Source organism: Macaca thibetana, chromosome 5, assembly GCF_024542745.1.
Source record: "Macaca thibetana thibetana isolate TM-01 chromosome 5, ASM2454274v1, whole genome shotgun sequence".
Lineage (NCBI taxonomy): Eukaryota > Metazoa > Chordata > Mammalia > Primates > Cercopithecidae > Macaca > Macaca thibetana.
The window spans coordinates 44,959,339-45,031,427 of NC_065582.1; the positions used below are offsets into that span (position 1 = coordinate 44,959,339).

General features: G+C 37.7%; 2 long non-coding RNA genes and 1 pseudogene across 4 annotated transcripts; 1 reads left to right on the forward strand and 2 right to left on the reverse strand.

Moving 5' to 3' along the window:
- Positions 1-390: 390 nt before the first annotated feature.
- LOC126955336 (uncharacterized) lies at positions 391-1,447 on the reverse strand. Of its 2 annotated transcripts, none has more exons than XR_007725894.1 (3): positions 1,328-1,447; positions 774-874; positions 391-618 (listed from the first exon to the last, which is right to left on the reverse strand). It is a non-coding gene; the product is annotated as an uncharacterized LOC126955336 (long non-coding RNA). The 2 variants fall into 2 exon arrangements; XR_007725895.1 differs by having other exon boundaries at positions 1,258-1,447.
- Positions 1,448-5,564: 4,117 nt separating this feature from the next.
- LOC126955320 (60 kDa heat shock protein, mitochondrial-like) lies at positions 5,565-7,429 on the reverse strand (annotated as a pseudogene). Its single transcript, XR_007725885.1, has one exon. The product of XR_007725885.1 is annotated as a 60 kDa heat shock protein, mitochondrial-like (transcript).
- A 21,336-nt stretch (positions 7,430-28,765) lies between these two features.
- On the forward strand, positions 28,766-53,653 carry LOC126955337 (uncharacterized). The gene is made up of 3 exons (XR_007725896.1): positions 28,766-28,940; positions 30,230-30,358; positions 53,274-53,653. It is a non-coding gene; the product is annotated as an uncharacterized LOC126955337 (long non-coding RNA).
- The last annotated feature ends 18,436 nt before the right edge of the window (positions 53,654-72,089 follow it).

A 72,089-nucleotide genomic window follows, 5' to 3' on the forward strand; every position in this document is an offset into this window, starting at 1 on the left:
ATTATATCCATGTCAGCTTTTAGTGAAGGATATTCTGGTCTCATAAAATGAGTTGGAAATTGTTCTCTCTTTTTATATTCTTTGGAAAGTTTAATGTAAGGTTGGTGTTATTTCTAATTTCTTCTCTAGGAGTCAGTGAACATAGCACACGAACAGATGAACCCTGGAATCAGAGTGCTCGGACTGAATCCTCACTTGGCTACTTTCTTATCATGTCAACCTTGGAAAAGATACACAATATATTTCTGCCTCAGCTTTCTCATCTATAAAACGGGGATAATAAAAATATTTACTTTCTGAAATCTTTGTCAGGATCTTTGAGTCACATGTAGAATTCTCACTACCATTTCTGGCACACAATAGGAGTTCAATAATTATTATTTATCCATTTATTCAATATTTTTGCATACAGTGCAGTCTTATTGAAGCTGAAGCCATGTCCTTCTTACGGTGTTGGTTCAACAATAAGCATTCCATGGGTTGACGAAGTAAGTGGAATCTTTCAAAGCAATGCCAAATCAAATTCTTCTTTATACTTGGCCTTTCCTCAGGGATATTTTTTTTCTTTTCCTTTTTCTCTATTTTGTGAAATGTCAGGGAAGAGACATAAGAAGCTTTCTGTGGAAATAGTACCCAGAGAAAGACATGGATCTTAGTCATGGTACTTTTTTGGGGTTTTGGCAATGTCCTAGGTGGGTGTGGGTCCACATGGCAAATATTCCAGTGGTTAGAGGGGAGCTTGGACTTTTGATTTTTACTGCCTGGTAACTAACCTCAGAGATCTTTGGTTTTTCTTTTTAACAAAAGGAAGTCCAGTCTTCCCAGGGTGCGGTTTGAATTCCTGATTTGGTGGTTGTTCCGGGCTCTGAAAATTCTATGCAGTTTTAAAACAATAATAGTTATTGCTATGCAAATGTCCCCCCCCCCTTTTAGCCTTTGTGTCATTAAAATGCCACTCAAGTGGAATGTTTGTTTTCAACTGGCTTATATCTCAGATTTAAGATACGTGAATCTCTGATGAACTCTGAAACAATTAATACTACATCTTCATCAGAAAAGCCACAGAAATTAGGGTTAAACAGGTCTTGTTGTGGTTTTCTCTTATCTTTTTCCAGCTTTACTGGTTTCTCTGTCTGTTCTCCCTATGTCTTCTCTCAGTCTGCTATTTTGAGTTTGAAATGAATTATCCCTTCCAGACCTCCCCTATCTATCCCCACCACAACATATGCACATTCCTCCTCTTGCACAGTTCCTGACCTATAGTCCTTCATATAAGCGAGGAAAAAATAAAAAGATAACAACACTTCTGTGGATTCGCGTAGCTCACATGTGTCTGGTCTCCTGAGGAGAAATCGCTCCACTCAATAAATCCCATGATCCAGCCACAGAAATCTTTGCCATTTCAAAGAGTAATTTTCATGATTCTGTGCTTTTACTTAACCTCAGTTCAAAATTCTAATCATCTTTCGTAGGACATTCATCAAATGTCACCTTATTTGTGATGTCATTCTGATGTCAGAATGAGATTTTTCCTTTGGGTTTTTTTTGCATTTTGTTTATGCTCCTATTGTAATATTCCTGTCAAATCCCAATTCAAAATCCTGGGTGTGCAAGCAATGTGATTTTATTTTTCTGTCACTAATTTGTATCTTTTGTGGTTAAATCATAGATATTTCCTTCCTCCACTTCCAGGGATTTCATCTAAGTATGGATGTGGTAGACACAGAATCAATAGCCCCAATTCTTCACCCTTCTCTTTACTGAATAACTTTGGACAAGGCTATTCTGAGCTCTTGACTCCAGATTCAGCCACGGGACTTAGCGGGATATTAGCAAGCATATATCAATGGGATATTATCAGGTGTAATGTGATTAGAGGTTTGAAACATATGCAGATTTGGATATGCTGACCTTTGTACCTTCACTGGCACCATAAGAGAAACAAGCCTCAACTAGTCCACCAGTCCTAGAAAAAGGGTGAGAGACATGTCCAGCAGAATTTACCCCCCATCACATCAGCCTAGATCAGCTAACTCCCAGCAAACCTGCAGACACATTTGCTAAATAGCTGTTATTTTAAGACACTGAGTTTGGGATAGTTTGTTAATGCAGCATTTTTCTAGCAAGAGCTAGCATCTAACATGTGTAGATTTGGGGCAAGGTAATAGTATTTTAAGAAGACTTTTATATTGTTTGATACATCTTTGTTCCATCTTCTTTTTGCTCATCAATCCATTGAAATGGCTGTTACGTTTTTCTCATATTGACCAATAGGTCTTTAGCGCTCACTTCTCTCTCTCAGCAACTTCTGTTATTTTCACATGCCTCACTGGAGCATGGAACACTCAGGCTGTCTGGGACCGGTCTGCTATAGCTTAGTTACCCTGCCCTCTGAAGACCCTATCAACTCCCTGGGATTCACATGAGAACTGAGACATAGCTTCCTCCATATTTAAGCTGATTGCATATCTGAGGTGTCCATTGTTTTCTCTCCCTTTCCTAAGAGTCAGCCCAGGGCAGTTATGGGTAGAGGGGTAATAAATAGGGCCCCTTATCAGAGAAACCACCTGTAGATTTTTGTCACTTCTTCAACTCTTTTCTGTCCCAGCCCTCAAACCCTTTATCTTTTCTGGGGCAGGAAAACTAATTCTAACTGATTATGTATTATTTTGAATCTGTTGTTTATGATGCAAAATTTGGGCCTCAAGTCCTTCAGAGCTTTGACTTAGAAGTCTAGAATTTGGCCCTTTTTTTGGATACAATTAATATGGTAAAGTTTTGTTGCCTGAATGGGGGTAGTTTATAGGGTAAAATAATTTTTGGACAAAAACAAAGCATATGTTAATATTGAAAAATAATTCTGTCACACATTCTATTGCCAACAAGAAGTAGAATCACTAATGACTTATGCCTTCAATTCAGGCCTCTGTCCTGAATTTGCGACTTATGTGTCAAATGCTTACTTAAGACCTCCTCTTGGATGTCCTGCAGAAGATCTCAAGGTCAATATGTCTAAAATGGAACACATCCTTTTGCTTTGATCTAACCATTCTCCAGGATTCCTTATCTCAATAGCTGGTATTATCATCCACCCAATTGTCTGGAAAGACCTCTGGGAAACCTCCCTGACTTGTACCTTTTCTTTATAGCTTATATCCCATCATCAATTTACATCCTACATTTCTTTCTCTCTATTCCCTCTGTCCAGGCTAATGGAATCCATCTTCATCTCCTACCTGGGGTACTGTGACAGTCTCTTAAACAGTCTCTCCAATTCCAGTCTTTCTTCCATCTAATCAATTCTCCATGCTGTAGCCATCTTCTAACAATAAAACCAGGTCATGTCAGGCCTGTACTAAAAGTCTATCTATAACTTTCCATTGCATTTAAGATAGAACTCGAAACCCTTGATATGGCAGGTAAGGCCCTGTCTGGCCTAGACCTTGCCTATGTCTTCAGCCTCATTTCGTGCCACTCCTACCCTAGATCTTTTTACTTGCATCAGGCTTCCTTCCATATCTTGAATGAGCTATGCCCTTTTCATGTGTCCAGGTTTCTGCTCAAATCCTTTCTTTCCCCAAAGAGTCTCTCCATCTCTACTCTACCTGTTCCCTGCCACTGACACCACACCTACTTTTTCCTGGATAATTCCTATAGTTCAATTTAAATAGTATGTCCTTTAGGATGCCTGTCCTGACTTTATCTGTCTTCTGTGATATACTTGCATATCATCCTGTTAATTTCCAAACCTCTCATCAAACTTCTAATTTTCTTTTCATTTAAATAAACTTTTAATTGAAGTACAGCATCACACAAAAATGTGAACAAATCATGAGTGTATATATATATATATACAGAGAGAGAGAGAGAGAGAGAGATGAATTTTCATAAAATGTGCACATACATGTTATCACCTATTCAGATAAAAAAATATATTACCAGCACTCCAAAAACCACTTTGTTCCCTCTTCCAGTAATAAGCTCCTTCAAGGTAACCAATATCTTGACTTCTAGTGCCACAGATTAGTTTGTATTTTCTTGAACTTCACTTAAATGAAACCATACAGTCTGTATTTCTTGGGGTCTTCTTTGACTCAATATTACGTTTGTAAAATTCATGGTGTGAATGGCAGTGGTCTTTCGTTCCTGTTTCTTTGAATGAATATACCGCGATGTGGTTAATCCATTCTAATGTTCATTGTCATTTGTGTCATTTTTAATTTCTGGCTATCATGGCTGCTGCTGTTGTAATGAACATTCTTTTATGCTTGTATCTGCTTTTTATTTCTGAAAGATTTATGTATTTCTATTAGGTGTATTTCTGGGAGTAAATTTGCAGGGTCATGGGTAGGCATATGTTCAGTGTTAGTAGACACTGTCAAGCAGTTTCCTAAATGGGTTCTAGTAATTTAAACTCCCACCAGCCCCATGAATATATATACCTACTATGTGTTCACAGAAATTAAAAATTAAAAATTAAATAAATAAAAAATAAACTCCCACCATGAGTGTATGAAAATTTTAGTGAATTTGCATTCTTGTCAACATTTGGTATTTCCAATATTTTATTTATTCATTCTGATGTGTATATAGTAGTATCTTCATTGTGTTTTTATAAATTGCATCTCCATAATGGTGACTAATGAGGATGAATGTCTTTTTATTGGCTATTTATATATCAGCCATTTATATATCTTCTTTTGTAAAATTCCTGTTCAAGTCTTTGCTCACTTTGTTATTGGGCTGCCTCCCCTACCACACTCCATTGATATGTTAGAGGTTTGTTTTATATTCTTTTTGTAATCTATTTTGTATATTTGTCTGTTGTTGAATATGTGTGCATTGCAAATATCATCTCCTAGTCTTTGGCTTACCTTTCACAGAACCTTCTGAAGAACAGAAGTTCTCAATTTTAATAAGGTATAATTTGTCAAGATTTTTCTTTGTGGATTTTCTGTCTTATTTAAGAAATTGTTATCTACTCCCAAATCATGACTTCATTGACTTTATTCTCTTGTTTTTTTTTTTTTCCTAGAAGCTTATTGTTTTATACTATTCATGTAAAAGTGATTTTTGTTTATGTTGTAAAATGAGTACATCAAGATATGTATCTTTAATATCCAGTTTATTGAAAAGACCATCCTTACCATGTGTTAATTTTATCATAAATCAGGTATATATTTGTTTCTTTTTTTTAACTTTAAACAAATTTTTGTTACACAAAGATAGTCACATAATTGGATATTTCTCTACTTTGTACACAATTATTCTCACTCTCCACAGAATGGCTGCTTAAATTCTCATCTGGTGGTGGCAAGCACTGAAATCCTCATTTTAACAGAACAGTAGTAAAAATGCCTCAGTGATTTAAGTTGAAAGCAGTACATTGGTACATGGCTCTTTTACCCAGCATCAGGAATGTATAAATGTCTTTTTATTCAAAAATACAAACTAAATTTTCTGTGGGCATGGACAATGACAGCAGTAAACCATTATATATTTTGTCAACTGAATCCAGTAACTGATGGTTTTTGTGATTTCCTTAACATCAGCCAGCCTTTTCTTCATTTTCTCCAACTGTCTTCTCTGAAGTTATTGGTGAGGAACACTGCCTTGGGCTTCCTGTCACAGTTTATTAATAAAGATAAAGCACTGCTCTAGGAGTTAGAACATGCCACCTCCCATACCACCTCCCATTCCATCCATTGCACCCATTCCAGGATCCTTCTCTTCTTTAGGAATTTCTGTGACTACAACTTCTGCTGTAATTAACAGAGAGGCCACACCAGAAGCATCCAATAAAGCAGTTCTCACAAGCTTTGTTGGGTCAGTAATTCTTTTTTGCAGCATATTCACAAAATCTCCGACCATAACATCATAACCAACTTCTGAGGAACTTTGCATAATTTTCTCAACTATCAAAGATACTTCAACACCTGCTTTCTTAGCAATGGTCATTGCTAGAATTTTGAGTGTTCTTTTGATAATTTCTATACCAATGTTTTGATCTTCATTAGCTGGAGTCAATGAGTCCAAGGCTGAATTGCACCAAAGCAGGGCACAACCCCCTCCCAAAACAATGCCTTCTTCAACAGCAGCTCTTGTAGCATGAAGGGCATCTGTAACTCCGTCTTTCTTTTCATTCACTTCAGCATCACTTGTCTCACCAACCTTCAGCACAGCTACTCCATCTGAAAGTTTTGCCAGCAGTTCATTCAGGTTTTCTTTTTCATATTCACTAGTTGTGACATCTAACTGCGCAATGATTTTTTGAACACATTTTTCAATTTGAGCCTTGTCACCTTTTCCTTTTAAGAGCATGGCATCATCTTTGGTCACAATGACCTCTCCAACTTTTCCTAAGTCATGAGGCTGAACGTCTTCAAGATTTAGGGTCAACCCCTCTTCTCCAAACACTGCACCACCAGTAGCAATAGCCATATCTTTAAGCTGGTTGTTTCTATTGTCACCAAACCCTGGAGCCTTGACTGCCACAACCTGAAGACTAACCGTTAGCCTATTCAAGACGAGTGTACTTAGAGCTTCTCCATTAACTCTTCAGTGATTATGACCAAAGGCTTACAGTGAGCATTGGCAATTTCAAGAGCAGGTACAATGGACTGGACACTAGAAATTTTCTTTTCACTCAGCAGAAGATAGGCATCCTGGAATTCACATTTCTGATCTTTTGATATATTAGTTAAGTATGGAGAAATATATCCTTGATCAACCTTCATGCCTGCAATAATTTCTAATTCATCATTCAGTGGTTTTCCATTCTTTACTGTGATGATACCCTTTCTTCCAACCTTTTTCACTGCATCAGAGATGATATTGCCAATTTCTCTGTCTCCATTTGCAGAAACTGTAGCAATCCGTGCAGTTTCTTCAGGGGTGGTCACAGGTTTATACTGGTTTTTAAGTTCAGCTATTATAGCATCAACAGCTAACATCATACCTCTCCTGATTTCCACTGGATTAGCCCCTTTGCTAATCTTCTCTAAGCCTTCCTTGGCAATAGAGTGTGCCAGTGCAGTAACAGTGGTAGTGCCATCCACAGCTTCTTTATTTGTGCTATTGGCAACATCTTGAACAAATTTAGCTCCAGTATATTTTATATTTATCCTTTAAGTCAATTGGCTTTGCAACAGTCACACCATCTTTTGTTACTTTAGGACTTCCCCAGCTCTGCTCAATAATCACTGTTCTTCCCTTTGGCCCCATTGTAACGGCTACAGCATCGGCTAAAAGTTCTATACCTTGAAGCATTAAGGCTCAGGCATCTGCACCAAAATTATCTTTGGCGTAAGCCCAAGTGAGATGAGGAGCCAGTACCCTGGACACCGGTCTCATCTGGCAAAAGACTGTGGGTAAACGAAGCATTTCTGAGGGGCGGCAACAGGTTGTGCGCTTGGTGAGGCAGGTGGTCGGCGGTCAGTGAGGGAAGTATATATTTGTTTCTGAGCTATGTCTTTTGTTTCATTGTCCTATTTGCCTAATAACTAATTAAAAGTCCTTTCTTCTACTTTGAACTACATGTTTTATAAAGGCTAGAGCAACGTGTATTTCTTATTATTACTGTATTCTTATTTATTATAATAGTGCCTTACACCTTGGTTGGGACTTACTACAGTTTTGCTGAACATTGAATTAATAGCCATCTTTCATAAACAGTTTAAATGATCAAATATTGAATAGAAGTGCTGAAAGTGGGCAACTTTGTCTTTTTCTGATCTTACTGGAAAAGCTTTCAGCTTTTCACCATTGAGGGTGATGTTAGCTGTGGGCTTGTCCTATATGTCTTTTATTATATTGAGGTACTTTCCTTCTACACATAGTTTACTGACAGTTTTTAACATAAAAGGATTATGAATTTTGTCAAATGCTTTCTCTGCATGTACTGAGATAATCATATAATTTTTGTATTTTATTCTGTTAATGTGGTGTATCACATTTATTGACTTGAGTATGTTCAATCATCCTTGCTAGGATGGGAATAAATCCTACTTGATTGTGAAATATTATTTTTTAAATGTGCTATTGAACTTGGTTTTCTAGTATTCTTTTGAGGATTTTTGCATCTGTGTTTATCAGAGATATTTGGTCTGTAATTTTCTTTTCTTGCAATGCCCTTTTCTGGCTTTGGCATCAGGGTGAAGCTGGTCTCATAAAATGTGTTTGGAAGTGTTCCCTCCTTTTCAAGTTTTAAAGGGAGTTTAAGAATAAATTGTATTAGTTTTTCTTTAAATGTTTGGAAGAATTTGCCATGAGGCTATCTGGTTCTGGGCTTTTTTGTTAGTGATTCAAGCTTTCTACTTGTTGTTGGTCTATTCAGATTTTCTGTTTCTTTATGGTTCAGTCTTGGTAGGTTATATATTTCTAGGAATTTATCCATTTCTTCTAGGTTAGTTAATGTGTTGACACAGAATTATTCATAATAGTTTCTTATGATCCTTTGTATTTCTATGATATGAGTTGTAGTGTTGCCTCTTTCATTTCTGATTTTCTTTGAGTCTTTCTTTCTTTCTTTCTTTTAGTGTAACAAAGTTTTTAAAAAAATCTTGTAGTTTTATTGATTCTTTTTTAGTTTTTATGTCATTTATTTCTGTTCTGACTTTTATTATTTCCTTTCTTCTGCTGACTTTGCACTTCGTGTTTTTTCCCCTAGTTCCATGATGTATAATGTGAGGTTGTTTATTTGAGATCTTTCTTCTTTTTTGATGTAGGTGTTTTTTTGCTGTAAACTTACCTTTTAAAACTGCTTTGGCTGCATCCCAGAAGTTTTGGGATGTTGTGTTTTTATTTTTGTTTGTGTGAGGATATTTTAAAATTTACCTTTTAATTTCTCCTTTGACCTATTGGTTATTCATGATCATGTTTTTAAATTTCTACATATTTATACATTTTTGAGATTGTTTATGCTATTTATTGATCTCTAGTTTTATACCATTGTGGTGAAAAAAGATACTTCCTATAATTTAAATCTTATTACATTTGTTAAGATTTGTTTTATGACCTAACAAATTATCCTGAAGAATGTTTTATGCGCATGTGAGAAGAATGTGTATTATGTTGCTTTCAGATGGAATGTTCTACATATGTCTGTTAGGTTTATTTGGTTTAAAGTGTAGTTCAAGTCCAAAGTTTTCTTATTGATTATCTGTCTGAATGATCTGTCCATAGTGAAAGTAAAGTATTGATGTACCTTACTGTTATTGTATTGTAGTCTCTCTCTCCCCTCAGATCATTTAATATTTGCTTTATATATGTAGGTGTGCTGATACTGGGTGTATATATTTATAATTCTTATGTCCTTTTGAAGAACTGACCCCTTTATCATTACATAATAACCTTCTTTGCTTCTTATTATAGTTTTTGACTTAAATGATATTTTGTCTAAGTATAGCTACTCCTGATCTCTTTTGGTTTCCATTTAGTAGAATATCCTTTTCCATCGCTTCACTTTCAGTCCATTTGTGTCCATGAAGGTGGAGTGAGTTTCTTGTAGGCAGCATATAGTTGTGCCTTGGTCTCTAAAAAATCTATTCAGCCACTCTACAGCTTCTGATTGAAGAATATAATCCATTTACATTTAAAGTAATTATTTATAGATAACGATATACTATTACCATTTTGTTACTCTTTTTTTGGTTGTTTTATAGATCTTTTGTTCATTTTTTTCCTTTCTTGTTGTTTTTCTTCATGGTTTGATGGTGATGAGTTTCTATGGTGGTGTGTTTTGAATATTTATTTTTATATTTTGTGTATCTACTGTAGGTTTTTGCTTTGTGGTTACCACTAGACTTGCATGAAACATCTTATAGTTATAACAGATGATTTTAAGCTGATAACCAGTTAACTTTGCCTACAAAAGCTACATTTTTACTTCCCCCACTTATACTTAATGTATCTCATGTCATAATTTACATTCTTTTGTAAACTGTATCTCTTAACAAATGATTGTAGCTATAGTTACTTATTTATTTTTTAATTTTACTTTAAGTTCTAGGGTACATGTGCACAACGTGCAGGTTTATTACATAGGTATACATGTGCCTTGTTGGTTTGCTGCACCCATTAACTCATCATTTACATTAGGTATTTTTCCTAATGTACCCATCCCCCTGCTCTCCACCCTATGACAGGCCCCCATGTGTGATGTTCCCTACCCTGTGTCCAAGTGTTCTCATTGTTCAATTTCCACCTATGAGTGAGAACATGTGGTGTTTGGTTTTTTGTCCTTGTGATAGTTTGCTCAGAATGATGGTTCCCAGCTTCATCCATGTCCCTGCAAAGGACATGAACTCATCGTTTTTTATGGCTGCATAGTATTCCATGGTGTATATGTGCCACATTTTCTTAATGCAGTCTATCATTGATGGACATTTGGGTTGGTTCCAAGTCTTTGCTATTGTGAATAGTGCCGGAATAAACATATATGTGCATGTGTCTTTACAGTAGCATGATTTGTAATCCTTTGGGTGTATACCCAGTAGTGGGATGGCTGGGTCATATGGTACATCTAGTTCTAGATCTTTGCGGAATCGCCATACTGTTTTCCATAATGGTTGAACTAGATTCCAGATCCTGGAGGAATCACCATACAGTCTTCCAAAATGGTTGAACTAGTGTACACTCCCACTAACAGAGTAAAAGTGTTCCTATTTCTCCACATCCTCTCCAGCACATATTGTTTCCTGACTTTTTAATGATCGCCATTCTAACTGGTATGAAATGGTATTTCATTGTGATTTTGATTTGCATTTCTCTGATGACCAGTGATGAAGAGCATTTTTTCATGTGTCTGTTGGCTGCATTAATGTCTTCTTTTGAGAAGTGTCTGTTCATATCATTTGCCCACTTTTTGATGGGGTTGTTTGTTTATTTTCTTGTAAATTTGTTTAAGTTCTTTGTAGATTCTGGATATTAGCCCTTTGTCAGATGGGTAGATTGCAAAAATTTTCTCCCATTCTGTAGGTTGCCTATTCACTCTGATGGTAGTTTCTTTTGCTGTGCAGAAGCTCCTCAGTTTAATTAGATCCCATGTGTCAATTCTGGCTTTTGTTGCCATTGCTTTTGGTGTTTTAGTCATGAAGTCTTTGCCCATGCCTATGTCCTGAAAGGTATTGCCTAGGTTTTCTCCTAGGAATTTTATGTCTAATATTACATAAAATGTTAGACCTAGGTTTTAGGTCTAACATTTAAGTCTTTATTCCATTTTGAATTAATTTTTGCATAAGGTGTAAGGAAGGGATCCAGTTTCAGCTTTCTACATATGGTTAGCCAGTTTTCCCAGCACCATTTATTAAATAGGGAATCCTTTCCCCATTTCTTGTTTTTGTCATTTTTGTCATAGGTCAAATGATTGTAGATGTGTGGTGTTATTTCCAAGGCCTCTTTTCTGTTACATTGGTCTATATCTCTGTTTTAGTACCAGTACCATGCTTTTTGGCTACTGTCACTTTGTAGTATAGTTTGAATTCAGGTAGCGTGATGCCTCCAGCTTTGTTCTTTTTGCTTAGGATTGTCTTGGTAATGCAGGCTCTTTTTTGATTCCATATGAACTTTAAAGTAGTTTTTTCCAATACTGTGAAGAAAGTCATTGGTAGCTTGATGGGAATGGCATTGAATCTATAAATTACCTTGGGCCATATGGCCATTTTCACGGTATTGATTCTTCCTATCCATGAGCATGGAATGTTCTTCCATTTGTTTGTGTCCTCTTATTTGGTTGAGCACTGGTTTGTAGTTCTCATTGAAGAGGTCCTTCACATCCCTTGTAAGTTCAATTCCTAGGTATTTTATCTCTTTGTTGAAATTGTGAATGGGAATTCACTCATGATTTGGCTCTCTGTTTGTCCGTTATTGGTGTATAGGAATGCTTGTGATTTTTGCACATTGATTTTATATCCTGAGGCTTTGTTGTAGTTGCTTATCAGCTTAAGGAGAGTTTGGGCTGAGATGATGCGGTCTTCTAAATATATAATCATGTCATCTGCAAACAGGGACAGTTGGACTTCCTCTTTTCCTAATTGAACACCCTTTATTTATTTCTCTTGCCTGATTGCCCTGGTCAGAACTTTCAACAATATGTTGAATAGGAGTGGTGAGAGAGGGCATCCTGTCTTGTACCAGTTTTCAAAGGGAATGTTTCCAGTTTTTGCCTGTTCAGTGTGATATTGGCTGTTGGTTTGTCATAAATAGCTCTTATTATTTTGAGATATGTTCCATCAATATGTAGTTTATTGAGAGTTTTTAGCATGAAGGGCTGTTGAATTTTGTCAGCCTTTTCTGCATCTATTGAGATAATCATGTGGTTTTTGTCGTTGGTTCTGTTTACCAGATAGATTCTGTTTATCGATTTGCATATGTTGACCCAGTCTTGCCTCCCAGGGCTGAAGCTGACTCGATTGTGGTGGATAAGCTTTTTGATGTGCTGCTGGATTTGGTTTGCCGGTATTTCATTGAGGATTTTTGCATCGATGTTCATTAGGGATATTGGTCTAAAGTTTTCTTTTTTTGTTGTGTCTCTGCCAGGCTTTGGTATCAGGATGATGCTGGCCTCATAAAATGAGTTAGGGAGGATTCCGTCTTTTTCTATTGATGGGAATAGTTTCAGAAGGAATGCTACCAGCTCCACTTTGTACCTCTGGTAGAATTCGGCTGTGAATCTGTCTGGTCCTGGACTTTTTTTGGTTGGTAGGCTATTAATTATTGCCTCAATTTCAGAGCCTGTTGTTGGTCTATTCAGATACTCACCTTCTTCCTGGTTTTGTCTTGGGAGGGTGCATGTGTCCAGGAATTTATCCCTTTCTTCTAGATTTTCTAGTTTATTTGCATAGAGGTGTTTATAGTATTGTCTTTTTGTAGTTTGTATTTCTGTGGTATCAGTGGTGATATCATCCCCTTTATCATTTTTTGCTGCATCTATCTGATTCTTGTCTCTTTTCTTCTTTATTAGTCTTGCTAGTGGTCTATCAATTTGGTTGATCTTTTCAAAACACCAGCTCCTGGATTCATTGATTTTTTGAAGGATTTTTTTCGGTCTCTATCTCTTTCAGTTCTGCTCTGATCTTGATTATTTCTTGTCTTTTGCTAGCTTTTGAATTTGTTTGCTCTTGCTTCTCTGGTTCTTTTAATTGTGATATTAGGGTGTCCATTTTAGATCTTTCCTGCTTTCTCTTGTGGGCATTTAGTGCTCTAAATTTCTCTCTACACATTACTTTAAATGTGTCCCGGAGATTCTGGTATGTTGTGTCTTTGTTCTCATTGGTTTCAAAGAACATCTTTATTTCCACCTTCATTTCTTTGTTTACCCAGTAGTCATTCAGAAGCAGGTTGTTCAGTTTCCATGTAGTTGTGCGGTTTTGAGTGAGTGTCTTAATCCTGAGTTCTAACTTGATTGCATTGTGGTCTGAGAGACAGTTTGTTGTGATATCTGTTATTTTACATTTGCTGAGGAGTGCTTTACTTCCAACTATGTGGTCAGTTTTGGAATAAGTGTGTGTGGTGCTGAGAAGAATGTATATTCTGTTGATTTGGGGTGGAGAGTTCTGTAGATATCTATTAGGTCAGCTTGGTGCAGAGCTGAGTTCAAGTCCTGGATATGCTTGTTAACCTTCTGTCTCATTGATCTGTTTAATATTGACATTGGGGTGTTAAAGTCTCCCTTTATTATTGTGTGGGAGTCTAAGTCTCTTTGTAGGTCTCTAAGGACTTGCTTTAGAAATCTGGGTGCTCCTGTATTGGGTGCATATATATTTAGGATAGTTAGCTCTTCTTGTTGAATTGATCCCTTTAACATTATATAATAGCCTTCTTTGTCTCTCTTGATCTTTGTTGGGTGAAAGTCTATTTTATCAGAGACTAGGATTGCAACCCCTGCTTTTTTTTTTTTTTTTTTTTTTTTTTTTTTTTTTTTTTTTTTTCTTTCCATTTGCTTGGTAGATCTTCCTCCATCCCTTTATTTTGAGCCTATGTATGTCTCTGCATGTGAGCTGGGTCTCCTGAATACAGACCCTGATGAGTCTTGACTCTTGATCCAATTTGCCAGTCTGTGTCTTTTAATTGGGGCATTCAGCCCATTTACATTTAAAGTTAATATTGTTATGTGTGAATTTGATCCTGTTATTATGATGTTAGCTGGTTATTTTGCCCGTTCTTTGATGGAATTTCTTCTTAGCATCAATGGTCTTTACTATTTGGCATGTTTTTGCAGTGGCTGGTACCAGTTGTTCCTTTCTATGTTTAGTGCTTCCTTCAGGAGCTCTTGTAAGTCAGGCCTGGTGGTGACAAAATCTCTCAGCATTTGCTTGTCTGTAAAGGATTTTATTTCTCCTTCACTTATGAAGTTTAGTTTGGCTGGATATGAAATTCTGGGTTGAAAATTCTTTTCTTTAAGAATGTTGAATATTGGCTCTCACTCTCTTTTGGCTTGTAGAGTTTCTGCCGAGAGATCTGCTGTTAGTCTAATGGGCTTCCCTTTGTGGGTAACCCAGCCTTTCTCTCTGACTGTCCTTAACATTTTTTCCTCATTTCAGCCTTGGAGAATCTGACAATTTTGTGTCTTGGGGTTGCTCTTCTTGAGGAGTATCTTTGTGGTGTCCTCCGTATCTCCTGAATATGAATATTGGCCTGTCTTGCTAGGTGGGGAAGTTCTCCTGGTTAATATCCTGAAGAGTGTTTTCCAACTTGGTTCCATTCTCCTTATCAATTTCAAGTACACCAATCAAACATAGATTTGGTCTTTACACATAGTCCCATATTTCTTGGAGGCTTTGTTTATTTCTTTTTACTTTTTTGTCTCTAATCTTGTTTTCTTACTTTATTTCATTAATTTGATCTTCAATCACTGATACTCTTTTTTCCACATGATCTAATCGGCTATTGAAGCTTGTGCATGCATCATGAAGTTCTTGTACCATGGTTTTCAGCTCCATCAGGTCATGTAAAGTCTTCTCTACACTGTTTATTCTAGTTAGTCATTCATCTAATCTTTTTTCAAGGTTTTTAGCTTCCTTGCGATGGATTCAAACATTCTTCTTTAGCTTGGAGACCTTCTAAAGCCTACTTCTGTCAGCTTGTCAAAGTCATTCTCTGTTCATCTTTGTTCCATTGCTGACAAGGAGCTGTGATCCTTTGGAGGAGAAAAGGCACTCTGGTTTCTAGAATTTTCAGTTTTTCTTCTCTGGTTTCTCCCCATCTTTGTGGTTTTATCTGCCTTTGGTCTTTGATGTTGGTGACCTACTGATGGTGTTTTGTTGTGGATGTCCTTTTTGTTGATGTTGATGCTATTCCTTTCTGTTTGTTAGTTTTCCTTCTGAGAGCCAGGTCTCTTAGCTGCAGGTCTGTTGGAGCTTGCTGGAGGTCCACTCCAGACCCTGTTTGCCTGGGTATCATGGTAGAGGCTGCAGAACAGCAAATATTTCAGAACAGCAAATATTGCTGCCTGATCCTTCCTCTGGAAGCTTCGTCCCATAGGGGTACCCACCTGTATGAGGTCTCAGTCAGTCCCTACTGAGTGGTGTATCCCAGTTAGGTTACATGGGAGCCAGGGACCCACTTGAGGAGGCAGTCTTTTCATTCTCAGAGCTCAAACACCATGCTGGGAGAACCACTGCTCTATTCAGAGCTGTCAGACAGGGATGTTTAAGTCTGCAGAAGTTTCTGCTGCCTTTTGTTCTGCTATGCCCTGCCTCCAGAGGTGGGGTTTACAGAGGTAGCAGGTCTTGCAGAGCTGCAGTGGGTTCTGCCTAGTTCGAACTTCCCGGCTGCTTTGTTTACCTACTTAAGCCTCAGCAATGGTGGATGCCCCTCCCTCTGCCAGGCTGCTGTCTCACAGGTTGATCTCAGACTGCTGCACTAGCAGTTATGAAGGCTCCATGGGCATGTGACCCACTGAGCCAGGCGTGGGATATAATCTCCTGGTGTGCCATTTGCTAAGACCATTGGAAAAGCACAGTATTTGGGTGGGAGTGTCCCGATTTTCCAGGTACAGTCTGTGACGGCTTCCCTTGGCTAGGAAAGGAAAATCCCCTGACCCCTTGCACATTCTGGGTGAGGCTATGCCCTGCCCTTCTTCAGCTCACCCTCCATGGGCTGCACCCACTGTCCAACCAGTTGCAATGAGATGAACGGGGATACCTCAGTTGGAAATGCAGAAATCACTGTCTTCTGCATCAATCATTCTGGGAGCTGCAAACTGGAGCTGTTCCTATTCGACCATCTTGGAAAGAACTTCTCTAGCTATAGGTATTTTTTAACAGTTTTGTGGAAAAAGCTTTGTGAAACTGATCTGAGCAATAGCTTTCTGAATATGACCCCCAAAGCACAGGACACAAAACAAAAATAAAAGAATGGAATTCTGTCATACTAAAAAAGTTTTGCACAGCAAAACAAAGGGACAAATAGACACACACGTGTGCACACACACATACACATCAAACAAGAGTGAAGCTACAATCTACAAAATGAAAGAAAATATTTCAAAATCATACATCTGAAAAGGGGTAAATATTAAAAATATATAATGGTCTTAAAGAATGCAATAGCAAGAAAGCAAATAACCCAATTTAAAATGGTCATACAACCTGAATAGACATTTCTCAAAAGAAGGCATACAAATGGACAACAGATATATTTAAAAAAGCTCATCAGCAGGGAAATGCAAATTGAAACCACAATGAGATATCACCTCATACATGTTAGGGTGCTACTATCAAAAAGACAAGAGACAACAAGTGTTTGTGGTAATGTAGAGAAAAGGGAATCTGTGTGCACTGAGGGTAGGAATATAAATTATTAGAGCCATGATGGAAAACAGTATGGAGATTCCTCAAAAAATTTAAAACAGGGCTATCATAAAATCCAGCAATCTTGCTTCTGAGTATGTATCCAAAGGAAATAAAATCAGTATGTTGAAGAGATGACCACACTATCGTGTTCATTGCAGCATTATTCACAATAGCCATGATATAGAATCAACAGATTAATTGATAAAGAAAAGGTGGTATATATAAAAAATGAAATGCTATTCAGTCTCAAAAAAGAAGGAAATTCTGTCATTTTCAGCAACACAAATGAACCTGGAGGACATTAGGTTAAGTGAAGTAAGCCAGTCATGAAGGAACAAATGACACATTATCTCATTTATATGTGGAATCTAAAAAGGTCAAACTCATAGAAGCAGAGAGTAGAATGGTGGTTATCAGGGGCTGGGTGGGAGGGCAGATAGGGAGATATGGTTTAAAGATTAAAAGTTTTAGTTTTATAGGATAAACTCTGGAGATCTATTATATAGCATGGTAAGTATAGTTAATAATAATGTATTGTATACTTGAGAATTGCTAAGAGAGTAGATCTTAAATGTTCATCACACACACATGATAACTGTGAGTTGATGAATATATTAGCTTGACTGTGCTAATCATTTCACAGTGCATACATATATCAAAACATCAATTTACATTATAATAGATACAATTTTTATTTGTCAGTTATATCAATAAATCTGGAAAAATGATAGAATATATTCACAAATTGATAATTATCTCTGAAGTGATTATATAAATGCTAGTTACAATAACCTCCTCTGTGTTTTAGGTTTATTCATAAAAATAGTGGTCTCTTTTAAAATGCTCCTCCAAGAAACATGCATAAAACTCTCATTATTTGCATATGACTTTGTGTACTTAAAATAGACTAAATCATCCACTTTTGGGGCTATCAAGCTAAGAGTTTGTTATTGATACTGCTGATACTGTCATTGATACTGCTGATATTGTCATTGATACTACTGACACTGATTATTATTAATCATATTGATATTACTGGTCCAGTAGAATCAATAACAAACTTTTAGCTTGGTAACTGTATTATATGAATATATTCTACTTTTCAAAAATTAAGACATTACAGATAAAACTAAAGTTTTCTTTGATCAACACTCTCAAATTCAGGTCCTTTTCCTTCTCCTAACTAATGACTATTATTGTATTTAGCATGAATATTTTCATATTTTTAAAAATATTTTTCATAGATATATATGCCCTTGTGAAATTCACAATGTTGTTTTTATGTTTGCCTTTGTTTTTATCATAAATGGTTTCATATTATATGTATCTTCCTGTAATTTGCTAATTTTGCCTAACAGTATTTTGAGACCCATCTATTTTAATACATAAAGTTCATGCTTATTTTATTTAATTGGGTCTATAATATTTTATTTTATAAATATTTGATGTTTTGCCAGGCATGGTGGCTCACACCTATAAGCCCAACACTTTGGGAGGCTGAGGTGGGAAGATCACTCAGAGTTCAAGACCAGCCTGGGAAACACAACAAGACCCTGTCTCTATAAAAACTAAAAAAAAAAATTAGCCAGGTATGGTGGTGTGCACCTGTAGTCCCTGCTACTCGGGAGACTGATGCAGGAGGATTGCTTGAGCCCAAGAGTTCAAGGTTGCAGTGAGCTATGATCATACTACTGTACTCCAGCCTAGGTGACAGGGAGACCCTGTCTATAGAGAAAAAATAATTTTTTTTATTGTATAATGTTATAATGTAGGGGCCAAATGTTCAAACCATCTAGGTTCAAATAGAAGCTCTATCACTTTGTGTGGCCTTGGGAAAGTTACTTAACCAAGGTGTGCTTCAGTTTCTCATCTATAAGGTGGAGATAGTAGTGTCTAGCTCATGTTATTATTTTGCTGTAAGAAGTCAATTTTTTTTTTTTTTTTTTTTTTTTGAGATGAAGTTTCACTCTTGTTGCCCAGGCTGGAGTGCAATGGTGTGATCTTAGTTCACTGCAACCTCTGCCTCCTGGGTTCAAGTGATTCTCCTGCCTCAGCTTCCCAAGTAAGTGGGATTATAGGAATGCAGCTCCACTCCTGGCAAATTTTGTATTTTTAGTGGAGACCGGGTTTTACCATGTTGTTCAGGCTGGTCTTGAACTCCTGACCTCAAGCAATCCACCCGCCTCGGTCTCCCCCAGTGAGCCACTGTGCCTGGTTGGAGTCAATGATCTTTTAATTAAAACTCAGTAAAAATTTCTTTCATATTTACGTGCATATTTACCATTTCTGATGCTGATTACTTCATTGGGTAGTTCCAAATTTCTATCAGGTACCACTTTCTTTCTGTTTGAAGAACGTCTTTTCTTCCAGTGCAGTTCTGCTGGTGATATATTTCCTAAGCCATTGTTTGCCTGAAAAGTTTTTATTTTGCCTTCATTTTGTAACATATTTTACTGGGTGTAGAATTTTAGATTGATTTTTTTTTCAGTTTTCTAGTTTGTATAGTTTCTGACAAAAAGTGCCTTATCAGAAATGATACAACCTCTATCATTGTACTTTTGTGTGTAATGTGTCTCTTTCTATGACCTTAAGATTTTCTTTATCACTGTTTTTCGAACATTGTTATAATATGCTTTGGTAGGAATAATCTTTGTGTTATTTTGCTTGAGGTTTGTTAAACTTCTTGGACTTTTGTGTTTATAATTTTGATCAAATTTGGGAAGTTTTCATCCAGTAGTTATTCAAATATTTTTTCTGTATTTCCATCCCCTTACATTCCCTCCTACTGAGAGTATGATTATGTGTATGTTAGTGTGCTTGATAATGTCCCACAGGTCATTAGGGCCTTATTCAATGTTTTAAAAATTATCTCTTTTGTGTATTATTTTGGATAGTTTCTCTTGCTATAGCTTTTTGTTCACTAATCTTTTCTTCTGTTAATCCTATTCTGTGTATTTTTTTCATCTCTGAAAGTTCCACTTGTATCATTTTTGTCTTTCATTCTCATTATGCTGATATTTTTCTTTAAATTTTTCAGTATAATATTAATACACTTTGATTTAAAGTCTTAAATAATTTCATCGTCTGTATCATTTGTTTTTCTATCTATTGATTTTTCTTTTGCTTATCTGTAACATTTTTATGTTTGTTTTGTAGTCTGCTCAGGTTGCTATAACAAAATACCTCATAGACTGGGTGGCCTAAATAACAAACATTTATTTCTCACAGTTCTGGGGGCTGTAAAGTTCAAGATTAAGGTGCATGGTGTCTTTTTGGTTTGCAGATGGTTGCCTTCTTGCTGCATCTTCACATTGTGGAGAGAGTGAGTGAGCACTGGTCTGTTTCTCTTCTTGCAAGGACACTAATCTCATCATGAAGACTCTACTCTCACGACCTCTTCTAAACCTAATTACCTCCCAAAGGCCTCACCTCCTAATACTATCACATAAGTGGGTTTCAACATGTGAATTTGGGGGAGGAATAAACTTTCAGTTCATAATAGCTTCTTTGCACGCTTGGTCATTTTTAAATTAGATTCCACACAGTAAATTTTATATTGTTGAGTACCTGATTTCATTTTATTCCTTTAAAGAGTGTTGTAGTTTGTTTTGTCAAGCCCTTTTGGTTCTTTTAAATTTTGCTCAAGTGGGTTTAGAGCAGTCTTTAGTCCTAGGTTAGTCCCACTACTGGTGTCTAACCTTTCTGAGGTTTCTTCCAAATGTTCTGCATATTATGGAGTTTCTGTACTCTGATTTGTCAACTATTCCTAGACTCATTCTGGGAATAGTTCAGCCTACTGATTTCCTGCTGTCAGTCTCAAGGAGTTTTATTTCATGGATGTGTAGGTTAGTATACTCTTCCAAACACTCCAGAAGATTCCTTTGCAGAATGTAGAGCTGTTGTTTTACAGTTTCCCCATCTTTGGAATTCTGTTCCATAAACTCTAGTCATTTTGACCTCCCTGAATTCCAATCTCTTCTCACCTCAGGAGAAAAGAAAGAGAATGTATAATCCCCTTCTTGAGCTGTGTAAAACTACCACCTGTCAGAAAGCCAGGAAAATCATAGGTTTCGTCTTGTGCGCTTCCTGCTTCTCAAGTGTCACGAGCCTATTGTTGAATATCTTAGAAGCGTTTCATATTTTGTTCAGTTTTGTGGTTATTTACAGTGGGAGGGTAATTCTCATAGCCTTTTTATGATATTTTTGTTTTCTATTACCATACTTTTTATTCATACATGTTTTATTCTTCCCGTCTTTTTCAGCTATAAAATTTTCTTGGTTCCATACTTTTGTTATATTTGTTTGAAATATATCCTATTATTCTAGTGATTGTCCTTGAATTTAATTCTTTCAAGAAGGATCTATGAATTTGGTTTACTGCACATACACTACACTAGGCTGTGTGCTGCACAACTCTAGGGAAAACCATGTACATGTACTTGGAGTTGTGCAACATTAGAGCTGGTATACATTAGGATTTTTATATATCTGATTATATTTTTATATTTTTCTTACTGTTGAATGATAGTTTGTCTGGATAGATAACTTTATGTTTCAAGTTAGATTTGAAACATAAATTTCCACTTAGACCTTTAAAGATATCACTCCATTTGTTGTATAGTTACCAATATTACTTTTGGGATATCTGACATAAATTTGATTCTGATTCTCCTTCCATTCCAGGTCATCTGTCTTTCTGGTAGCTTTTAAGATTTACTATTTATTTTTGGTGTTCTAAAATTTTGGTGCCAGGACTTGAAGTATAGCTTTTAAAAGCATCTTTTCTTGCTTGGCAATATGATGGCTTTTTCTATTTGAAGACTCATGCTAACCTTAAGTTCTGGGAATTTTTTTTTTTTCTGTTGTTACTTAAGTTCTTGCTTCTCCGACAGTTTCTATAGACTTTTGAATGTACTACTAATGTTAGTACTTCTGCATCTATTCTCCATGTCATTCAAATTTTTTTATTAAAAAAATATTTATTTTTCCATGTGCTAGAATTCCTCAGTTATACTTTCTAATTTGATTGTTCTTTAACTTTGTCCTATTGGGAGTTATCCCTTCTATAGATTTTTTAGAAAATATATTTTATTTTGAAATAATTAAAAGTGTATAGTGTTTTGAAAATGGTTCCCACACACTTTCACTAACTTTTCTTAATGTTAACATCTTACATAATACAGTACAATTATAAACCAAGAAATTAGCACTGGTACAAAATATGATACAATTATAAACTAGGAAATTAGCACTGGTACAACCCAATTAAACTAAAATACAGACTTTATTTGGTCCAAGATCTCACATTCCATTTAGTTATCATGTCTCCTTATTGTCCTCCAATCTATGACCATTCTTCAATCTTTCCTTGTCTCTTATGGCCTTGATATTTTAAAAATAGCATTGCTGGAGTATAATTAACATACAATAATTTAATGTTGTACATATTTAAAATGGATAATTTGATACATTTTGGCAAATGAATATGCATCTGTGAAACTATCACCACAGTCAAGATAATGAACGTATCTATTTCTCTTCAAAGGTTTCTTGTGCTTTTTGGAATTTCTTCCTATTGTTCTCTCCACCTCATATCCCCTGGCAACCCTGATCTGCTTTTTGTCAATTTAAAAAATGATTATGATTTTATTTTTTATTTCTTTTAGAGCTGACTTCTCACTATGTTGCCCAGACTTGTCTTGACCTCCTGGCCTCAAGTGACCCATCTGCCTCAGCCCCCTGAGTAGCTGGGATTACAGACATGAGCCACCATGCTGGTTGTCATTTTATATTTGCTTTAATTTTCTAGAAATTTATGTAAGTGGAATTATACAGCAAGTGCTTCTTTTTGTCTAGCTTATTTCTCTCAGCATAATTATATTGAGGTTCATTCATGTTGCAGTTTGTATCAATAGTTCATTCCTTTTTATTGCTGAATTTTTTTTGTACAGATACATCATTAGTTTGTGAATATATATCCATCTGTTAATGGACATTGGGGTTGGTCCTAGTGTTTGGTCATTAAAATTAAAGTTGAGGCTGAGCCTCAACTCAGTTCAAACCTGTAGTCCCAGCACTTTGGGGGGCAGAAGGAGGCAGATTGCTTGAGCCTGAGAGTTCGAGACCAGCCTGGGCAACATGGCAAAACCCCATCTCTACAAAAAGTACAAAAATTAGTCAGGCATGGTGGCTTGCACCTGTAGTCACAGCTACTCGGGCGGCTGAAGCAGGGTGATCACCTGAGCCCAGGAGGCAGAGATTGCAGTGAGCCAAGATCACACCATTACACTCCAGCCTGGGCAACAGAGGTAGACTCTGTCTCAATAAATAAATAAGTTGCCATGGACATTCCTGCACAAGTCTTTCTATGGACATATACTTTTCTTTCTCTTAAATGAATACATAGAAGTGGAATGTCTAGATCATTTGATAGATGTGTATTTAACTATTTAAGAAAACTGCTAAACTGTTTTCTAAAGTGGTTGTACTATTTTATATTTTCTCCAGTAGTTTATGAGATTTCCTGTTTCTCCACATCCTTGCCAACACTTGGTGGGGTCAATCTTTTACATTTTAACCCTTTAAATAAGTGTATAGGGGGATGCTATTGTAGTTTAAATTTACATTTCCCTGATGACTAGAGATATTGAGCATTTTTAAAATATACTTATTTGTCACCTGTATTTCTTGGGTTGTTTGTTCAAATATTTTACCCCTTTTTTGTTGTTGTGTCATTTGTTTTCCTATAATTGAGTTTTGGGAGTTCTTTATATATCCTGGATTCAAGTACATTCTTAGTCGTATGTTTTGTAAATATTTTCTTCCAGCCTCTGGCTTGTTTTTTTCATACTCTTCACAGTGTTGTTCAGAGAGTAGAAATTTTAAATTGTGATGAAACCCAATTTATCAATTTATTTATTTATGAATTGTGCTTGAGGTGTCATATATACAAAATATTTACTTGAGCCAAAGTCATGTAGACTGTCTTTCTTTTAGGTTTTTCCTTTAGATCTGTGATCCATTGTGACTGACTTAATTTTTGCATATGGTGAAAGGTATAGATCAAAAATTCATTTTTTGTAAATATGAACATTGACTTGGCCCACCATGATTTGTCAGAAAAACTGTCTTTTGTCCACTCAATCCCCTTTATACCTTTGTTGAAAACCAATTGTCTATGCGTGGACATTTATAGAGTTTTTTAAAATATCAATAATTATATATTTAATTTCCAAGATCTCTAATTTTTAAATATCTGCTTCTTTTTTATTTTATTTTATTATTATTCTTTTTGAGATGGAGTCTTGCTCTGTCACCCAGGCTGGAGTGCAACGGTGCAATCTCAGCTTACTGCAACCTCTGCCTCTCAGGTTCAAGCAATTCTCCTGCCTCAGCCTCCAGAGTAACTGGGATTACAGGCACCTGCCATCATGCCTGACTAATTTTTGTCTTTTTGTGGAGATGGGGTTTGACCATGTTGGCCAGACTGGTCTTGAATTCCTGACCTCAGGTGATTCGCCTGCCTCGGCGTCCCAAAATACTGGGATTACAGGCATGAGCCACTGCACCCTGCCAATATCTACCTCTTATAGTCTTCATCTGAACATTACTTTTTCAAACTTTTCTACTTTTTAAAAACCATGTATATCAAAATTATACGTTTGTGTAGTATAAAGAATCAAATGATTCTCCAAAGCTTGTTATAGGAAAATAATAGCTGGATCCTGCCTCCCGTCTCACGTTCCTACTATTCACAAAAAAATTATTTTTTTTAGCTACTTCTTTCATTCAGTTTTTATATATCTGAATAGCATGCTGTATTGCTACTTCTCAATTCTCAGTTTAGGCATTATCTATTCAACTTCCTTCATGGAGGATGAGGGTTTGATTATCTTTTCTCTTCCTATGCCAAATACATAGGCATGCACTTTCTATTCTCAATATAATTTCTCAGCATAGTTTTATAGTTATTTATTGCTTTGGTTATTGTAATTTTTAAGAATACTATGAAGCAACCTATGACAAATATTCATGTTCCCTGAAGTAATACCTTTCTTTTGGGTGGGGAAGGGGCAGAGGGTGTCATTTGCTTGACTTTCTAGGAATAACATGACCGGCTTCAAACACTGCTAACTGAACATCTTCAGATGTTCAGACATATTAGGTACTCTATCAGTTTCATCCTTGTGAAGAAATTTCTCTAAGCCTTTTACAGTTTCCCACATGGGCAGGTTCCTCCCTATTACTATTAAGAGAGATCATTCTAGGATCACTGCTACCATCGGTTTAGGCCTCCCTTTGACTCTGGATTTCCTGTTGCCAGAATCCTCCATCTGAGTTTACTCTTTCAGTTTGGTAGAATATAATTTCTAATAACTTCCAGAGAAAGGATTTGTGAGAGAAAAATTTACGAGTTCTTGCATGTCTAAAATACTCTTTAGTCTATTTTCACACTTGATTGATAACTTCTTTGGATATATATGTCCAGGTTGTAAATCTTCTTAATAATTTTGAAAAAATATTTCTCTACTGTCTTCTAGAGTCCATTGTTGCTTATGAAAACTCGGAGGGCATTCTAATTACTGAATTTTAATATTTGACTTGTTTTTTTCGCATCTGGAAGCTGTCAACCAAACTTCCTTGTTTTAGAACCATTCCCCTGCTTTTGTTTTTAGTGATAACTTCCGCATTGATTTGTGAATTTCTTGGAGAATCTGTGGTGTAAACTATGTTGGTATTGGCCTTCTCCAATGGTAGCTTAGGATTTAGTTTTCTCAGACTAGTAATTTTCTCTTGTCCAGTGTTTTTCTAGCTTCAAATATTTTGTGGTCTCCTCTCCTATTTGCCCCATTCTGATGGGTCTTTGCCTTAAAAAAGTTCTGTTCCTTTAATCAGATTTCAAAATGAACCAAAAATATCTGTGCTTAATTAGCTACATTTACTCAACATTATCCTACTTGAAAATTAAAAAAATCACATATTACATATATACAGTAAAGCATATACAGCACACTAATTTTGTCTTTACAGCTTGATGAATTTTTATATAACTCTGTCGAGATATGAGATATATATTGCTGTGTAATCACTGAGTAAAGTTAGATATAAAATATTTCAAATGTCCTAGACACGTTTTTTTGTCCTGCTTTCCTATCAAGACCAATTTTCCATAGTAACCTCTTTTCTGACTTCTATCATCATCAAATATTTTTTCTTATCCTTCTAATTAATATAAAAGCAATAACTGGGCACTCTTTACTTTCTGACTTATTTTGCTCAGCATAGGGTGTGAGAGATTCCTCAATATTGTTGCATGTATTAGTAATGCAGCAGTGGGCTGAAGCTGGCTCACACAGCTTGCAGTTGTGCACATTTCTTTTCAGTGCTGCATTCTGTGACTTCATGTTCGTAACTTGAAAATGGCCATGGTGGGAGTATTTATACCACAAAAATCAGGAAATGCTACCAATCAGGACTTTTTCCCTTGCTGGAGAGGTAGTTGTTAAATGTTTACCACTGCAGTAGTTTATTCTTTTTTATTGCTGTGTGAGTATTCCCCACACAGCAATACACTAAATTTTTACACTGTTATTTATTCACGATCTTTTTGATGTAGTTATTTGGAGTCTTTTGTTATCATGAATGGAACTGGTGTGATCATTCTTGTTCATGTTCTTATGTCTTTTTAAAGTAGATATGTATTTATTTCTCTTAAATAATGTACTTAGAAGTGTAATTGCTAGGCAATGACGTGCGTAGATATTTAGCTTTATGAGGTACTGCCAAATAGTTTTCCAAACAGGTTGTACCAATTTGCACTTTCACCAGCAATCCTGTTGTTCCACATTCTTGTTAACACTTGATATTGCCAACTATTTCAATTTTAGCCATTCTTTTGGGTGTGTGATGATATCTGTGGTTTAAATTTGCTATCCCTGAGGAGTAATGATTTTGCATTCCTTCTCATTTATTTATTGGCCATTCGTATATCTTCTTTTATAATAATTCTGGGCTTGTCTTTTATCCAACTTAAAAATTGTTTTTTAAAAATATATTCTGTATATATTCCTTTGCTGAATATTATGTTGCCAGCATCTTCTCCCACTTTGTGGCTTCTTTTTTGACTCTCTTAATATATCTTATGGTGATGAAGAGAAATTCTTAAGATTAATTAAATCCAATTTAACATTTTAAAATTTACATTTAGTACTTTTCACATTAGTCCTGAAGATATTCTATACTTTCTCAAAATATTTTTTATGGTTTTACCATTTATATTTGTGTGTATGATAAACTGAAATTAAATTTTTATGTATGGGATGATGTAGGCATCAAGATTCATTTTTTTCCATATAGAAATCCAATTGTTACAGCATCATTTACTAAAATGATCTTTTCTCCCCACAGAATTTTAGTAGCAATTTTTCTTTCAATCATTTGACAATGTAAGAATGCATCTAAATATGATACTCATCTGACAAAGGTTTAATATCCAGAATCTATAAAGAATTTTATAAAGAACAAATTAACCAACAGAAAACAAACAACCCCGTTAAAAGGTGGACAAAGGACATAAACAAACACTTTTCAAAAGAAGACATCCATGCAGCCAACAAGCATATGAAGAAATGTTCAACATCACTAATCATTAGAGAAATAGAAATCAGAACCACAATGAGATACCATCTTACAGCAATCAGAATGACTATCATTAAAAAGTCAAAAAATAACAAATAGTGGTGAGATTGTGAGAAAAAGGGAATGCTTACACACTGCAGGTGGGGGTGTAAATTATTTCAGTCATGGTGGAAAGCAGTCTGGTGATTTCTCAAAGAACTTAAAAAAGAACAATTCAATTCAGTAATTTCATTATTGGATATATACTAAAAGGAATATAAATTGTTCTGCCATAAAGACACATGTATGTGTATGTTCATTGTAGCACTATTCACAATAGCAAAGACATGAAATCAACCTAAATGCCCATCAATGGTAGACTGGATAAAGAAAATGTGGTACATATATGCCATGGAATACTATGCAACCATAAAAAGAATGAGATTATGTCTTTTGCAGCAGCATGGATAGAGCTGGAAGCTCTATCATAAGCAAACTAACACATGAACAGAAAACCAAATACCACATATTCTTACTTATAAGTAGGAGCTAAACATTGAGTACACATGGACACAAAGAAGGAAACAATAGGCATCAAAGCCTACTTGAGGGTGGAGAGTGAGAGGAGGGTGAGGATCACAAAACTACCTGTCAGGTACCATGCTTATCACCTGGGTGATGAAATCATCTGTACACCAAACCCCTGTGACATGCAATTTACCCATGTAACAAACCGGCACATATACCACTGAATCTAAAAGTTAAAAAAAATACTATTTTTCTATTCCATTTGTCCAACATCACACTGTCTTAATTACTGTAGCTTTATAATAGGTCTTGCAAACTCACAGTATTATTCCTACAAATTTATTGTACTTCAGGATTTTTTTTTTTTCTTTTGAGACCGAGCCTCACTCTGTTACCCAGGTTGGAGTGCAGTGGTGCAATCTTGGCTCACTGCAACCTCCACCTCCTGGGTTTAGGTGATTCTTCTGTCTCAGTGTCCCAAGTAGCTGGAATTACAGATGTGCGCCACCATGCCCAGCTAATTTTTGCATTTTTAATAGAGACGGGGTTTCACTATGTTGGCCAGGCTGGTCTCAAACTCCTGACCTCAGGTGATCTGCCCACCTCGGACTCCCAGAGTGCTGGGATTATAGGCGTGAGCCACCATGCTTGGCCAAGATTGTCTTTTGAAGTCCTTTTAATTTTCATATACATTTTAGATTTATGTTTTAATTTAAAAAATCTTTGCTGGGATTTGGTTTTGGATTTCATTGAATCTACAGATAAATTTTGAGATAATTGAGATCTTTTTTTTTTTTCCTTTTTTATCCTTCTGCCTTAGCCTCTCAACTAGCTGGGACTGCAGACATGCACCACCACACTCAGTAGAGATGGTGTCTCACCGTGTTACCCAGGCTGGTCTCAAACTTCTGGCCTCAAGTAATTCTTCCACCTTGGCCTCCCAAAGGGCTGGGATTATAAGTGTGAACCACCACTGCTGGCAAGAAACCTTAGTAATCTTGAGTATGTGTTATGTCTCTTGATTTATTTAGGTAATTTCTCTTTGATATTTTGTAGTTTTTGCTCATATGATTAGATTCATTTCTAATTATTTGATTTTCTTGATGAGATTGTAGTTTTAAAAAAAATTTTATTTTCCAGTATTTTTAAAGTCATAGAAACACAATTTATTATTTTTTTAAAGACATAGGGTCTCACTCTGTTGCCTAGGCTGGAGTGCAGTGGTGCAATCTTGGCTCACTGCAACCTCCACCTCCCATTTCAATCAATCCTCTGCCATCATAGGCTCCATAGTAGCTGGGACTACAGGTGTGCACCACCATGCCTGGCTAATTTTTTGTATTTTTAGTAGTGATGGGGTTTCACCCTGTTGGGCAGGGTGGTCTCAAACTCCTGACCTCAGGTGATCTCCCTGCCTCATCCTCCCAAACAGAATTTGTTTTTGTATGTCAATTTTGTTACTGATTATCCTCTAAATTCACTTTTATTAATTCCAACAGTTTGGAGATTATTTTGAATTTTCCATGTATATAGTCATTTTATTTGCAAATAAAGATAATTTTTTCCCCTTTTTTCCAATTCTTATACATTTTTCCCCCCTTTTTCTTTCTTATTGCACTGACTAGGGCCTCCAGTACAATGTTCAGAACATGTGATGGTATACATTCTCACCCTTAAAATGTTATTGGTTGTCACAGCTGAAGGGACAGTGCTACTGGCACCTAGTAGGTACAGACCAGGGATGCTGCTAAACATCCTACATTGCATAGGCTATACTCCCACGACAAAGGATTATCTGACCCAAAATATCAATAATGCCAAGGTTGGGAAACCTGGATATGAGGAAAAGCAGACAAATATAGATCCTATGGCATGGCTGCTCGTATTCTTAATGTTGGTTCTGAATCATTCAGAAAACATTAGCTTATGCTCAACACACTCTAAAGTGTAATGCATGCTAGAAAGATTTATGTAAAAATGTTTACAGATTTTCAATTGTTAAAGATGTTTCAATTGTCTTAAAGATGTTTCAATTGTCTTAAAAATCAACCCTTTGTGGAAGAGCTCATTTCCAAATAGTGCCAAAAGCGTGAAGTACTACAGAAAGCCAAGACCTCTTTGCAATTTTTATATTGTTCGATAACAATTTAAACAACATTTCTGGCTTTCTGGTTTTATATTTGCACAAAGACATTTAAAAAAAAAGATTCTAAAACAAACTGTGGTTTGTACTTCAGGACCCCAGTGAACTTTTTTTTTTTTTTTTTTTTTTTTTTTTTTTTTCTCTGCAGAGAATTTACACAATAGGCAGCCCAGACCTCAACAGCATCTGGCCATCAGCTGGAAGTTCATTCTGAAAAGGCTCTTCCTGAAGTCCAATCATCTCTTTCGTTTTAAGAGTCAGGACACAGTCAGCTGGGGTATGGAAGAGCCAATTAAATTTGGTGTAATTGCAGCAGAGTTTAGGAATTTTGCCTCGTTGAGGGAGTGGTATGGGAAGAAAGGGTGGCATGGAAGAAGATTATGTGGGAGTTCAGGAAAGGATAAAATGTGCTGAAAATAAAATGAATAAGCAACAACATCTGGAAATGTATTGGAGAAAGGCCACAATTGAAAGTGCATGTGGGGAATAGGAAACAGGCCCCAGATTGCCATGGTTCTGAAAGATCAGGAGCCTAGAGAAAGTTGTATTAAAAAAATTTCTTTAAAAGACCCTGTGGCCTGGTGACAAGCATCAAGAAGCAAATGAACTGAACCAAGTTCAGTTCCTGAACCAAGAAATCTCTATCTGTATTTTAGCATGCTCTCTGAGTCATGAAATATGTGTAGGAAGGAGGCCCAAAAGAGCCAAAAATTCCAGTGGTAAGGAAAGATGGAACTGTTGTGTCAAAATACAAAAAGGTGCAGAGTTGAGTGGAGATGGTTTCTGTAGCTGACAAGTCATTCGTTAGGCAGAAATAAGCAATTTTCATTGCCTCTTTAATCACTGCATTCATGTCTTCACATTCCACCCATCTCCTCAATGAAATACTTTCTTGATTCTTGGGTCATGACATCACCAAGCTGTTCAGATGACACTGGCTTGTGATGTGGCATAAGAGAACATCTTTCTCAGTTTATTCATAACACTGAATAATAACCACATTGGGACTGCTGGTCATAAATCATACTATCATCACACTCTCTAATCATTTGGAGCCAATCATCATTTTCCCTATCCATCTGCAGAATAAAGAGAGCCTAGCATTGTTCACTGGCCCCCAAGTGTCCTTATTTAATTCATGGAGAAATAAATGCATAATGCAATCTTGAGATACAAAGTGAGTCTGTCATATCAAATCTACAGTGGTGATGAGGTGAAGACTACCAGAGCTGAAGACTGGTGTTTCTTTTGGAGATTCAAAATCAGATCAGAATGCCTTTCATTGTTCGTACTGTGGGAGGACTGTTTGTCAAGAACCTGGTTATGTTACTCAGGAGGCTCACAGATTTCTTTCTGTTATAGTTCTTCCTTGTTTTCAAAATTTCTTCCCCTTATTTATTTTGGGAGAGGCATCTAGGCCCACTCAGCAATGCTGAACCTTGAGTTTTAAAAAAGCACACTATTCTGTAGTCCCTATTGTTCTCATCTGTAGAGAGGCGGATGGCAAATAAATCATCTGTTCACAGAGCATTTTGCCTCTAAAGACAAAAATGACAGAAAACACAGACATCCACTGTTATGGGTTGAATTGTATCTCACCCAAATTTATATGTTGAAATCTTAACCCTCAGTCCCTCAGAAGGTGACTGTATTTGGTTTCAGGGCCTTCAAAGACGTAATTAAGTCAAAATAAGGTCATTAGACTGGTCTCTAATGCAAGCAGACTAGCATCCATGTCAGAAGAGATACAGAGGGAAGGCCATGTGAAGACACACGAAGAAGATGGCCATCTACATGCCAGGGAGAAAGGTCTCAGAAGAAATCAACGCTGCTTACACCTTGAACTCTGACTTCCAGCCTTCACCATGAGATAACACATTTCTGTTGCTTCAGTCACCTAGTCTGTAGTACTTTGTTATGGCAGCCCTAGCATACTAGCAAGTCTACATATGCCTTGCTATATTTTTCTGGATAAATAAATATTTTCTCTAGATTTAAATGAACTATTAGAATACTTTTTTTAGTACCAAATATGTGTCCAGACAAATATACTTGGTCTTATGAAGAAAACAAAGAGACAATACCCAAAGCATTCCCTACAAATTTTCTTCACATGAAATGAACAGAAAACAGTATGAATTCACCAACCATTATGTTTATGTTATCTTAATTTGAGTTTCCACACAATCAGACCCTCAGACAGGTATTGCAATGTCCATAGGTTATTTGGGAGGTGATTCCAGGTAACTGAGGTAGGAGGGTGGAGGAGTGAAGCAGAAAACTTGAGCTAAAAAGTAGGCTGCCATTGTGGAGACCTGGGGCTCAATTGCACTGGTCCCCTCACTGGGATTACCTTCCCTGGGAGTGGGTCTAGAACATGCTTCAGGGTTGTCGCTCTTGAGGAGTTGAAGCAGTTGTAGTATTCAACAACTTCCCGTCACCAGTTGAAAGCTGTACCTGTGGACTCCACCTCCCTGGTAAGCTGTCTATCTTGCTCCACAGCCAGAGAGAGTTCTCAAGTAGAAAATATAAACTCCTTGCATTAAATACTCATGCTTGCATCGAACAAGGAGGGTTGAGGGAAGGTACACAGGGCAATGAAGTACATTATACATATTCCACTGTATGCTAGTATCTCTCAGGAGGAAGGTTCCTCATTCTTAGTCCACGCGATTCAGGTGGTACAGATTCACCCTGTGGCTCTAGCAGTAGGTCCATGACTCAGCCCACTAGTTGACCTGAGTTGGTCAATCAGGTTATTTCATTCCTACAGCCTGAGTATTTGGTTCACAAATCCCAAACCTGACCAATAGAGCACACCCTCCAGGACTTTTTGTGGGCCCTGTCTTTATGCTGGGATTTCTACCTGCAAAGCTAATGAAGGTGGAAGCTGGCAGTAGCTTCTCTTAGCCCCAGGAAAAGAGAGCTGACCTGAGTGTGAAGTACCACACAGGAAAGCTGAGCAAGAGATGGCACACTGGACAAGGATAATGCTCTAAAAATTTTTTTTGATAAATAATATTTGTATGCATTTATGGGGTACATGTAATATTTTTACATGTGCAGAATGAATGTATTATGATCAAGTCAGCACATTTAGGGTGTCCATCACCTTGAGAATTTATTATTTCTATGTGTTGGGAAAATTTCAAGTCGTCTCTTCTAGCTCTTTTGTTGTTAGCTATAGTCACCCCACTCTGCCTTCGAACATTAGAACTTATTCCTTCTTATCTAACTGTATGTTTGTATCCATTAACTAAACTTTCTTTACTCCCCTGCGCCAACCTTCCCAGCCTCTGGTATCTATCTTTCCACTGCCTACCTCCATAAGATCAACATTTTTAGCTTCCATATATGAGTGAGAATATACAATATTTATATTTCTGTGCCTGGCTTATTTCACTTAACATAGTGACCTCCAGTTCCATCCATGTTGCTGCAAATGACAGGATCTCGTTCCTTTATATGACCACATAGTATACCATTGTGTATATGTACCACATTTCCTTTATGTTTATTCATTGTTGGACACCTAGGTTGATTCCATATATTTGCCACTGTGAATAGTACTGCAATAAACAAGAGAGTGCAGGTATCCCTTTGATATACGGATTTCCATTCCTTGGATAAATATGCAGTAATGGGATTGCTGAATCATATGGTAGTTCTATTTTTAGTTTTTTGAGAAATTTCTATGCTCTCTTCCATAATAGCTATACAAATTTACATTCCCTCCAACAGTGCATAAGGATTCCCTTTACTCAGCACCCTTGCCAGCATTTGTCATTTTTTGTCTTTTTGATAATCGCCATTCCCGCTGGGATGAGATGATATCTCATTGTGTGTGTGTTTTTTTGTTTTGTTTTTTTGTTTGTTTGTTTTTTTAATTGCTATAGCTTTAGGGGTATGAGTGGTTTTTGGTTACATGGATGAGTTTTATAGAGGTGAAGTCTGAAATTTTAGTGTACCTGTCACTGGAGTTATGTGCATTGTACTTAATATGTAGTTTTTGTCCCTCACTCACTGTGGTTTTAACTTGAATTTCCTTGATGACTAGTGATGTTGAGAATTTTTTCATAGACCTTTTGGCCATTTGTATGTCTCCTTTTGGGAAATGTCTATTCATGTCCTTTGCCCACTTTTTAGTAGCATTTTATTTCTTTTGAGTTGTTTGAGTTCTTTGTATATTCTGGATATTAGTCCCTTGTCAGATGGATAGTTTGCAAACATTTTTTCCCATTCAACATGTTGTGTCTTCCATCTGTTGAGTGTTTCCAATGCTGTGCAGAAGCTTTTGAGTTTATTATAGTCCCATTTGTCTATTTTTTTAAATAATTGCCTGTGCTTTTACGGTCTTATTCATGATGTTGTTACCTACGCTGATGTCTTGAAGTGTTTTCCCTATGTTATTTTTTTAAGTAGTTTTATAATTTTGGGCCTAATGTTTGTCTTTAACCCATCTTGAATTGATTTTTGTATATGGGGAATTTTAGGGGTCCAGTTTAATTCTTCTGCATATGGATAGCCAGGTTTACCAGCACTATTTACTGAAGAAGGTGTCCTTTCCCCAATATATGTTCTTGGTATCATTGTCAAATATCAGTTGGCTGTGAATATCTGGATTTATTTCTGATTTCTCTATATTGTTCCATTGTATCTATTTTTTGTATCTATGTTCTTTGTATCTATTTTTATGCCAGTACTATGCTGCTTTGGTTACTATAGCCTTGTACTATATTTTGAAATCAGGTAGTGTGATCCTCCTAGATTTGCTCTTTCAGGATTGCTTGGGCTACTTGGGCTCTCTTTTGGTTTCCCACAAATTTTAGAATTTTTTTTCTATTTTTGTGAAAAATGTCACTAGTATTTTGATATGGATTGCATTGAATCTGTAGATTCCTTTGTGTATCATGGTCAGTTTAACAATATTAATTTCTTCTGATTCATGAATATAGGGTATCTTTCCATTTGTGTTCTCTTCAATTTCTTTCATCTGTGTTTGGTAGTTTTCCTTGTGGTGGCCTTCTTTCACCTCCTTGGTTATATTTACTTCTAGATATTTTAATTTTTTTGTGTTATTGTAAATGAGATTGCCTTTTTTATTTCTTTTTCAGCTAGTTCATTATTAGTGGAAAGAAATACTACTGAATTTTTATATGTTGATTTTGTATTCTTTGACGTTACTGAATTTATTTATCAGTTCTAAGCATTTTCTGGTGGAGGTTTTCAATCTTTTTAAACATGAAATATGTCATCTGCAAAAAGGGACAATTTGATTTTTCTTTTCCAATTTAGATGTCTTTTGTTTCTTTCTCTTACCTGATTGCTCTGATTAAGAATTCTGGTACTATTTTCAATAGGAATAGTGAAAGTGGACATCCTTGTCTTGTTCTAGTTCTTAGAGGAAAGGTTTTCAGCTTTTCTCCATTCAGTATGGTGTTAGCTGTGGGTTTGTCATACATGGCTTTTATTGTATTGGGGTATGTTCTTTTCATGCCTAGTTTCTTGAGATTTTTATCATGAAGAAATGTTAAATTTTTATCAAATGTCTTTTCTGCATCTATTGAGATGATTATATAAATTTTGTCCTTTATTCTGTTGATGTGATGTCTCTCATTTACTGATTTACATATATTAAGCCATCCTTGCATCCGTGGGATAAATCTTACTTGATTCAGTTTGCTAATATTTTGATGAGGATTTTTGTGTCTATGTTAATCAAGAAGCTTTTGTGTGTGTGTGTGTTTTCTCTGGTTTTGTTATCAGAGTAATGCTGGCCTTGTAGAACGTACTAGGAAGAATTCTCTCCTCTTCAATTTTTTGGAATAGCTTGAGGAGAATTGGTATTAGTTCTTCTTTAAAAGTTCTGCAGAATTCAGCAATAAAGCCATTCAGTTCTGGGCTTTTCTTGTCGGGAGACTTTTTATTATTGATTCATACTCATTACTCCTTAATAGTCTGTTCAGGTTTTTATTTTTTTTCCTGTTTTAATGTTGGTAGATTTTATGTGCCCACAAATACATTGATTTCCTCTAGGTTTTCAGTTTGTTAGTGTGTAGTTGTTTATAATAATCTGTATTGCTATGGTATCAGTTGTATGTCTCCTGTTTTATTTCTGATTTTGTTCATTTGGGTCTTTTCTCTCTTGGCTAGTTTAGCTAGTAGTTGATCAATTTTGCTTATTTTTTCAAAAAACAAACTTAATTTCATTGATCCTTTGTATTGAGTTTTTAGTTTCTGTTTTGCTTAGTTTTTCTCTGACCTTTATTATTTCTTTCCTTTTATTAATTTTGGGTTTGGTTTGTGCTTGCTTTTCTAATTCTTTGAGGTGACTCATTAGATTGTTTATTTGAAAACTTTTTACTTTTTTGATGTAGGCAAGTATTGCTATACACCTCTCTCTCTCTTTTTTTTTTTATTCTCGCTCTGTCGCCAGGCTGGAGTTCAGTGGTGCGATCTCAGGTCGCTGCAACCTCCACCTCCTGGGTTCAAGCGATTCTCCTGCCTCAGCCTCCCGAGTAGCTGGGACTACTGGTATGCACCACCATGCCCAGCTATTTTTTGTATTTTTAGTAGAGATGAGGTTTCACCATGTGGGCCAGGATGGTCTCAATCTCTTGACATCGTGAGCCACCCGCCTCAGCCTCCCAAACTGCTGGAATTACAGGTGTGAGCCACCGTGCCAGCCACATCTGTCTCTTAGCACTGCTTTTGCTATTGCTCACAGATTTTCGTATGTTGTGTTTTTATTTTCAATTGTTTCAAGACATTTTTTACTTCTTTTCTAATTTCTTCATTCAAGAGTATTCAAGAGTATGTTGTTTAATTTCTATGTATTTGTATAGTTTCCAAAGTTCCTCTTGTTATTGACTCTTAGTTTTATTGCACTGTGGTCTGAAAACATGCTTGATATGATTTCAGTTTTAAAAATTTGTTGAGATGTGTTTTGTGGTCTGACATATATGTTCCACATCTGATGAATATAATATATATGTTGTAGCTGCTGGATAGAATGTTCTGTAAATGTCTGTTAGGTCCATTTGATCTAATGTGCAGTTTAAATGAAATATTTCTTTGTGACATGGAATCAACCTAAAAGCCCATGAATGATAGACTGGATAAACTGTGGTACATATACACCATGGAATACTATGCAGCCATAAAAAATAGTGAGATCATGTCCTTTGCAAAAACATGGATGGAGCTGGAGGCCATTATCCTAAGCAAACTGATACAGAAACAGAAAACCATACATACTACATGATCTCACTTTTAATTGGGAGCTAAATGATGACAACACATGAACACATAGAAGGGAATGACACACACTGGGTTCTATTAGAGGGTGGAAAGTAGGACGAGAGAGAGGACCAGGAAAAATAACTAATGGGTACTAGGCTTAATACCTGGATGATAAAATTATCTGTACCACAAGCCCCCATGATACAAGTTTACCTATATAAAAAACCTGCACATGTACTCCTGGACTTGAAAGTTAAATAAATTACAAAAAGTAAATAAATGTTTTTTGTTAATTCTCTGTCTAGATAATCTGTATAAAGCTGAGAGTGGGGTGCTGAAGTTTCCAACTATTATAGTTTTGGAGCCTATCTCTCCATTTAGATCTAATAATATTTCCTTTATATATCTGGGTGCTTGGGCGTTGGGTGCATATATATTTTAAATTGTTATATCCTTTTGCTTAATGGATTCCTTTATCATTATATAATGACTTTGTCTGTTTTTACTGTTTTTGACTTAAAGTCTGCTTTATCTGATATAGGCATAACTACTCCTGCTCACTTTGGGTTTTTGTTTTGTGGAATATCTTTTTCCATCCCTTTATGTTCAATTTATATGTCTTTACATGTGAGATGAGATTCTTAGAGGCAGCATCTAGTTGGGTCATTAAAAAAAATCTATTCAGCCAGTGTCTATCTTTTTTGTTGCTGTTGTTCATTCCAACTTTTAAAAACATTATTATACTTTAAGTTCTGGAATACATGTGCACAACGTGCAGGTTTGTTACATAGGTATGCACGTGCCATGGTGGTTTGCTGCACCCATCAACCCATCACCTACATTAGGCATTTCTCCTAATGCTATCCCTCCCCTTTCACCCCACCCACCGGCAGGCCCTGGTGTGTGATTATCCCCTCTCTGTGTCCATATGTTCTCATTGTTCAAATCCCACTTATAAGTGAGAACATGTGGTGTTTGGTTTTCTGTTCTTGTGATAGTCTGCTGAGAATGATGGTTTCCAGCTGCATCCATGTACCTGCAAAGGACATGAACTCATCCTTTTTTATGGCTGCATAATATTCCATGGTGTATATGTGCCACAATTTCTTAATCCAGTCTGTCATTGATGGACATTTGGGTTGGTTCCAAGTCTTTGCTATTGTGAATAGTGCTGCAATAAACATACGTGTGCACGTGTCTTTATAGCAGCATGATTTGTAATCCTTTGGATATATACCCAGTAATGGGATGGCTGGGTCAAATGTATTTCTGATTTTAGACCCTTGAGGAATTGCCACATTGTCTTCCGCAATGGTTGAACTAATTTACTCTCCCACCAACAGTGTAAAAGCATTCCTGTTTCTCCACATCTTCTCCAGCATCTGCTGTTTCCTGACTTTTTAATGATCACCATTCTAACTGGCATGAGATGGTATCTCACTGTGGTTTTGATTTGCATTTCTCTAATGACCAGTGATGAAGAGCATTTTTTCATGTGTCTGTTGGCTGCATAAATGTCTTCTTTTGAGAAGTGTCTGTTCATATCCTTTGCCCACTTTTTGATGGGGTTATTTTCTTGTAAGTTTGTTTAAGTTCTTCCTAGATTCTGGAAATTAGCCCTTTGTCAGATGGCTACAATGTAAAAATTTTCTTTCATTCTGTAGGTTGCCTGTTCACTCTGATAATAGTTTCTTTTGCTGTGCAGAAGCTCTTTGGTTTAATTAGATCCCATTTGTCAATTTTGGCTTTTATTGCCATTGCTTTTCGTGTTTTAGTCGTGAAGTCTTTGCCCATGCCTATGTCCCGAATGGTATTGCCTAGGTTTTCTTTAGGGTTTTTATGGTATTAGGTCCTACAGTTTAAGTCTTTAATCCATCTTGAGTTAATTTTGTTATATGGTGTAAGGAAGAGATCTAGTTTCAGTTTTCTGCATATGGCTAGTGAGTTTTCCCAACACCATTTATTAAATAGGGAATCCTTTCCCCATTGCTTATTTTTGTCAGGTTTGTCAAAGATCAGATGGTTGTAGATGTGTGACATTATTTCTGAGGCTTCTGTTCTGTTCCATTGGTCTATATATCTGTTTTGGTACTACAGCCTTGTAGTATAGTTTGAAGTCAGGTAGCATGATGCCTCTAGCTTTGTTTTTTGCTTAGGATCGTCTTGGCTACAAGGGCTCTTTTTTGGTTCCATGTGAAATTTAAAGTAGTTTTTTCCTAATTCTGTGAAGAAAGTAAATGGTAGCTTGATGGGGATAGCATTGCATTTATAAATTACTCTATGCAATATGGTAGAGGGGTCACGTACCCACTTGAGGAGGCAGTCTGTTTCTTAGCAGAGCTCGAGTGCAGTGCTGGGAGATCTTCTGCTCTCTTCAGAACTGGCAGGCAGGAACATTTAGGTCTGCTGAAGCTGCGCCCACAGCTGCCCCTTCCCCCAGGTGTTCTGTCCCAGGGAGATGAGAGTTTTATCTATAAGCCCCTGACTGCACGGCTTCCTTTCTTTCAGAGATGCCCTGCCCAGACAGGAGGAATCTTGAGGGACAGTCTGACTACAGCAGCTTTGTGGTGCTGCGGTGGGCTCCAACCAGTCCGAGTTTACACTGTGAGGGGAAAATTGCATACTCAAGCCTCAGTAATGGTGGCTGCCCCTCCCCACACCAAGCTCTAGCATCTCAGTTTGACTTCAGACTGTTGTGCTGGCAGTGAGAATTTCTTTTGTTTTCTTTTTTTAATACAGTTTATGTTCTAGGGTACATGTGCACAATGTGCAGGTTTGTTACATATGTATATATGTGCTATGTTGGTGTGCTGCACCCATTAACTTGTCATTTACATTAGGTATATCTCCTAATGCTATCCCTCCCACTTCCCCCCACCCCACGAGAGGCCCCAGTGTGTGTAATGTTCCCCTTCCTGTGTCCAAGTGATCTCATTGTTCAATTCACACCTACAAGTGAGAACATGCGGGGTTTGGTTTTCTGTCCTTGTGATAGTTTGCTGAGAATGATGGTTTCCAGCTGCATCCATGTCCCTACAAAGGACACAAACTCATCCTTTTTTATGGCTGCATAGTATTCCATGGTGTATATGTGCCACAATTTCTTAATCCAGTCTGTCATTGATGGACATTTGGGTTGGTTCCAAGTCTTTGCTATTGTGAATAGTGCCGTAATAAACACACATGGGCATGTGTCTTTATAGCAGCATGATTTATAATCCTTTGGGTATATACCCAGTAATGGGATGGCTGGATCAGATGGTATTTCTAGTTCTAGATCCTTGAGGACTCGCCACTGTGTCTTCCACAATGATTGAACTAGTGTTCACTCCCACCAACAGTGTAAAAGTGTTCCTATTTCTCCACATCCTCTCCAGCACATGTTGTTTTCTGACTTTTTAATGATCACCATTCTAACTGGTGTGAGACGGTATCTCATTGTGGTTTTGATTTGCATTTGTCTGATGGCTGGTGATGATGAGCATTTTATCATGTGTCTGTTGGCTGCATAAATGTCTTCTTTTGAGAAGTGTCTGTTCATATCCTTTTCCCACTTTTTGATGGGGTTTTCTTTTTTTTTCTTGTAAATTTGAGTTCTTTGTAGGTTCTGGATATTAGCCTTTTGTCAGATGAGTAGATAGCAAAAATTTTCTCCCATTCTGTAGGCTGCCTGTTCCCTCTGATGGTAGTTTGTTTTGCTGTGCAGAAGCTCTTTAGTTTAGTTAGATCCCATTTGTCAATTTTGGCTTTTGTTGCCATTGCTTTTGGTGTTTTACACATGAAGTCCTTGCCCATGCCTATGTCCTGAATGGTATTGCCTTGGTTTTCTTCTAGGCAGTGAGAATTTCAAGCCAGTGGATCTTAGCTTTCTGGGCTCCGTGGTAGTGGGATCCACTGAGTTAGACTAATTGTCTCCCTGGCTTCTGTCCCCTTTCCAGGGGAAGGAATGGTTCTGTCTTGCTTGTGTTCCTGGCACCACTGGGGTAGAAAAAATATTCCTGCAGCTAGCTCAGTGTCTGACCAAATGGCCACCCAGTTTTGTGCTTGAAATCCAGGGCACTGCTGGTGTAGGCACCCAAGGGAATCTCCTGGGCTGTGTGTTGCAAAGACTGTGGGAAAGGCATAGTATCTAGGCTGTAATGCACCATTCCTCACAGCACAGTCCCTCAAGACTTCCCTTCACTATGGGAGGGAGTTCCCCAATCCCTTGCACTTCCCGGGTGAGGCGACGCCCCACCCTTCTTTGGCTTGCCCTCTGTGGACTGTGCCCACTGTCTAACCAGTCCCAGTGAGATGAGCCAGCTACCTCAATTGGAAATGCAGAAATCACCTGCCTTCTGCCTTGATCTCTCTGGGAGCTGCAGACCAGAGTTGTTCCTATTCGGCTATCTTGCCAGCCACCCCATTGTATATCTTTTAAGTAGAATATTTCATCTATTTGCATTCAAGGTTATTATTGACATGTGAGGGAACTCTTATTCCTGTCATTTTGTCATTTTGGTAATTGCTTTCTGGTTTTGTATATCCTTTGTTATTTCTTTCTTATTGTCACTATAGTTTTGTGTTTTTCTGTAGTATTAACATTTGAGTTCTTTCTCCTCCTCATTTGTCAGTTTGTTTTACCAGTAAGTTTTATACTTTTGTGTGCTTTTGTAGTGATAGATATTGTTTTTTCCCTTCCAAGGGTATGCTTTTCTTAGGCATTTCTTGTGCAACTGGTCTAGTGGTGATAAATTCCCTCAGTTTTTGCTTGTCTGGGAAATACTTTATTTATCCTTCATTTATAAAGGATAATTATGCTGGGTATAACATTTTTGGCTAGCAGATTTATTTCTTTTAGTATTTTGAATATTTCATCCCATTCTCTTCTGGCCTGTAAGATTTCTGCTGAGAAATCTGTTATTCTGATGAGGGGTTCCCTTATATGTGACTAGATCTTAGTCACTTTAGTGCTGTTAGTTACTGAATGTCTAGTCACATTTATGGGAATCCTCATCTTGCTGTTCTTAGAATTCTTTCTTTGTCTTTGACTTTTGACAGTTTTCATGTAATGTACTATGGAGAGACCTTTTTAGATTGTATCTACTTAGGAATCTGAGTTTTCTGTATTTAGATGTCTAAATCTCTTGCTAGACTTATGACATTCTTAGCTATCATTTTGTTACATAGATTTTCTATGCCTTTGGGCTTTTCTTCAACTTCTGGAATACCCATAATTAAAAATTTGGGTTTCTTTCTGGTATCTCATTTGTCACATAAGTGTTCTTCATTTTTTTTCTATTTTTCTGAGTTATTTCAAAAGACTTGTCTTCAAGTTCTGAAATTCGTTTTTTCATTTCATCTAGTCTATTATCAATTATATTCTTCAGTTTCAGGATTTGTTTGGTTCTCTTTAAATGATGTCTTTGGTGAATTTCTCACTCATATCTGAAAGCATTTTTTTTTTCTGATTTTGTTGTACATTGTTGTAATGTTTGTCTGTGTTCTCTTGTATCTCATGGAGCTCCTTTGATATTATCACTTCAAATTCTTTTTCAGGCATTTCATGCATTTTGGTTTCCTTAGAATCTGTTGCTGGAGAATTATTATTTTCTTTTGGAGGTTTTATATTCCCTTACTTTTTCGTATTTCTTGTGTTTTTACATTAATATCTGTAATGTTCATGTTTCTTGTTTCTGTAATGTTTATGTTTTATGTTTCTTTACATTGATATCTGACTGCTCCTGTCATGTAATGGCTACTTCTTCCATTTTTCTGGATTAACTTTTACATGGGAAATCTTTTTTCCTGAAAATGCATCTACAGTGTTGGTTGGGTAGGCCCCTTAACTTTGATTCTGGGTGTGTGCAGCAGTGTCATCTTTGTATAATTTCTTTGGCCCTAAATGGCCTTAGTGGTGTCTGTGATTTCTTCAGAGGCTTAGGCTGCAGTTGTTAGTGGAGGCTGTGGTGAGGCTTTATTGGGATGAGGACAACAGATGGGCCTCTCTCCAGAACCCAGTGGTGGCAGCAGTGGGCTGAGCATGTGTGTCCTTGGGGGCCTGGATGACATTTGTGGGCACTGGTGTTAGGAAGTCCAGGTATACTGATTCCTGGGCCTCCAGGCTCTCTCTCAGGTGCTGGCAGTGCCAGTGATGGACTGGGAAAATGGATGAATGCTTGGGCCTCTGGGTAGCATGTATGGTGTGGGAGATGGCAGTACAGATGGTAGAACAACCCTTGGGCTCCCAGGCAGAACATGCTGGTTTTAGTGCTGGCTGAAATGGGCTGAGCAGGTCAGTCCAGGCCCCAAGTGGTGTGTGTGGATGACTGCTGGCAGTGGTGGTAGTGGCAGGCGGGTGGGCCCATCCTCAAGCCCCAAGGAGAAATGCATGGATAACAACAATGGTGGATGAGGTGGGATGATCCCAGGCTCTCAAAGGGTGTTTTTGAGTACTTGGGAAGCAGTTCCAGCCTGGGTGGGCCTGGGGGAGAACGTGTCCTCAGAATGCATGTCAGTGTAGAGCAGCCCTGCTGCTGGTGGGGTGAGGTTGCAGTCATTGGCAATCGACCCAGGCAGGCAGCTTTTAAACTCTAGGGAGTATATGCTATCTTCCCTTTGTTTTAGGAACAGCCTCCCAGTGGGTTAAATTGCCTGTTCTCTGGGGTGTAGGACACTGTGTGGCCTTCAGTGCTGGGGATCCTGCTCCACTGCTGGGTCCAACATTACCTCCTTTTCCCAGCCCCTAGTAACCACTATTCTACTTTCTGTCTGTATGAATTTTAATATTCTATCTACCTCATATAAGTGACATCATACAATATTTATTCTTTTCATATGTGTTATTTCACTTAGCATAATGTTTCCAAGGCTCATCTAATACATGTAGCATATATTAGAATGCCATTCTTTTGGCTGAATAACATTTCATTAGACACACACACATAAAACATTATATAAAACATTTTGTTTATCCATTTATCTGAGGGATAGTTGAGTTGTTTCCACCTTTTGGCTATTGGGAATAATGCTGCTATGAGCATGAGTGGACAATAATATGATGTACATTGTACATTGATGTACAATAATGTGTACAATACTAATTCTTAATCTAAGTAGCAGAAATATCACATCTGAAGAAGCTCATATCGGTTCTGAGGCTTCATATAACAGTAAAGGACTCTAGGCCTTGTGGATAGGGCTTGGCTTTTACAGCTTCATCCTTTGCTCAGAATGTGCTCTCTCACTCTCCCTTATTCCTGACCACAGCCTCACCCTCTTCAAAGTGAACTGTAGAATCAATCTTGGAGCTGAATGGTTGTGTGGGATTTCTGCCTCTGAAATGTAGTAGTTGTTTGACCTTTGATTAGTTGTTTAACAAACATAATTATATATGTTAATAATTATGACGCCAACTAATATGATAAATATCAATGAGTCTACTCTGTGAGAATAGAGCATTTAGGGAAAGGCACATGTATTCAAACTGGGTGTTATTATATTAGCACTATATATAGTGTTTTTATTAGGGTTCTTTCTTTGCAAGAGTCAAAATTCACCTTTGACTAATGTAAAGGAAACATTGAGCCCCAACACCATTAACATTTGAGTACCTGTTTTTGTGTAAACGTTATGTTTTCAATTCTCATGGGTAGATACCTCCAGTTGAATTGCTGGATTGCATGTCAACTCTGTTTAAAGTTTTAAGGAAGTGCCAAACTGTCTTCAACAAGGATGCATCATTTTACACTTTCATCAGGAATGTATAAAGGTTTTAAAACTCTACATCCTCAGCAACACACTTGTTATTATTTGTTTTCTTGGTTATAGCCATCCTAGTGGGTGTAAAGTGGTATCTTATTGTTAGTTTTATTTGCCTTTCCCTAATGACCAGTGATGTTGAGCATAGTTTCATGTGCTTATTGATGATTTATATATTTTCTTCGGGGAAAATTTATTTAAATACTTTGCTGATTTGAAAAATGGGGGTGTCTTTTTAATGTTTAGTCAAAAGAATTCTTTAAGTATAAATCAGACCTATATTGGACACATGATTTGCACGTATTTTATTCCTTTCTGTATGTTTTCTTTTTTTTTTTTTAATTATACTTTAAGTTCTAGGGTACATGTGCATAACGTGCAGGTTTGTTACATATGTATACTTGTGCCATGTTAGTGTACTACACCCATCAACTTGTCAGCACGCATCAACTCGTCATTTACATCAGGTATAACTCCCAGTGCAATCCCTCCCCCCTCCCCCCTCCCCGTGATAGGCCCCAGTGTGTGATGTTCCCCTTCCCGAGTCCAAGTGATCTCATTGTTCAGTTCCCACCTATGAGTGAGACCATGCGGTGTTTGGTTTTCTGTTCTTGCGATAGTTTGCTGAGAATAATGGTTTCCAGCTGCATCCATGTCCCTACAAAGGACACAAACTCATCCTTTTTGATGGCTGCATAGTATTCCATGGTGTATATGTGCCACATTTTCTTAATCCAGTCTGTCTCTGATGGACATTTGGGTTGATTCCAAGTCTTTGCTATTGTGAATAGTGCCGTAATAAACACACATGGGCATGTGTCTTTATAGCAGCATGATTTATAATCCTTTGGGTATATACCCAGTAATGGGATGGCTGGGTCATATGGTACTTCTAGTTCTAGATCCTTGAGGAATCGCCATACTGTTTTCCATAATGGTTGAACTAGTTTACAATCCCACCAACAGTGTAAAAGTGTTCCTATTTCTCCACATCCTCTCCAGCACTTGTTGTTTCCTGACTTTTTAATGATTGCCATTCTAACTGGTGTGAGATGGTATCTCATTGTGGTTTTGATTTGCATTTCTCTGATGGCCAGTGATGATGAGCATTTTTTCATGTGTCTGTTGGCTGTATGAATGTCCTCTTTTGAGAAATGTCTATTCATATCCTTTGCCCACTTTTTGATGGGGTTGTTTGTTTTTTTCTTGTAAATTTGTTTGAGCTCTTTCTAGGTTCTGGATATTAGACTTTTGTCTGATGAGTAGATTGCAAAAGTTTTCTCCCATTCTGTAGGTTGCCTGTTCACTCTGATGGTAGTTTCTTTTGCTGTGCAGAAGCTCTTTAGTTTAATTAGATCCCATTTGCCAATTTTGGCTTTTGTTGCCATTGCTTTTGGTGTTTTAGACATGAAGTCCTCGCCCATGCCTATGTCCTGAATGTTACCTAGGTTTTCTTCGAGGGTTTTTACGGTATTAGGTCTAACATTTAAGTCTCTAATCCATCTTGAATTAATATTCATATAAGGAGTAAGGAAAGGATCCAGTTTCAGCTTTCTACTTATGGCTAGCCAATTATCCCAGCACCATTTATCAAATAGGGAATCCTTTCTCCATTTCTTGTTTTTCTCAGGTTTATCAAAGATCAGATGGCTGTAGATGTGTGGTATAATTTCTGAGGACTCTGTTCTGTTCCATTGGTCTATATCTCTGTTTTGGTACCAGTACCATGCTGTTTTGGTTACTGTAGCCTTATAGTATAGTTTGAAGTCAGGTAGCGTGATGCCTCCAGCTTTATTTTTTTGACTTAGGATTGTCTTGGAGATATGGGCTCTTTTTTGGTTCCATATGAACTTTAAAGCAGTTTTTTCCAATTCTGTGAAGAAACTCATTGGTAGCTTGATGGGGATGGCATTGAATCTATAAATCACCTTGGGCAGTATGGCCATTTTCACGATATTGATTCTTCCTATCCATAAGCATGGTATGTTCTTCCATTTGTTTGTGTCCTCTTTTATTTCACTGAGCAGTGGTTTGTACTTCTCCTTGAAGAGGTCCTTTACATCCCTTGTAATTTGGATTCCTAGGTATTTTATTCTCTTTGAAGCAATTGTGAATGGAAGTTCATTCCTGATTTGGCTCTCTGTTTGTCTGTTACTGGTGTATAAGAATGCTTGTGATTTTTGCACATTAATTTTGTATCCTGAGACTTTGCTGAAGTTGCTTATCAGCCTAAGGAGATTTTGGGCTGAGACAATGGGGTTTTCTAAATATACAATCATGTCATCTGCAAACAGGGACAATTTGACTTCCCATTTTCCTACTTGAATACCCTTTATATCTTTCTCTTGCCTGATTGCCCTAGCCAGAACTTCCAACACTATGTTGAATAGGAGTGGTGAGAGAGGGCATCCCTGTCTTGTGCCAGTTTTCAAAGGGAATTTTTCCAGTTTTTGCGCATTCAGTATGATATTCGCTGTGGGTTTGTCATAAATAGCTCTTATGATTTTGAGATACGTTCCATCAATACCGAATTTATTGAGAGTTTTTAGCATGAAGGACTGTTGAATTTTGTCAAAGGCCTTTTCTGCATCTATTGAGATAATCATGTGGTTTTTGTCTTTGGTTCTGTTTATATGCTGGATTACGTTTATTGATTTGCGAATGTTGAACCAGCCTTGCATCCCAGGGATGAAGCCAACTTGATCATGGTGGATAAGCTTTTTGATGTGCTGCTGGATCCGGTTTGCCAGTATTTTATTGAGGAAATTGCGTCGATGTTCATCAGGGATATTGGTCTAAAATTCTCTTTTTTTTGTTGTGTCTCTGCCAGACTTTGGTATCAGGATGATGTTGGCCTCATAAAATGAGTTAGGGAGGATTCCCTCTTTTTCTATTGATTGGAATAGTTTCAGAAGGAATGGTACCAGCTCCTCCTTGTACCTCTGGTAGAATTCAGCTGTGAATCCATCTGGTCCTGGACTTTTTTTTGGTTGGTAGGCTATTAATTATTGCCTCAATTTCAGAGCCTGCTATTGGTATATTCAGGGATTCAGCTTCTTCCTGGTTTAGTCTTGGGAGAGTGTAAGTGTCCAGGAAATTATCCATTTCTTCTAGATTTTCTAGTTTATTTGCGTAGAGGTGTTTATAGTATTCTCTGATGGTAGTTTGTATTTCTGTGGGGTCGGTGGTGATATCCCCTTTATCATTTTTTATTGCGTCTATTCGATTCTTCTCTCTTTTCTTCTTTATTAGTCTTGCTAGTGGTCTGTCAATTTTGTTGATCTTTTCAGAAAACCAACTCCTGGATTCATTGATTTTTTGGAGGGTTTTTTGTGTCTCTATCTCCTTCAGTTCTGCTCTGATCTTAGTTATTTCTTGCCTTCTGCTAGCTTTTGAATGTGTTTGCTCTTGCTTCTCTAGTTTTTTTAATTGTGATGTTAGAGTGTCCATTTTAGATCTTTCCAGCTTTCTCTTGTGTGCATTTAGTGCTATAAATTTCCCTCTACACACTGCTTTAAATGTGTCCCAGAGATTCTGGTATGTTGTATCTTTGTTCTCATTGGTTTCAAAGAACATCTTTATTTCTGCCTTCATTTGGTTGTATACCCAGTAGTCATTCAAGAGCAGGTTGTTCAGTTTCCATGTAGTTGAGCGGTTTTGATTGAGTTTCTTAGTCCTGAGTTCTAGTTTGATTGCACTGTGGTCTGAGAGACAGTTTGTTATAATTTCTGTTCTTTTACATTTGCTGAGGAGTGCTTTACTTCCAATTATGTGGTCAGTTTTGGAATAAGTGTGGTGTGGTACTGAGAAGAATGTATATTCTGTTGATTTGGGGTGGAGAGTTCTGTAGATGTCTATTAGGTCTGCCTGCTGCAGAGATGAGTTCAATTCCTGGATATCCTTGTTAACTTTCTGTCTCGTTGATCTGTCTAATGTTGACAGTGGGGTGTTGAAGTCTCCCATTATTATTGTATGGGAGTCTAAGTCTCTTTGTAAGTCTCTAAGGACTTGCTTTATGAATCTGGGTTCTCCTGTATTGGGTGCATATATATTTAGGATAGTTAGCTCTTCCTGTTGAATTGATCCCTTTACCATTATGTAATGGCCTTCTTTTTCTCTTTTGATCTTTGATGATTTAAAGTCTGTTTTATCAGAGACTAGTATTGCAACCACTGCTTCTTTTGTTCTCCATTTGCTTGGTAGATCTTCCTCCATCCCTTTATTTTGAGCCTATGTATGTCTCTGCATGTGAGATGGGTCTCCTGAATACAGCAGACTGATGGGTCTTGACTCTTTATCAAATTTGCCAGTCTGTGTCTTTTAATTGGAACATTTAGTCCATTTACATTTAAGGTTAATATTGTTATGTGTGAACTTGATCCTGCCGTTATGATATTAGCCGGTTATTTTGCTCGTTAGTTGATGCAGTTTCTTCCTAGCCTCGATGGTCTTTACATTTTGGCATGTTTTTGCAATGGCTGGTACCGGTTGTTCCTTTCCATATTTAGTGCTTCCTTCAGGGTCTCTTGTAAGGCAGGCCTGGTGGTGACAAAATCTCTAAACATTTGCTTATCTGTAAAGGATTTTATTTCTCCTTCACTTATGAAACTTAGTTTGGCTGGATATGAAATTCTGGGTTTAAAATTCTTTTCTTTAAGAATGTTGAATATTGGCCCCCAGTCTCTTCTGTCTTGTAGAGTTTCTGCTGAGAGATCCGCTGTTAGTCTGATGGGCTTCCCTTTGTGGATAACCTGTCCTTTCTCATTGGCTGCCCTTAACATTTTTCTTTCGTTTCAACTTTGGTGAATCTGACATTTACGTGTCTTGGAGTTGCTCTTCTCAAGGAGTATCTTTGTGGTATTCTCTGTATTTCCTGAATTTGAGTGTTGGCCTTCCTTGCTAGGTTGGGGAAGTTCTCCTGGATAATATCCTGGAGTGTTTTCCAACTTGGTTCCATTCTCCCCATCACTTTCATGTACACCAATCAGACGTTGATTTGGCCTGTTCACATAGTCCCATATTTCTTGGAGGTTTTGTTCGTTTCTTGTTACTCCTTTTTCTCTAAAGTTTCCTTCTCACTTCATTTCATTCATTTGATCTTCAGTCACTGATACCCTTTCTTCCACTTGATCGAGTCAGTTACTGAAGCTTGTGCATTTGTCACGTATTTCTCGTGTCATGGTTTTCATCTCTGTTTGTTTATGGCCTTCTCTGCATTAATTATTCTGGTTATCAATTCTTCCACTCTTTTTTCAAGATTTTTAGTTTCTTTGCACTGGGTATGTAATTCCTCCTTTAGCTCTGAGAAGGCTTTGATGGACTGAAGCCTTCTTCTCTCATCTCGTCAAAGTCATTCTCCGTCCAGCTTTGATCCGTTGCTGGCGATGAGCTGCATTCCTTTGGAGGGGGAGATGCGCTCTTATTTTTTGAATTTCCAGCTTTTCTGCCCTGCTTTTTCCCCATCTTTGTGGTTTTATCTGCCTCTGGTCTTTGATGATGGTGACGTACTGGTGGGGTTTTGGTGTGGGTGTCCTTCCTGTGTGTTAGTTTTCCTTCTAACAGTCAGGACCCTCAGCTGTAGGTCTGTTGGAGATTGCTTGAGGTCCACTCCAGACCCTGTTTGCCTGGGTGTCAGCAGCAGAGGCTGCAGAAAATAGAATACTGCTGAACAGCGAGTGTACCTGTCTGATTCTTGCTTTGGAAGCTTCCTCTCAGGGGTGTACTCCACCGTGTGAGGTGTGGGGTGTCGGTATGCCCCTTAGTGGAGGATGTCTCCCAGTTAGGCTACTCAGGGGTCAGAGACCCACTTGAGCAGCAGTCTGTCCCTTCTCAGATCTCAACCTCCGCGTTGGGAGATTCACTGCTCTCTTCAAAGCTGTTAGACAGAGTTGCTTGCGTCTGCAGAGGTTTCTGTTGCTTTTTTGTTGTTGTTGTTGTTGTTGTTGTTGTTTAGCTGTGCCCTGTCCCCAGAGGTGGAGTCTACAGAGACTGGCAGGCCTCCTTGAGCTGCTGTGAACTCCACCCAGTTCGATCTTCCCAGGGCTTTGTTTACCTACTTAAGCCTCAGCAATGGCGGGCGCCCCTCCCCCAGCCTTGCTGCTGCCTTGCCGCAAGATCGCAGACTGCTGTGCTAGCAATGAGGAAGGCTCTGTGGGTGTGGGACCCTCCTGGCCAGGTGTGGGATATAATATCCTGGTGTGCCCTTTTGCTTAAAGCACAGTATTGGGGTGGGAGTTACCCGATTTTCCAGGTGTTGTGTGTCTCAGTTCCCCTGGCTAGGAAAAGGGATTCCTATCCCCCTTGCACTTCCCAGGTGAGGCGATGCCTCGCCTTGCTTCAGCTCTCGCTGGTCGGGCTGCAACAGCTGACCAGCACCGATTGTCCGGCACTCCCCAGTGAGATGAACCCAGTACCTCAGTTGATAATGCAGAAATCACCGGTCTTCTGTGTCACTCGCGCTGCGAGCTCTTCTGTATGTTTTCTTTTTACTTTCTTAATAGTGTCCTTTGGGGAGTCCTAGCCAAAGCATTCAGGCAAGGCCAAGAAATAAAGGACACCCCAATTGGAAAATAGGAAGTCAAATTATCTCTGTTTGCTGATGATATTATCTTACATCTAGAAAACCCTAAATACTCCTCTAAAAGACTCCTAGGTCTGAAAAATGAATTAGTAAAGTCTCAAGTTACAAGATTAATATGTTTGTGAATTAGTGCCACTGCTACACACCAACAATGATCAAGCAGAGAATGAAATCAAGAACTCAATCCTTTATACAATAGCTACAAAAACAAAACAAAATAAAATACCCAGGAATATACTTAATGAAGGAGGTGAAAGATCTCTACCAAGAGAACTACAAAACACTGCTGAAGAAATCATAGATAACACAAATACATGGATTGGATAAATCAATATTGTGAAAATGACCACACTGCCCAAAGCATCTATAGATTCAATGCAATTCCTATCATAATGCTAACATCATTTTTCACAGAATTAGAAAAAGCAATCCTAAGATTCACATGGAACCAAAAAAGAGTCCAAATAGGGAAAGCAATCCTGTGCAAAAAGAACAAATCTGGAGACATTGCATTAGCCCACTTCAAATTATACTACAAGGCTACAGTAACCCAAACAGCATGGTACTGGTATAAAGGCAGATAACTAGGCCAATGGAACAGAATAGAGAACACATAAATAAAGCCAAATAGTTACAACCAACTGATCTTGGAAAAAGCAATACAGAAACATAAATTGGGGAAAAGATTTCCTATTCAAATGGTACTGGAAAAATTGGAGAGCCACATTGGAGAAATGAAACTATCCCCATCTCTCACCATATACCAAAATTAACTTAAGATGAATTAAAGACTTTAAGTCTTAAAACCTAAAAATTCTATAAGAAAACCTTGAAAAACATTTCTGGACATTGGCTTAGGCAAATGATTTATGACTAAGACCCTAAAAGCAAATGCAGCAAAACAAAAACAAATAAATGGGAACTAATTAAAGTAAAAAGGCTCTGCATAGTGAAAGAAATAATTATCAGATTAGATCAGCAGCTTATGGAATGGGAGAAAATGTTTATAAATTATGCATCTGACAAAGGACTAATATCCAGAGTCTACAAGGAACTCAAACATATCAGCAAGAAAAAAAAATCATTAAAAAGTGGCAAATGACACAAATAGACATTTCTCAAAAGAAGATACACACATGGCTAACAAACATATCAGAAAATGTTCAACATCACTAATCATCAGGGAAATGCAAATTAAAACCACAATGAGATACCACCTTACCACAGCCAAAGTGGCTATTATTAAAAAGTAAAAAAAGCATAGATGTTGGCGTGGATCTGCTGAAAAGGGAACACTTATATACTTTTGGTGAGAATGTAAATTAGTACAGCCTCTATGCAAAACAGTATGAATATTTCTGAGAAAACTAAAATAGATCTACCATGCAACCCAGCAATCTCACTACTGGGTATCTACCCAAAGGAAAATAAGTCACTCTATTAAAAAGATACCTGCCTGCATATGTTTATCACAACACAATTCCCAATTGCAAACATATGAAACCAACCTAAGTGCCCAACAACTAATAAGTGGTTAAGGAAAATGTGATATATATGTGTGTATATATATACACACACACAATGGAATACTTCTCAGCTATAAAAATTTATAAAATAATTTCTTTTGCAGTAACTTGGATGGAACTGGAGTCCATTATCCTAAGTGAGATAACTCAGGAATCAAAAACCAAATACCCCATGTTTTCACTTAGAAGTGGGAGGTAAGTTATGGGTGTGCAAAGGCATACAGAGTGGTATAATAAATATTTGAGATTCAGAAGAGGGGAAGCTGGGAGGCAAATGATGAAAAACTACCTATTGGGTACAATGTACACTATTTGGGTGATGGATGCACTAAAATCCCAGACTTCGCCACCATGCAATTCATCCAGGTAACCAGAAACCACTTTTACTCCTAAAGCTATTTTAAAAAAGTGTCCTTTGGAGCACAAGAGTTTTAATTTTGATGAAGTACAGATTATCTTTTTGTGGTGGAAGTGTGCTTATGCTTTTAGTGTCACTTTTAATAAATCATTGTCTTATCCAAGTTCAGGGTTTTCCCCAATGTTTTCTCCTGAAAGTTTTATAATTTTATCTTTTGCATTTAGGTTTTTGATTCATATTGAGTTGGCTTTTGCATATAGTATGAAACAGAGGTTTATTTATGGACTTTCAGATCTATATGTCTACCCTTATCCTAGTGCAACAATGTATACTTGAGAGCATCAAATATATATATGCTAGTACCACATTGTATGTATGTACCCCTATGCTAGTATCACACTATATCCATATTATCTATCTATCCATCTATTTATCTATCTATCATCTATCTATCTATAGTAAGGAATTGGCTCCCAAGATTATAGAGGTTGAGAACTCACATGGTCTTCTATCTACAACCTGCAGACCCAGGAAAGCCATTGGTGTAATTTAGTCCAAGGCCAAAGCCTGAGAACCAGGAGTTGATTATGTAACTCCTGGTCCAAGGGCAGGAGAAGATGATGTGAGATGTCCCAGATGAAGCAGTGACGCACGAAAAAAGGAGGCCAATTCTTATTTCTTCTGCCTTTTGTTCTATTTAGACCCTCAATGGATTGAATGATACCCAACCACATTTAGGAGAACAATGTACTTTACTGAGCCCTCCAATTCAAATGTTAATTTCATCAGGAAACACCCTCACAGATGCACCAAGAAATAATGCTTAGTCTGGGTACTTCATTGTCCATTCCAGCTGACATATAAAATTAACCATCATAATGTCAATTGAAATGATCTTGTCGTTTTTGTCTTTTATTCTATTAATATGGTATATCTCATTGATTAATTTTTGTATGTTGAACAAAGTTTGCATTTCTGGAATAAATCTCACTTGATATTGATGAATAATCCTTGTTATATATTGCTAGACTCAATTTACTAGTATTTTCCAGAGGATTTTTGTCTCTATGTCATAAAATATATTAGTCCATAGTTTTCTTGTGATATCTTTGTGTGGTTTTGGTATTAGAGTAATATCAATTTCATAGTATAAATTAGACAGTGTTCCATCCTCTTCTATTTTTTGAGAGAGTGTATGAGGGAGTAACGTTCTTTAAACATTTTGGTAGAATTTATAACTGGAGTCATCTCTGTGCATTACTTTGTGCAAAGTTTGTGATTACTAATTAAATATCTTTACTTATTATAGGTCTATTCAGATTTATATTCTCTCTTGAGTCAGTTTTGTTAATTTATGTTTTTCTAGAAATTTGTCCATTTCATCTAGGTCATCTAATTTGTTGGCACATAATTGTTCATATCGAAAAAATGGTATCAAGGAGACAGGACTAATGTGCGGCTCCCACTTGTACAGACAGAAGAGCATGTGGAGACTCACACGGTGAACTTTTGCCCCAAGAACCACTGCAGGAATGTAGTAGGAAAACTAAAAGAATTCACAGACCCTTTGAAAGAAGTGGCTTGCCACTACAGACTCCATGAGACAGCTGAAAAACTGTGAGTTCTTAAAGTGTAAGTGGGGAAGAGCCCGCCTTCAAACACACATCCCCACTGGGGAGCCTGAAAATCCAGATTATTGGAGAAGGATTTAACCCTACCTAGAGCTGAAATGAATTTAGAGAGCTGAGAGAAATATAAAAGTAGAAAAAGTAGAAAAAAGCCCTGTAGGCACTCTCAGTTCCCAGCTTGAGTCCAGGGAAGCCATTCCTGGCTTTATCTCACAGGGGTCTATGGGGAAAGCAGCCAGCAGAATTGGGGAGGGGCCATAGGATTAAAAAAGCTATAGCTAAACTTTGTAATAATTTTGACTGAACACAAATTTTCCTGAGCAGAATCTGGGGGGTGGGGGGTGAATGGGAAGTACAGATACCAACACAGAAACCACAGCCCACAGCATGGCAGGTGGGTTGTGCTGCTTTCTCAATGGGGAGGCTTGTAGCCTGATACAAGATCTCAGCCTTGCTCACCAGCTGCCTGGATATAAACTCAGTGCTATTGGTGGGGCATCGCAGGAGTGAGACTGGCTTTACTGGTTGCATGGGAGCTGGCTAAGGCCTGTCACTGCTGGTTTTCCCCCACTTCCCTGGTGACCTATATGATGCAGCAAAGGCAGCCATAATCCACCTGGGGACATAGCTCCATTGGCCTGAGAACCATTTCCCACCCCCCACAGTGACCACAGCAAACCTTGCCCAAGGATGGTCTGAGCTAAGACCTGCCTAACCCTGCCCCAACTGGATGTTTTTTCTCTATCTGCCTGGTAGCTGAAGACAAATGACAAACTCTTGGGAGCTCTATGGGTCTGCCCATTGCCTGAGAAATGTGACTACTTATCCTGGCCAATGTAGAGCAAACTTATATCTCCCTCCTACTACCACAGCTTGTGCTCTCTTGAAAACACCACCTCCTGGCTGGAGACCAATCAACTGAAGTCATTACAGCAACTCAGAACAGAACAACCATGATCCAAAGGAGAAAACAATAGCTAATTCCACTGCCTGTAACACCCTGGCTAACCAGTGGTCTTGAGTATGTCCATGTGACAACTTCACTAATAGCATAACAAACATTCAAGGAAACCAGCACGCTAAACAAAACTACAATCAAGGGTTCCCACAGATCCCACTTTACTCCTGTCACCTCCACTGGAGTAGATGCTGGTCCATGGCTGAGAGATCTTAAGATGGATCACATCACAGGATTCTTTGCAGACATTCCCCAGTGTCAGCCCAGAACCTGGTATGCCTGCTTGGTAACTAGACCCAGAAGAGCAATAACAATCACTGCAGTGTGGCTCTCAGGAAGTGCCATCCCTAGGGGAGGGGAGCACCACCTCAGGGGATCACCCCATGAGACAAAATAATCTGAACAGCAGCCCTTGAGTTCCATATCTTTTCACTGAAAGTCTACTCATATGAGAAGGCACCAGAAAAGGAATTCTGGCAATATGCAAAAACAAGATTTATAGCACCCCCAAAGATCACGCTTCGGATCTTTGTGATCCAAACCAAGGAATAAATCCAAACCAAGGAGAAGTTTCTGAACTGTCAGATAAAGAATTCAGAAGGTTGATTTTTAAGCTACTCAAAGAGGTACCAGGGAAAGGTAAAAACCAACTTAAAGAAATTTAAAAAATGGATGTGGATGAAAAAGTATCCAGAGAAATAGATATCATAGAGAAAAGACAATGAAAACTCTGGAAATGAAAGACACACTTAGAGAAATGCAAAATACATTGAAAATTTTAACAATGGAATAAAACAAGTAGAAGAAAGAACTTCAGAACTCAAAGACAAGGCTTTCAAATTAACCCAATCTGAAAAAGATAAACGAAAAAGAATTTTAAAAATGAATAAAGCCTCCAAGAAATTTGGCTTATGTTAAGTGACCAAACATAAGAACAATTGGTGTTCCTGAGGAAGAAGAGAAATCTAAAAGTTTGGAAAACTTATTTGAGGAAACAATCAAGAAAAACTTCCCTGATCTTGTTGGAAATCTAGAAATTCAAATACAAGAAGCTCAAAGAACACCCGTGAAATTCATCGCAAAAAGATTATCACCTAGGCATATAGTCATCAGGTTATCTAAAGTCAAGATGAAGGAAATAATTTTAAGAGCTGTGAGGCAAAAGCATCAAGTAACCTATTTTAAAAAAATTAGATTAACAGCAGATTTTTCAGCAGAAATCCTAGGGATTGGGATTCTATCTTTAGCTTCCTTAAACTCTCTCTCTCTATATATATAGTTTTTCCCTCTCTTCCTTCATTCCTGGTTTCTTTCATGTCAAATAAACATTTATTTAGTGATATGGTTTGGCTGTGTCCCCACCCAAATATCAACTTGAATTTTATCTCCCAGAATTCCCATGTGTTGTGGGAGGGACCAAAGGAGTGGTAATTGAATTATGGAGGCTGGTCTTTCCCATGCTATTCTTGTGATAGTGAATACGTCTCACAAGATCTGATGGGTTTATCAGGGGTTTCCACTTTTGCTTATTCCTCAGTTTCTCTTGCCACCAGCATGTAAGAAGTCCCTTTCACCTCCCACCATGATTCTGAGGCTTCCCAGCCATGTGGAACTCTAAGTCCAATTAAACCTCTTTTGCTTCCTAGTCTCAGGTATATCTTTATCAGCAGCATGAAAATGGACTAATACATTTAGTGTACCAGTAAATTTCGTTATAATTTCTCTTCATATATATTGTCCAGTTACATTCCTAGTGGCTTCCCTGGGGATTACTACTAACATCTTAAATTTTAACAATCTAGTTCGGATTAATACCAATTTAATTTCAATAATATACAAAAATGTACTTCCATATAATTGTTTTCTCTTCCCTTTTTGTGCTATTTTCATACAAAATGCATCTTTATCACTGCATGCATATGAACATAGATTTAAAATCACTTCTTTATGCAATTCTCTTTTAAATAAGATAAGAGAGAAGGAAGGCACTGAGAATGGGTAGAGGGAGATGTAGAAGCTGGGCTGAAGAAGGAGAAAGTTAGAAACCCTGTGCAGGTCTACTAAATACTGGGGACTAATTTTTGGATCACAACAGCTCCAGGAGAATGGGTGAGTTGAACTGGCAAGGAGCAACTCACTCTCACCGTAAGTCTCTGGAACACCAGTAGGAGAAGGCCCTTTGATGACCACAGATGCTCAAATTGGCAGGAAAAGCTGCTTAGAGAAATAGTAGGAGTGGTAAGCTAGCTGATATGCAGCCCAGAGGGTTTGATACAGGGGATTCTGTAGTGGAGCATGGCCAGGGACAGCCATCCCCTTTAGGCTCAACTTGCTCCTGTAGGAGACTTTAGCCTTTGGGAAACTGTTCAACCTAATTTCTGAAGGGCAGTCTTGCCCATCAGACAGGGCTGGTCCAACCTGAGTGCCCCTTGGTTGACTGGCCTCTCCCCGGGCCCCAACTAGACATTGCCTGCTTGCAGGGTAGTCTTGGGTGCCTTGGGGCCCCACACCATAGCTTCTGCATTGACAGACCATGCCTGAACAGTGGAGAGCTCCAGCAAGGTGGTCCCTATGGCCACACACCAGCTCATCTAGTCTCTCCCCATACTGTAGCTTTGCATGGAGCCCATGGCAACTCGTCACGTTACTTTGCTGGTACATGTCTGCGTGGACAGGTTTTGCTTTCCTTGCCCCGTCCGCGTGTGGGAGTGCAGTCTGCTCCCCCTGCTGACTGCTTGCTGACTGCCATTGCAGTCATTCCCCCTGCTGACTGACATTGCAGACAAGGCCTTGGCAAGCACAGAGTCAACAAGCCTCACCCATGCCAGTACTCTGCCATTGTGCTAACTTAGTGAGTGTAGAGAATGGTTGATCCTCCCTCAACCTGAGTGATTATTCCTGCTTGCAGGGTACAGACAAGGCACCCAGACCCACACCCACCAGCACCTCGCCCCTGAGCCAATACCACCTCCAGTGTGACTGCACAGTCTCTCCAGCAGGGGACCCCATGGACTTCCCACTCCCAGCTGGATTGTCTCTGCCATGTGCGGAATGCCTGCAGGGAGGCAGGCAACTTGGTATTCATTAGCACTTTGCCACAGCTGCCACAACTCACTCCCTGTCTTCCTTTCCCCTGAGTGCAGTGGGTTCCAAACATGAGAAGCCCAGAGAACAAAGTCAGGAACCACGACAAGTCTTCCAGAGTTAGAGCACACAGTTCAGAAGTTGGGAGCTGAGCGTTGGCCCCCTAACATCTTCCAGAAACAAATACAATTGGCGGAATCCACCTTAGACCACAGTCAAACCCTCAAGGTCGTCAAATAGGATGAAGTAAAAAACAATCCATCCAGAGGTCAGTAACCTCAAAGATTGAAAGAACACAAATCCATAAAGATAAGTAAGAATGAGCACAAGAACTCTGACAACTCAAAAAGCCAGAGTACCTTATTTCCTCCAAATGACTGCATCACTTCTCCAGCAAGGTCCCTGAAGTGAGTAGAGATGGATGAAGTGACAGAAATAGAATTCAGAATATGGATAGGAATGAAGATCACTGAATAACAGGAGTACATTGAAGCCCAATTCAAGGAAGCTAAGAATTATGTTAAAACAGTGTAGGAGGTGACAAGCAAAATAACCAGTACAGAAAAGAATGTAACTGGCCTGATAGAGCTGAAAAATGCACTACAAAAATTTCTTCATGCAATTACAAGAATTAATAGCAGACTAGACCAAGCAGAAGAAAGAATCTTAGAGCCCGAAGACTGGCTTTCTGAAACAAGACAGTCAGATAAGAATATTTAAAAAAACGAGAAGAAATGAACAAAACCTCTGAGAAACATGGAATTATGCAAAGAGATTAAATCTATGAATCATGGGTGTCCCTGAAAGAGGTGGGGATAATGAAACCAACTTGGAAAACATACTTCAGGATATCATCCATGAGAACTTCTCCAACCTAGAGAGAGGCCAACATTCAAATTCAGGAAATGCAGAGAATCCCAGTAAGATACTTAACAAGATGAACGTCCCCAAGACAGATAATCATCAGATTATCCAAGGTCAAAATGAAAGGAAAAAATATTAAAGACAGCTAGAGAGAAAGGTCAGATAACCTACAAAGGGAAGTCCATCAGACTAACAGCGAATCTCTCTGTAGAAATCCTACAAGCCAGAAGAGATTGGGGTGGGCAATATTCAACATTCTTAAAAGAAATTCCAACCCAGAATTTCATATCTGGCCAAACTAAGTTGCATAGGCAAAGAAGAAATAAGATTCTTTTCAGACAAGCAAATACTGAGGAAATTCATTACCACCAGACTTGCTTTACAAGAGCTTCTGAAGGAGGCACTAAATATGGAAAGAAAAGACTATTACAAGCCACTACATAAAAACACTGAAGTACACAGACCAGTGACACAATACAACACAACAATCGTATAATCAAGTCTGCAAAATAGCTAACATCATGATGACAGGATCAAATCCACATATATCAATACTGACTTTGAATGAAAAAGGACTATATGATCTAATTAAAAGGCACAGAGTAGCAAGCTAGATAAAGAACCCAGACCCATTTTGTATGCTGTCTTCAAGAGATCCATCTCACAAGCAATGACATGCCTAGGCTCAAAATAAAGGAATGAAGGAAAATCTACCAAGCAAATGAAAAATAGAATAATGCAGATGTTGCAATTCTAGTTTCTGACACAATAGATTTTAAACTAACAAAGATGAAGAGAGACAAAAGCACTACATAATAATGAAAGGTTCAATTCAACAAGAAAATCTAACTGTCCTAACTATGTATATACCCAACACAGGAGCACCCAGATTCATAAAAGCAAGTTCTTAGAGATTCCTAAACAATAATAATAACAATAGTGGGCGACTTTAACACCTTACTGGCAATATTAGACAGATCATCAAGACAGAAAATTAATGAAGATATTCAGGACCTGAACTCAGCACTTGGAACTGATAGACAAATGGAACTGATAGACATTTATGGAACTCTCCACCCCAAAACAAGAGAATATACATTTTTCTCATTGCCACATGGCACATACTCTACAGTCAATCACATAAACTTAACAATCTGCATCTATTGAGATAATCATGTGATTTTTGTTTTTAGTTCTGTTTATGTTATGAATCACATTTATTAATTTTGTGTATGTTGAACCAATCTTACATCCTAGGGACAAAGCCTACTTGATCACGGTTGATCACGGTGGATAAGCTTGATGTTGTGCTGCTGGGTTTGGTTTGCCAGTATTTGGTTGAGCGTTTTTGCATTGATGTTCATCGAGGATATTGACCTGAAGTTTTCTTTTTTTGTTGCATCTCTGCCAGGTTCTGGTATCAAGATGACTCTGACCTCATAGCATGAGTTGGAGAGTAGATGCAGGAAAGTCTTTTTTTCAATAATTACTATAGTATTTAATAAATATTGTGATTAAAGAGCATGAAGAACATGGCTAAAAAAGGGTATACCTTGCACTAGGAAATACTTGTACATTTGTATTAACTTGTGCTTTGTGTTCCATTTCTGTTAAAGTCTATCTTCTCATCTTCTTTTGTGTGGCCAAAAAACCACGATATCTGCTAAAAGGAAAAATATATTTGGTTTGGATGAAGGAGTCTTATTTAAATTGTTTATATACAAATAGTTCTACTGGTAATTTAGTATTCCCATTTGTGATATTTTTTTCAGTTCTATAGTGAAACAAATGATTACAAATAGTTCAAACATTATGTAGCCCAACAATAGAGCTTGTTTAAGATAGTTAATAGGATACAGTTTTCTAGGATCTCTTTATATAGATCTGATACTGAAAGCAGGGAAAAATTACATTTACAATCCAAAATCTGGATTAGTATTTAGAGACTGACGATTATATTTTCCTCTATGGAAACTAAGAAAATCATTCTAGCATTTTTAAGCTGACTTGAACATTTATCTTTTGTGGATACTTAAATATTCAAGATCTCTATTGCACATCACTTTTTGTCATGCAAATAAACTGGAACAGTATCAGCTTTCTATTTTAAATAGATTCAAAGAAACTGCACAAGATAGCTTACAAAACTAAGAGTATTATTCATTTTCTGTATCATGTAATAATCTATGTTATTGACAACATGCCTATGGCTAAATTAAATTGGCATTGGAATTTGAGGCAAGTGAGTTTCTTGTAGAGCAGCCATCTTAACTCCAAGCACACCATAGGACTCAATGGCTTTCTGAGTAATCATGTCTGTATTAGCCATGATACATCTATTGACTTGAAGTTTAGTCTTGTTTTATTGAATCTGTAATTCTAGGTTGATCCTCCTGATTATTTCCCCAATCTATCTTCCAAACTGTGTTTTCTATTTTAGTCTTGGCAGCTCCATCATTTTTGTTGTTCAGGTAAAAATCTTTTGAGTCATTATTGATTTATTTCTCTCTCTTAGACCCAGTCTATCAACAAATCTTCTTAGCTCTAATTTCAAAATTTATCCAAAATCCAATCTCTGCTTTCTACCTCTATGCTACTATTCTAGACCGAGTTACTCTCATCTCTTGCTTGGATTATTAGTCCCTCACCTGGTCTTTCTGTTTCTGTCCTTCATACGAGTGATTTGTTAAAACAGATCAGTTTATGTCATCTCTTCACTTAAGATTCTCGGTGATGAGTTCTTTACCCCACACAGAGTAAAAGTCTAATTAGTGTAATACTATACCAGGTTATACAGGGTCTGGCCTCTCACTCCCTCACAGACTGCATCTTCTATTTGCTCTTTCTACTCAGTTATGGTCACACTGGCTACTTTGCTGTTCTTGAGCACACCTGCTCACTCCTGCTCCTGCATTTTTTAAATTATTATTATACTTTAAGTTATAGGGTACATGTGCACAACATGCAGGTTTGTTACATATGTATACATGTGCCATGTTAGTATGCTGCATTCATTAACTTGTCATTTACATTAGGTATATCTCCTAATGCTATCCCACCGCCTCCCCAACCCTATGACAGGACCCAGTGTGTGATGTTTCCCACCCTGTGTTCAAGTGTTCTCATTGTTCAAATCCTACTATGAGAACATGCAGTGTTTGGTTTTCTGTCCTTGCAATAGTTTGCTCAGAATGATGGTTTCCACCTTCATCCATGTCCCTACAAAGGACAAGAACTCATCCTTTTTTATGGCTGCATAGTATTCCATGGTGTATGTGTGCCACATTTTCTTAATGCAGTCTATCATTGATGGACATTTGGGTTGGTTTCAAGTGTTTTCTATTGTGAATAGTGCCACAATAAACATACATGTGCATGTGTCTTTATAGCAGCATGATTTATAATCCTTTGGGTATATACCAAGGAATGGGATGTCTGGGTCAAATGGTATTTCTAGTTCTAGATCCTTGAGGAATCACCACGCTGTCTTTCACAATGGTTGAACTAGTTTACAGTCCCACCAACAGTGTAAAAGTGTTCCTATTTCTCCACATCCTCTCCAGCACCTGTTGTTTCCTGACTTTTTAATGATCGCCATTCTGCTTGGTGTGAGATGGTATCTCATTGTGGTTTTGATTTGCATTTCTCTGATGGCCAGTGATGATGAGCATTTTATCATGTGTCTGTTGACTGTGTAAAAGTCTTCTTTTGAGAGGTGTCTGTTCATATCCTTTGCCTATTTTTGATGGGATTGTTTGATTTTTTTCTTGTAAATTTGTTTAAGTTCTTTGTAGATTCTGGATATTAGCACTCTGTCAGATGAGTAGATTGCAAAAATTTTCTCCCATTCTGTAGGTTGCCTGTTCACTCTGATGGTAGTTTCTTTTGCTGTGCAGAAGCTCTTTAGTTTAATTAGATCCCATTTGTCTCTTTTGGCTTTTGTTGCCATTGCTTTTGGTGTTTTAGTCATGAAGTCTTTGCCCATGCCTATGCCCTGAATGGTATTGCCTACATTTTCTTCTAAGATTTTTATGGTTTTAGGTCTAACATTTAAGTCTTTAATCCATCTTGAATTCATTTTTGTATAAGGTGTAAGGAAGGGATCCAGTTTCATCTTTCTACATATGGCTAACCAGTTTTCCCAGCACCATTTATTACATAGGGAATCCTTTCCCTATTTCTTGTTTTTGTCAGGATTGTCAAAGATCAGATGGTTGTAGATGTGTGGTATAATTTCCTAGGGCTCTATTCTGTTCCATTGGTCTATAGCTCTGTTTTGGTACCAGTACCATGCTGTTTTGGTTACTGTAGCCTTGTAGTATAGTTTGAATTCAGGTAGCGTGATGCCTCCAGCTTTGTTCTTTTGGCTTAGGGTTGTCTTGGCTATGTGGGCTCTTTTTTGGTTCCATATGAACTTTAAAGTAGTTTTTTCCAATTCTGTGAAAAAAGTCCTTGGTAGCTTGATGGGGATGGCATTGAATCTATAAATTACCCTGGGCAGTGTGGCCATTTTCACGATATTGATTCTTCCAACCCTTGAGCATGGAATGCTCTTCCATTTGTTTATGTCCTCTTTTATTTCACTGAGCAGTGGTTTGTAGTTCTCCTTGAAGAGGTCCTTCACATCCCTTGTAAGTTGGATTCCTAGGTATTTTATTCTCTTTGAAGCAACTATGAATGGGAGTTCACTCATATTTGGCTCTCTGTCTGTTATTGGTGTATAGGAATGCTTGTGATTTTTGCACATTGATTTTGTGTCCTGAGACTTTGCTGAAGTTGCTTATCAGCTTCAGGAGATTTTGAGCTGAGATGATGGGGTTTTCTAATTATACAATCATGTCATCTGCCAACAGTGACAATTTGACTTCCTTTTTTCCTAATTGAATACCCTTTATTTCTTTCTCCTGCCTGATTGCCCTGGCCAGAACTTCCAACACTATGTTGAACAGGAGTGGTGAGAGAGGGCATCCCTGTCTTGTGCCAGTTTTCAAAGGGAATGCTTCCAGTTTTTTCCCATTCAGTGTGATATTGACTGTGGGTTTGTCATAAATAGCTCTTATGATTTTGAGATATGTTCCATCAATACCTAGTTTATTGAGAGTTTTTATAGCATGAAGAGCTGTTGAATTTTGTTGAAGGCCTTTTCTGCATCTATTGGGATAGTCATGTGGTTTTTGTCTTTGGTTCTGTTTATATGATGGATTACGTTTATTGATTTGCACATGTTGAACCAGCCTTGCATCCCAGGAATGAGGCCAACTTGATTGTGGTGGATAAGCTTTTAAATGTGCTGCTGGATTCAGTTTGTCAGTATTTTATTGAGGATTTTTGCATCGATGTTCATCAGGGATATTTGTCTAAAGTTTTCTGTTTTTTGTTGTGTCTCTGCCAGGCTTTGGTATCAGGATGATGCTGGCCTCATAAGATGAGTTAGGGAGGATTCCTTCTTTTTCTATTTATAGCAATAGTTTCAGAAGGAATAGTACCAGCTCCTCTTTGTACCTCTGGTAGAATTTGGCTGTGAATCTGTCTGGTCCTGGACTTTTTTTGGTTTGTAGGCTATTAATTATTGCCTCAATTTCAGAGCCTGTTACTGGTCTATTCAGGGATTCAACTTCTTCCTGGTTTAGTCTTAGGAAGGTGTATGTGTCCAGGAATGTATCCATTTCTTCTAGGTTTTCCAGTTCATTTGTGTAGAGGTGTTTATAGTATTCTCTGATGGTAGTTGTGGATCGGTGGTGATATCCCCTTTATCATTTTTTATTGTGTCTATTTGATTCTTCTCTCTTTTCTGCTTTATTGGTCTTGCTAGTGTTCTATCAATTTTGTTGATCTTTTCAAAAAACCAGCTCCTGGATTCATTGATGTTTTGAAGGGTTTTTTGTGTCTCTACCTCCTTCAGTTCTGCTCTGATCTTAGTTATTTCTTGCCTTCTGCTAGTTTTTGAATTTGTTTGCTCTTACTTCTCTAGTTCTTTTAATTGTGATATTAGGGTATCAATTTTAGATCTTTCCTGCTTTCTCTTGTTGGCATTTAGTGCTCTAAATTTCCCTCTACACACTGCTTTAAATGTGTCCCAGAGATTCTGGTATGTTGTGTCTTTGTTCTCACTGGTTTCAAAGAACATCTTTATTTCTACCTTCATTTCGTTATTTACCCAGTAGTCATTCAGAAGCAGATTGTTCAGTTTCCGTGTAGTTGTGTGGTTTTGAGTGAGTTTCTTAATCCTGAGTTCAAATTTGATTGCACTGTGTTCTGACAGTTTGTTATAATTTCTGTTTGTTTACATTTTCTGAGGAATGCTTTACTTCCAACTAAGTGGTCAATTTTGGAATAAGTGTGTGTGGTGCTGAGAAGAATGTATATTCTGTTGATTTGGGGTAGAGAGTTCTGTAGATGTCTATTAGGTCATCTTGGTTCAGAGCTGAGTTCAATTCCTACATATCCTGGTAACTTTCTGTCTCGGTGATCTATCTGATGTTGACAAGGGCATGTTAAAGTTTCTTATTATTATTTTTTGGGAGTCTAAGTGTCTTTGTAGGTCTCTAAGGACTTGCTTTATGAATCTGGGTGCTCCTGTATTGGGTGCATATATATTTAGGATTGTTAGCTCTTCTCGTTGAATTGATCCCTTTACCATTATGGAATGGCCTTCTTTGTCTCTTTTGAATTTTGTTGGTTTAAAGTCTGTTTTATCAGAGACTAGAATTGCAACCCCTGCTTCTTTTTGTTTTCCATTTGCTTGGAAGATCTTCCTCCATCCCTTTATTTTGAGTCTATATGTGTCTCTGCACGTGAGATGGGTCTCCTGAATACAGCACACTGATGGGTCTTGACTCTTGATCCAATTTGCCAGTCTGTGTCTTTTAATTGGAGCATTTAGCCCATTTACATTTAAGGTTAGTATTGTTATGTGTGAATTTGATCCTGCCAATATGATATTAACTGGTTATTTTGCCTGTTAGTTGTTGCAGTTTCTTCCTAGCATCGATGGTCTTTACAATTTGGTGTGTTTTTGCAGTGACTGGTACCGGTTGTTCCTTTCCATGTTTAATGCTTCCTTCAGGAGCTCTTGTAAGATAAGCCTGGTGGTGACAAAATATCTAAACGTTTGCTTGTCTGTAAAGTATTTTATTTCTCCTTCACTTATGAAGTTTAGTTTGGCTGGATATGAAATTCTGGGTTTAAAATTCTTTTCTTTAAGAATGTTGAATATTGGCCCCCAGTCTCTTCTGTCTTGTAGAGTTTCTGCTGAGAGATCCGCTGTTAGTCTGATGGGCTTCCCTTTGTGGATAACCTGTCCTTTCTCATTGGCTGCCCTTAACATTTTTCTTTTGTTTCAACTTTGGTGAATCTGATATTTACGTGTCTTGGAGTTGCTCTTCTCAAGGAGTATCTTTGTGGTATTCTCTGTATTTCCTGAATTTGAGTGTTGGCCTTCCTTGCTAGGTTGGGGAAGTTCTCCTGGATAATATCCTGGAGTGTTTTCCAACTTGGTTCCATTCTCCCCATCACTTTCATGTACACCAATCAGACGTTGATTTGGCCTGTTCACATAGTCCCATATTTCTTGGAGGTTTTGTTCGTTTCTTGTTACTCCTTTTTCTCTAAAGTTTCCTTCTCACTTCATTTCATTCATTTGATCTTCAGTCACTGATACCCTTTCTTCCACTTGATCAAATCGGCTACTGAAGCTTGTGCATGCATCACGTAGTTCTTGTGCCATGGTTTTCAGCTCCATTAGGTCATTTAAGGTCTTCTCTATCTAGTTAGCCATTCATGTAATCTTTTTTCAAGGTTTTTAGCTTCTTTGCAATGGGTTCAAATATCCTCCTTTAGCTCCAAGAAGTTTGTTATTACCGATCATCTGAAACCTACTTCTGTCAACTCATCAAAGTCATTCTCAGTCCAGCTTTGTTCCATTGCTGGTGAGGAGCTGCATTTCTTTGGAGGAGAAGAGGTGCTCCGAGTTTTAGAATTTTCAACTTTTCTGCTCAGGTTTCTCCCCATCTTTGTGGTTTTATCTATCTTTGGTCTTTGATAATGGTGATTTACAGATGGGGTTTTGGTGTGAATGTCCTTTCTGTTTGTTACTTTTCCTTCTAACAGTCAGGACCCTCAGATGCAGGTTGGTTGGAATTTGCTGGAGGTCCACTCCAGAACCTCTTTGCCTGGGTATCACCAGCGGAGGCTGCAGAACAGCAAATATTGCAGAATGATAAATGTTGCTGCCTGATCCTTCTTCTGGAAGCTTCGTCTCAGAGGGGCACCCAGCTGTATGAGGTGTCAGTCGGCTGCACTGGGAGCTGTCTCCCACTTAGGCTACTCGGGGGTCAGGGACCCACTTGAGGAGGCAGTCTGTCCATTCTCGGATCTCAGACTCCGTGCTGGGAGAACCACTACTCTTTTCAAAGCTGTGAGACTGGGATTTTTAAGTATGCAGAAGTTTCTGCTGCCTTTTGTTCAGCTATGCCCTGCCCCCAGAGATGGAGACTACAGAGGCAGGCAGGCCTCCTTGAGCTGCGGTGGCCTCCACCGAGTTGGAGCTTCCTGGCCGCTTTGTTTACGTACTCAAGCCTCAGCAGTGGCGGATGCCCCTCCCCCAACCTCACTGCTGCCTTGCAGTTTGATCTCAGACAGCTGCACTAGCAGTGAGTGAGGCTTCGTGGGTGTGGGACCCTCCGAGTCAGACATGGGATATAATCTCCTGGTGTGCTGTTTGCTAAGACTGTTGGAAAAGTGCAGTATTTGGGTGGGAGTGTCCCAATTTTCCAGGTACAGTCTGTGACGGCTTCCTTTGGCTAGGAAAGGGAATTCCCAGACCCCTTGCACTTCCTGGGTGAGGCAATGCCCCACCCTGGTTTGGCTCACGCTCCGTGGGCTGCACCCACTGTCCAACAAGCCCCAGTGAGATGAACCCAGTACCTCAATTGGAAATGCAGAAATCACCCATCTTCTGCGTTACTCACACTGAGAGCTATAGACTGGAGCTGTTCCTATTCAGCCATTTTGGAATCCAAAAAGTCTTTTGATAAAATTCCACACGATTTCATGTTAAAAATTCTCAATAAAGTAGGTATTGAAGGAGTATATCTGAAAAGAGTAAGAGCCATCTGTGGTTAACACATGGCTAAGATTATACTGAATGGGCAAAAGCTGGCAGCATTGCCTTGAAAACTGACACAAGACAAGGATGCCCTCTTTAACCACTCCTATTCAACATAGTATTGGAAGTCATGGTCAGGGCAATCAGGCAAGAAAAAGAAATAAAAGTCATTCAAGTAGGAAGAGAGGAAATCAAACTGTTCCTGTTGGCAGACAACTTGATTCTATATGTAGAAAACTTACTAGTCTCAGCTCAAAAGCTTCTTAAACTGATAAACAACTTTAGCAAAGTCTCAGGATCCAAAATCAATATGCAAAAATCACCAATATTCCTATATATCAGCAACAGTCAAGCCAAGAGCCAAATCAGGAACATGATCCCATTCAAAATTGCCACAAAAAAGTTTAAAATGACTAGGAGTACAGTTAACAAGAGAGGTGAAGATCTCTACAAGGAGAACCACAAAACACTGCTCAAAGAAATCAGAGATTACACAAAGGGAAAAATATTTCATGCTTATGGAAAAGAAGGATAAATATTGTAAAAATGGCCATACTGCTCAAAGCATTTATAGATTCAATGATATTCCTATTAAACTACCATTGAGATTCTTGACAGAATTAGGAAAAAAACTATTTTAAAATTCACGTGGAACCAAAAAACACAGCCTAAATAGCCAAAGCAATCCTAAGGAAAAAAAAAAAAACACACACACACACACAGAAAAACAAAAAACAAAGCTGGAGGCATCATGCTACCCAACTTCAAACTATACTACAGGACTATAGGAACAAAACAACTGGTACTAGTACAAAAACAGATGCATAGTCCAATGGAACAGAATAGAGAACCCAGTAATAAGGTAGCACAACTATAGCCATGTGATCTTTGGCAAACCTGACAAAAACAAGCAATGGGGAAAGAATTCCCTACTCAATAAATGGTGCTATGGTAACCAGCTAGCCATATGCAGAAGGTAGAAACTAGACCTCTTTCTTACACTACATACAAAATTTAAATATATATATATATATTTATTTATTTATACAAAAATTAACTCAAGATGGAATAAAGACCCAAATGTAAAACCCAAAACTATAAAAACCCTGGAAGGCAATCTAGGCAATAACATTCAGGACATAGGAACAGACAAAGATTTCATGGTGTAGATGCCAAAAGCAATTGCAATGAAAGCAAAAGTTGACAAATGGAATCTAATAAAATTAAAGAGCTTCTGCACAGCAAAGGAAACTCTCAACAGAGTGAACAGATAACCTACATAATTGAAAAAAGTTTTGTAATGCATGGATATGACAAAGGTCCAATATCCAGCATCTGTAAGCAACTTAAGCAAATTAACAAGCAAAAACCAATCCCATTAAAAAGTGGGCAAAGGACTTGAAAAGACACTTTTCAAAAGAAGACATACAATCACATGAAAAAAAGCTCAACGTCATTGATCATTAGAGAAATGCAAATCAAAACCAAAATGAGATACCATCTGACACCAGTCAGAATGGTTATTATTAAAAAGTCAAAAAATAACAGATGCTGGCAGAGTTTGAAGAGAAAAGAACACTTATACACTGTTGTTGGGAATGTAAATTAGTTCAACCATTGTAGAAATCAGCATGACGATGCCTCAAAGTACTAAAGACAGAAATACCATTTGACCAAGAAATTCCATTACTGGGTACATACCCAAACGAACATAAATTATTCTATTGCAAAGACACATGCATGTGTATGTTTATTGCAGTATTATTCACCATAGTGAAGACATGGAATCAACCTAAATGCCCATCAAAGATAGACTGGATAGAGAAAATGTGCTACATATACATTGTGGTACATGGACTACTTCAGAGCCATAAAAAATAATGAGATTACGTCCTTTGCAGGAACATGGATGGAGCTGGAGGCCATCATTCTTAGCAAACTAACATAGGAACAGAAAACCAAATACTGCATGTTCTCACTCATAAGTGTGAGATAAATGATGGGAACGCATGGACATGCAGAGGGGAACAACACACACTGGAGCCTTTTGGAGGGTGAGGGTTGAGAGGAAGGAAAGGATCAGGATAAATAACTAATGGGTACTAGGCTTAATACCTGGGTGATGAAATAATCTGTACAACAAACTTCCATGACACAAGTTTACCTATATAACAAACCTGCACATGTACCCCTGAACTGAAAATAAACATTAAAAAATGGGTGAAGAAAACCAAATTACAAACAAAAATCCATGTATTCTTTTAGTTTTACCTATGTAACTATCCTTACCAGTGCTCATTTTTTCTGCAAATGGATTTGAGTTGCCATCTGGATTCCTTTAATTTCACCCTGAAGAACCCCCTTTAGTATATTTTGTAGTGTAGGTCTCAGATTCTTATATTGGTTTCTCATTTACTTCCTTTAGAAAGGAGACAGTGTAATCATATAGTTATGAAAATTGTTAGGAAAGAATGATAAAATGATATAACAATAATTAGATTTCACATTCTTTTGGAAATACAGTAGGTCTTTTATTACAAATATATTTCACATTCTTTGGACATATTGTAGTTCCTTTATTTTGAACCAGTTTTAAAGATTCTCTGTTTTTAAAACTTTAAAAAACGTGTTTTTCTGTTAGAGTGATGGAAAAACTCTTCTTGAATGTAGCAATACAAATAATTAAATTATAAAAAGCACTTTGGTCTCAAATTATGAAATAAATTCTTTGTGAAATCAAATCTGGATCTGTAAACAATGGTGTTTGTTTAAAAAAACTGAACAAGTAATGGAAAGTTTGGATAAAGGCACAGAGCATAATTCTTGAATACTGATTGGTAAGATGATCTTTCATAACTCCCTTTAAAGTGTTTTATACATATAAACTTAAACCTCACATGTGTTCATCTATAGATCATTTAT